Here is a 72,089-nt window from a genome sequence, read left to right on the forward strand (position 1 = left end):
TGAACATTGAAGAATAGCAAGAAGAATAACGGGCAAGTATATATACAGAATGAGTGAGACTTTCCTGATTTTGTAATCTGTAAAATAAGGATGAAAATTTACAAGAGAACCGCCCTCTAGTCGCTGAAGTGATTAGGGTTCCCTATATAGATTTCAATCGGTCTCTCTCGCTCGCTCTCTCTCTCTCTAGACATTAGACGCGGCAAACATATGCTGGACGTGAAGTTGTAAGGAAAAATAAAATTTAAAAATAAGTGATGGATCTTAGACTTCAAAACAAAATATCATCAGGGAACATGACACCTTACTAAATTTTTTTTGAAAGGTGAACTTGAGATAGGTTCAAATTCACATAATGAATTTAAGACCAATTTTTTAATGAAAAATCTCTCGACATCTCATTGCATTAGTATATGACTTCAACTTATCATTCAGAAGTTGAATACTTATCAAGGAAGGAATTTAGAGGGGAGGATGTTAGTCCTTGTGATCATTAGCTTCTGTCAGTTTAGTTGGTGGTTGAGATTTTTTTCTCAAGTGTTACGATCTTCAAACATTAACCCTTGCGACCATTAGCTTTAGTTGATGATCGGGAATTAAACGTATACATGGGTGAAGGAACCCACACTCCACGCACCTACATTCACATGGAACATCTACGGTGCACGGTAATGTACGATGTGCACCTGTAACATTTATCACTGAGAAGGGTAACATTTTACCAAATAGACGTAATGGTGCATACTATATACATTCTTAACCATTTAGAGCCATAACATTTACCATTTAGAGGCATAACATTTGCCCAACATAAGCGTAACATATATAGTTATACAGGATTTGAATTGTGTGGGCAGCGTGCCCTAAAAATGTAAGGCGAATCGAGGGAGCGTTAAGCAGGACGGCAAGCGCTCGTAAATACAGAGTCGGCACTCGGGTTTTGAAGGTCCGACATCCAAGGAACCGTATTTCGAAGCACCTGCCACGCTGTTTAATTTGAAAAAGTGGAAGCACAAGTCCGTCAAAACCATATCTGGGTTCAGGAGCCAAGTTACAAGAGGGGAAAGGTTTTATGGCATCCCTCTCGCCCAATTCGGAGATCGGTTTTTACTTAGGCATTTGTGAAAACATTTGCGATTCTGTTTGATTAATCAAATTCTTTTGCCATTTAGGGGCGGGGAACAGTTTAATGGGAATTAAAGTTGTAACATGTTTGTAGGATGTGATAGATAGCATGAATAAAAAAAGTAGTAAATAGGGTAAAGGCCAGGTTCTGTTTAACAAAGTAAACCCGACGCACCGTATTGAATTGACATGCACAAGAAAGAATCAACATGCACCGATCCAGTTCACGTGGATCACTGCATATGATTCACTCCTGCGCGGGCGAATCCCACACAAGCGCGCGTGAGTTTGCTTTGCTCATAGCCTCTGTTTTTATCCTCTTCTGTGCTCTTAAGGTTGAGGTTTTTGAGTGGTTGAATGATTGTGTGATGGAGGACAAAGAACAATCTATGTTCTTGAGATTAGGGTTTGTATGTATTTTGTAACCTTTGGAATTCTTGAACCCTTTGAAAACCTTGAACCCTTTGAAAGAGAAACAAAGGGGGATATATATAGGAGGAGATGGAGATGAATCTAGTTGGTGCAAGGAGAGGAGCTCAGCCAGTTCACGAGGCTGGCTGAGGTTACTTGATGGTTAAGCTTACCAACCAATAAAGGCGATGGGGACAGGCTCTATCCGGCACGCGCTGGAGTCAGTCTGGCGCGCGTGGGTGCGCCCTGGCGCGCGTGGGTCAACGGTCAAGCTTTGACCATTGACCACACGTGGCAGTTTGACCTGCGTGCGCAGGTCCTAAACCCGCGCACGCGAGTCGAACCAACAGACTTGTTGGTCAAAGGCCAAGCTTTAACTGTTGACCAACACCTGCCAATTTGACCTGCGCATGCCGGTTTTCAACCAATGCGTGCCAGTAAGGTTTTTGGCTTTTTGAAGTGGCTTAGGATTAGGTTAGGTTCAAGGGTTTTTCAAACACTCAAAGTTCAAGCACTTATCATTCCCAAGGTGTTCTTGATCCGTTTCATCATCAGGGAATCAAAAATCATAAGTAAACTAATCTGGAAGCCCAGATTGGGGTGTCTACAGTAGCCCCTCTTTGACGGCACTTGAAGCACCATCGACTTGGTATAAGTAACGTCAAAGAATTCTAGACACCCCTCAAGGTAATCCAGAGCAGAACATACTAGCAAAGTAGACAAGTAAACTTAAGGAACCTGATTGGTTGAATGGACGGGCGGTCCATTGCCAGGGATGGAAGTAGAAGTGGACGAGCGAATCGCCGCTTGTTGATCGAATTTGGACAGGACAAGCTGTCGTTGCAGATTTTGACGGGGTAGGCCGTCGTTGCTGGGGATCAATCTATCCTCGGCACAAAGCATTCCAACAAACATGGGTAGGTCGTGTCAGGCAGGTTGAATTCCATCTATTGGGAATCAGAGCCAATCTCCTTATCAAAGACCATCCGAGATAGAGCAATAAGATTGCTGGAAGATGCGCGTAAAGCTAGACTAAAGTAGAGGTAGTCGTTTGGGGCAGGCCGAGGCGGACTCTCTTGGGGAACAATTAGTTGAGGACGGGTGGACCATCGAACGATATTCTGATCGTTGTTGTTGCGAATTGAACAAGACTGGCTGTCGTTGATTTGGATGGGCGGATCATCAGTCTAAATGATTGAGCCGTTACAAATTAGACAGGACCAGCTGTCGTTGATTTGGAGACAGGAAGATCAGTGTGCAGAATGATCAAGCCATTGAGAAATTTGACAGGACCGGCTGTCATTGATTTGGATGGGCAGATCATCAGTCTAAATGATCAAGCCGTTGCGAATTGGACAGGACCGACTGTCATTGATTTGGATGGGAAGATCAGTGTGTAGAATGATCAAGCCATTGAAAAATTTGACAGGACCGGCTGTCGTTGATGTGGATGGGCCAATCATCAATCTAAATGATCGAGCCGTCGCGAATTGGACAGAACCGGCTGTCGTTGATTTGGATGGGAAGATCAGAGTGTAGAATGATTAAGTCATTGAGAAATTTGACAGGATCTGCTGTTGTTGATTTTATCGCATCATGCTATGAGAACAATGTCGCAAAAGATTTTTAATCGCATCCGTCCGCAAACAAATCATGGATTTAGGGAGATTTCCATTGCCTCTGTTGACCAACAATAACAAAACCGTAGGAGATTGCATCACATCCTTCGGGATACAAGTTGAGAGTTAGGGAGATTTCCATTGCCTCCACTAACCAATGATAACCAAAATCGCAGGAGATTGCATCGCATCCTTCGGCAAATCAAGACATGATGGCAACCATTCCGGCCACCTTCCTGTTTTCAACAGTTGATATACACAATATGCAAAGATGTATGCTATATGAATACACAAATTGAAAATGCAGACCCTAGCTAAGGGCGGCTCCTAGGAGGACAACGATACTTAAGAACTATCACTGAGTCCTAGTACTTTACTGCCTCTGCTTCTGAGATGTGCACCCAAACAAAGAGGCATTGAAAGGGCCGGCGTGCCCAATTGACATTTTGCAGTGGCATTGGGTCTGCATGTCCCTTTCTTTGAAGCTTGGGCAGACGAGCCTCATAGATGCTTTGCTTGGCCTTGGGGCGACGTGTGCTTGTTGTGCACAAGATTCCACTGCTTGCAAATTACAGATGCTAGGAGTAACAATATAAAAATTGCATTTTTATAGTTTATTGACTCTCTTTTGCAAGTGTTTAAGAGAATACAAAAACTAACCACTAATATCCAATTTGCATTGACAAATGACCTGAATCAACGCACAGACACACATATATGTACGGACTCGCCTAGCTCAAACGAAAAGGGAGAAAGAGCCCCAGGATACAACGTGGACCCCTATACACATGGAAAATAATGAAATTTTGGGCATTAACATGCCAAAACTCAAATATCCTCTTAGACAGGTGGAACTGACACTCTCGTAAGGCCAAATAGATGTACAATGACCTGTACGAACCAACAAGAACCGAGAAAAGCATCTCGATATGACAATGGACTGAAAAACCTTAGAAAAATGTCACAAAGACGGACATAAGACGCAGATAAAGACACATATAGACCCGGACTGAAACCGACACCCCCGTGCAGTCATATTAGGTTCATATGACCTGCATGGCATGACAAAACTTGGCAAAAGTCCCTTGAATGACATTCAAAAGCAATAGCTGATTGCTATTGATTGTTGCTCAAATTGAATACGTGTGCGCAGGGTTTGAGACTAACACACATCACTTTGAACAAATGCACGTGAATCTCAAACTAGTGCGCGTGGTTACAAATTCGCTGCAGGTGCTTACACCAAACTTCGCTGAACTTAGAATAAACTGTGAGCCATTAGGCCTCACCAGCATTTTGTTCTATTTTTTATGCTTATATCTTTTAAGGCTTTTGCTCAGCTTTGAAATTGAAATAGTAATTTGAAATAAAATTGAAAGATGAAAGGCTTTCCCCCTTCCTGCACCGATGAAGCTTGTCTTCTTCTTGACCACAGTGATGCACCAAAGCCTTGGATCAAATTGATAGGTTGTGACCGAGTCTCAAAGAGAAACTGCCTACGTATCCTATTTTTGGGAATTAGGTCAAAACGTAGTTCAGGCCAAGGTTCACTCGTGTGTTTTACCTCACCTTTTACGCTCTAACTTTTGCCTAGAACCGCCCATTCGAGTTTTCAGTCTAGCGAGCTTTTGAATATTGCCTATTTACTTTTGCCTAGACTGCCTTCATAGGTTCTCGGTCTAGCAGACTGCTCTAACTTTTGCTTGGAACTGCCCACCCTTGGGATTTTCAGCCCAACGAACTTCTCTTAGGGAAAAGGCTTTTGAATTGATCCATGCTGACCAAGGTATTGATTTTGTCGCTGTCGAGGTCGATAACCTTCGGCCGCAACCCCAGATAAAATGGCTTTGATAGCACAGGGTCCAGAGCGCTTCGGTTGACATGCCTCACTCTAGGCCACTTTCACACTTTCTAACTTGTGCTTGGCGGAACGCTGTTCTTGCAAACTTGAACATGGTATGTGGCATTGGGCCTTCTGAGCTTTGCTTTACAAGGTTTGGCACCCAGTAACAAAGGGACTCGATACTTTTTTATCTCATTATCAACACTAGGCATGTCTTTTGAGAGCCCATACCAAGATGTCGATGAACTCTTCGAGCATGTCTGCCCGGGCGCAAGCTTCTTTGGGGACAGTGTTAAACCAATTTGAATCATTCGGAAGTCTACCTCATCTTTCAAGTTTATTTGAAAATAATTATTTCAATTAATAAGCTGAGCATACCTTTCGTATGTCATTTCGGTGAGAGAACACATTTCCTTGGAGATGACCCCATCGAAATCTATCCCTTCGTCGACAGGGTCGACACAGTTTATTCAAAAGCCAGCGAAGTACTCAGAAGTAAGATAATGCATAATATAAAAGAACCCTCGGGGTTGCCAAGTAAAACAAAAGACTTGAATTGAAAATAGAAGCTACGACATGGAGGCCCAAGAGGCACAAACTCCGACTCAAAGCTAGACTTAGACGACTCAAAAGACTCTGTGTCAGACTCAGACTCAAAAGTGTCAATGCAAAATAGACGCGATTTGAAAATGCAATTTTTATAGTTACCTTTGGCTTCCTTGTAGAGAGGTGGAATCTAGAGGATGTCTGGCCCAAGTAAAAGCACTGCGGCTCCCTCAGCTTCTTCGACCAAACCTACTCGGTGCTCCCATGAACAATGGATCTCAGCCCATCAGTCCGCTCCTTTGTAAGCTCCTCATTATTGTCAATCCAGGTGTCGGCAGTGAAGACCTCAATTGCCCAACTTACAGCCATCATGTTAATCCCCAGTTCGAACGGGATGGATACGATTGGAGATATGGTTGATTTGAGTGGAGATAATAGATATCTGACCAACCAGAGGGTCAAAGTGGTGTTGAGGCAAGGAATTGGAAATGACGTAGGGCTTTTGTGGAACTTGAACCATGCCATTATCAATGAGATCTTGAATCTCATGTCGAAGACGATAACACGCGTTAGTGGGATGACCAGGCATTTGGTGTAAGACACAGAAGAGGTGAGGCTTGAAACTAGAAGCTAGGACTTTTGGCGGGGAGGCTGGGGTCAAAGGCTTGAGATGCCCGAATTTGATGAACTTTTCCATCACTGCAGACAGATGTGCCTCAAAGACAGAGAAACTCCGAGGTTGGGTTCGAGCCCAATAGCTTTGGGCGTTTTGAACCTGATTGACATCAGCAGCGCGATTGGAGTCGAAAGCCAAAGCATCGCTCCTGTATTGGAGTAGTTGCTATTACCAAACAGCGGGCTACTGTTTCCAGAATAAGCCCTCGGCTTAGCTTCTTGAGAAGTGGAAGAAGAAGATTCTTCTCTTGGCAGAACTCCACTTTGCAGGGCCTCTTCAATGGCCAAACCAGACTCGAAAAAAGTCTCAAAGTTGGCGGATGCTTGAACCAACACAAGGTACTTGGCGAAGTCAGGCTAAAATTGCGGGAGATGATGCGAAGTTGATGCGGAGTTGATCCCTTTTGCTCGGGCGCTCAGTCATTAATGCGACTTTGGCTCTCCACCTCTTAACAAAATCCGCAAAGGACTCCTTTGCTTCTATTTTGGTGGACTCCAACTCACGAGTAGTCATTTTAAGCTGCGAGTTGTAGCTATACTGCGAGACAAAGGCAACCCCTATGTCTTCCCAAGTTCTTCTTTTGGAGATGTCGAGCGACAGAAACCAATGGAAAGCAGGCCCGGAGAGAGTCTGTGGGAATAGCTGAGACATAGCCTCACTTTGCACACCCAGTAGTTTCATTGCAGCATGGTAGCCGAAGAGATGAGTCTTGGGATCACCGCTCCCGTCGAACTTAACCAAGTCAGGCATCTTGAATTTGTCGGAAAGCCTAGCATTGGGGTATAGGCAAAGACGATCCAGGTCAATTCCTCCTGCACCGATCTTATCAGATTTTGAAACAACTTCTTCCAGCTTAGCCATCTTAGCCATGAGTGCTGTCATGTCAGGGTTTCGAACAAGCCTCATAGCCACCGAATTGAGGTTTGGAGCAAGCACACAAGTCTCTCTAGAGATGGGCTGAATAATGAGATGGCTCGCATGATTTGGATTCTCGACAAAGACAAGGTCTGCATGAACATCCTCATCGTCCTCATCCTCGTCCTCCTCTTCTGGTGCTGGTGGAAGACAAGTATTAAAGAGGTCGTTCAATCGGGCAATATTGGCGTCTATCTAAGCAGCCCTCTGTTGCATGGTGGTGATGCTATTTTGGAGGTTCATGAACATAGTTTCCACAGTGAGTGGTCGTGGTTGGTCTGCCATGATAGGTTTTTCTGATGAGCCTGAAGAAGAAGTTGATAATGGGGAAGCCGGGGGCGTGACTTTTTGCAATATTCATGGCAAACCCGACTGTAGGGCGGCCAACAGTGAACCTTGAGAAGCCTCCGTTGCAACTAACTGGGAATCTAGCTTGCAAGTCTTTGAACCTGATTCTGAAGGCGCTCCTAAGTAGGTTGGGCTATTTTTTTCGGTACCCTCTTGTTCGGTGCAATGGTTCCAAATTAGACAGTAAAGTAATTGAAAGCTTAGTGATGTTTCTGCAGCAGCAGTTAATTGCAAAAAGAAATGCAATGCACACGTCATCGTCGTCGATGTCCTCCTAGACTCTACAACTACAGACGAGTCTGTCTCATGATGTTCGGACGCTACCAGAATCCTTGGATTTCTTTTTGAGGGTGTATCCTTGTTTGAATCGACTAACACTAAGAGATGTCAAAATAGTCTAAGTCTTTGATTATTCCGTTATCGAAAATTCAACTTTTGGAGTCGGAACAATTCGGTGTAGATGACATGATATTGGAACCGAGGCGGCATAGGCGACACAGCGCCATAGCCTAAACGGTGTATGTGTTGCGCACGATAACCAAGGTGGTATAAGCATCACGACATTCTCTCCGTTGTTCCTCATTTTTTGTTTGAAACCTCGATTGGGTATTTAGACAAGTACTTAGAAAAGTCTTGATTTCCCAAAGTCTTGTTGATCTAAAGACTTTAAAAATTGATAACGTGCACCATCGAGATGCATGACTCTTCATCGGGCCATGGCAGCATCCTAATAATCATAAGATAGACTCGAAAGAGAGACAACCTAGAAGCCGCCCTAAACATGCTCCTACGCAAAATGGTATGTATGTACATTGCATGCGATAGGAAAAGCAATAACACGTAGACATCATATGGGGGTTAGATGCAAGTAAATCTTACTCTATAGGTACCTGTCTTAGTTTGGAGTGTTCTAGTACTTTATATATGCAAAAGCCAATTTTGGTTTGTAACAGGTTCCTCGGACTAAAGCCAAGATATATCTCCCGCTGCCCGCGTAATCGCAGAACAACAGTCGAACAGTAGAATGACTTATCATCGTCGAAGGTTGCTGGGCATTCGGGGTCTCTGGGCTCCGGTAAACCGTACCGGCTTGCCAAAATACTCCAACGCAGCTATCCAACATCAATGCAAATGAAGATGCTAAAGAATTGATTAATGGAATAGAATCGCAAATTCGCAAAATGCCTTTTTAAATTTGACTCGCTTTATTAATCAATACTTAGAAGAAACTACACGAGAGAATAATCGGAAAAGCCCCAATCGGGATGGCCGGACACGAGGTCCTGTTAAATCACCAATCTTTTCTTTAGCAACGCGAAGCTCACTATTTTGACAGACTTTTGTGGGATTGTTCTCAAGCGTATAAAAAATCTAAGTATAGACCAATATTGATTCGATCCCCAGCAAAGTCGCCACTGTGGGCAGCGTGCCCTAAAAATGTAAGGCGGATCGAGGGAGCGCTAAGAGGGACGGCAAGCGCTCGTAAATACAGAGTCGCCACTCGGGTTTTAATCGTCCAACACCCAAGAAACTGTATTTCGAAGCACCTGCCGCGCTGTTTGATTTGAAAAAGTGGAAGCACCAGTCTGTCATAACCATTTCTGGGTTTGGGAGCAAGGTTTCGAGAGGGGAAAGATTTTTTTATGACACCCCTCTCGCCCAATTTCGAGACCAGTTTTTACTTAGGCATTTGTGAAAACATTTGCGATTCTGTTTGATTAATCAAATTCTTTAGCCATTTAGGGGTGGGGAACAATTTAATGGGGATTAAGGCTATAATATGTTTGCAGGATGTGATAGATAACATGGATACAAAAAGTAGTAAATAGGATAAAGGCCAGGTTCTGTTTAATAGAGCAAATCTGATGCACCGTATTGAATTGACATGCACAAGAAAGAATCAACATGCACTGATCCAGTTCACGTGGATCACTGCATATGATTCACTCCTGCGCGCACGAATCCCACACAAGCGCGCGTGAGTTTGCTTTGCTCACAGCCTCTGTTTTTACCCTCTTTTGGGCTCTAGAAATGATCAGTGTATACCCAGGACAAACCAAGCAGTTAATAGGTAGTTACTATACAGTTCTAAGCAGTTTAAAGGCTGAAAAAGCCTTACAAATTAACAAAATAGCCCATAAACAGTGTGGGGACAAAATAATGGCCTAAAGCCAAGTTACTCGTGCAAGGCCACTCATTAGTCAGAGGCAGATTGGCGCACGCGTATGGGGCTCTGGCGCTCGAGTGTTACGCCCTAGCGCGCAATGGTTGCGCCCTAGCGTGCGCTTGTATACACCATTTAACCAGTGTTTGGTTCACATATTTCTAGGTTCTGCGACAGGTCCAAAATGATCCTAGGGGTACTCCATAACAGCAGAAACACATATTGAACTACAACTAACATTTCTAACAAAGAAAAAAATAATAAACTGGTTGTTAGCATGCTTAACAGAGTGATCTATATACAAAATATAACATAAAACAGTAGGACACCAATCTCCACGTGGACCAGCGCGTGCTGCCACAGAGTGGCGCACGCGTATATGGGACCGTCGCGCGCTGGTTCTTACCATGACGGTTTTTGAAACTCTACCAGCTTTAGGACCAGGACTGGTATTGATTACCAGCCTTAGTCCTACCAGCCCCCCTCAGGGATCAGAACAGAAAAAAGTAGATATGTTATACCTAGATTGAGTTCGAAAGAGATTGAGCTTGAGGTTGAGGTTGTTTGAGTGGTTGAATGATTGTGTATTGGAGGAGGAAGAATAAGCTATGTTCTTGAGATTAGGGTTTGTATGTATTTTGTAACCTTTGAAATTCTTGAACCCTTTGAAAACCTTGAACCCTTTGAAAGAGAAACAAATGGGGATATATATTGGAGGAGATGGAGGTGAATCTGGTTGGTGCAAGGAGATGAGCTCAGCTAGTCCACGAGGCTGGCTGAGGTTACTTGGTGGTTAAGCTTATCAACCAATAAAGGTGATGGGGATAGGCTCGGTTCGGCGCGCATTGGAGTCAGTCTAGCGTGCGTGGGTGCGCCCTGGCGCATGTGGATCAACAGTCAAGCTTTGACCATTGACCACATGTGGAAGTTTAACCCGCGCGCGCAGGTCCTAAACCCACGTGCGCGAGTCAAACCAACACACGTGTTGGTCAAAAGCCAAGCTTTGACTGTTGACTAACACCCGTCAATTTGACCTGCGCACGCTGGTTTTCAACCAATGCGTGCCAGTAGGGTTTTTGGCTTTTTGAAATGGCTTAGGATTATGTTAGGTTCAAGAGTTTTTCAAACACTCAAAGCTCAAGCACTTATCATTCTCGAGGTGTTCTTGATCCGTTTCATCATCGGGGTATCAAAAACCGTAAGTAAACTAATCTGAAAGCCCAGATTGAGGTGTCTACATATTGGAGCTTTTCCCACAAATCATACGTGTGTAATGTAACTCTACTTATTGGTGCTTTTACAAACATGAGAACCAAAATGGATGGAACTGACAAAATTAAAACTCGAAGAACCAAAATGACACAAAACACACACTTTAGGTGCCTTCGGTATATTTTATCTTCAACGTATTCCGTAAAGGAAAATGCTAATCCAAACACAGTTGATACTTGATAGTGATTTAGATTCCAAAAGTGGATAAAAATATATACTGATATTAGTGGAAGTGAATCGATGGGTATAAATCTTTTTAAAATTTTCGACATTATCTGTCTCAAAACCAACACCTAATGAGCGATGGTTAGCATAACCATTTTGAATATCGTCATAGTTTCACAAGCCAAGAGCTTCCAAAACAAGAGGGAACCAAACATCCAGCCATGTATGTACAAAGCAACCAAAACAAAACTAACCCACAAAGAAAAAACACGAAATTACAAAAGATATTCATCCAGCGATACAAAGTCATTTGCAGTTCTTATAACTCGGACCCCGTAGACATCAAACGCCAGAAAGGTCATCTCCCTGCCTCACTCAAACCCATCACAGAAACGTAGTACTTCATTTCTATTTCTGAACATAATTACTGCTTCAGGTGACAAGCGTTTGAATCCTATCAACTTTTTCAAAATCCTCAATTCTTCAAAAACCTCGTTTGACTCCAACTTGATAAGCAGTCTCTCCAGAATAGGTGATTTGGCTAATATAAGTTTTATGAAATCCAACTCAGGCCTCGTGCCAGATACCCCGTGTATCTCAACTTCTCGAAGTTGATTTAATGAGATATCCGACCAGCCTTGCACTTCTAAAGGTTCTAGAACAGGATCAAGAGCTACAGTTTCACCTGGACATGCCTGAAAAGAAGAAAATGTAATATTTCAGCTTAACAATTCAGAATATACATCCCAAAAAGAACATGAGTTGTCATTACTTATCTTAAGTTGAATTTTTTCCAAGTTTGGGCAGCTTCTAATTAAGCATAGAACCATAGAGATCTCATCTACTTTCCCAAAACAAATAAGATACAACTTCAGAATTTTGAGATTGGTCAATGTATTCGGATGTCTATTTGGTGGTACACCACCTGCAGCCATGGCCTAGAGCAAAGGACAAAAACATTTAAACAAAATAAGTACATGGAGGAAACATGCTCCCTAAATGGCTAAATGAACAGAAAACAGAGTTTACTAAGGATAGGTTACCTTGAGATGATAGTAGTCCAGTTCCAGAAGCTCAAAGACAGGAAAAGTTCCAGTAAGCATGAGTGGCTTACATGGTACTCGTTTCTCTGATAGTACTAAGTTCCAGAAGGACGGTAACAAATGAATTGATAGTTTTGCAAGATGAGGAGTACTTTTGAAACAAACAGAACTGAAAAGGCCTACAAACTGGGCAAATCTCAGATTAAGAGCGACAATTTCCAGGTAACACAACCTAGTGGAGCTTTGAATCGTTAGCCGTTCCAGTAGCGGGCAAGCGGAAATCAAACTTGAAAGTGTGTCACCAGCAATGACAACTTTATCAAGCTTCAGGGAAAGGAACCTGCTAAATCCTTTAAACCCGGGTGGAGGTTGAAACACACAAGAAGTGAGATCCAAACATGTAATACCTCGACAAGAAAATAGTGATGACGGTAATTTATAAGGTCCAGCTTGGTAAAAGTGTAGGGTCAATTCTTGGATGCCATTTTTTGACACAAAATCTATCAACTGATCGATCAGTGAACAGCTTTCCAGCGCCTTTAAAGAGACTGTGAACTTGAGTATTGGTCCATGATGTTGTAGCAAAACTTGATAAATAGTCATCATAAGGTTGTTCCTTGTTGCCATCGTACATTCTTTGTAGAACATATCATCAAATACAAGTTGGAGAAGCGAAGTCCAGATATGCCTCCACTTCTTTGACAAAACACTTGTCCTCACTGCAGCATGTAACCTCAGACACGTTAAGATTTTTTCAAGTACATTGCACGGGAGATTACTGATCATGTCTGAAGTTGAGCCACTCATTGTCCTTTTGTTCTCAGTGAAGCTTGAGCGGTCTATTTTTGCCATGTTACTAATTATTCTTTACAACCAGAAAAAATAACCAAATTAGAAGTATTTGTTCCATCGCGTAGCACAAAATAAAAGTACAATAACGAACAGCTCATTATTGCATACACTCTTATACTGTAGCAATCTAATAACCCAAATTTACGAACAGCCCATGTATATAAGTGTGTATGCTAAATATAGTATTACATAACATAATTATGCTAAATATATAATTTTATATTAAATTTCTTTAGTTTTGAGTGGGAGCACATGCCCCCGCTTGAATCCATCCCTGGTAAGGGATACGTCACTTCTCCAAAAATTAGGACAGACACATCAAATGCACAGTCACGTTACTAGTTTCATAAACTAAACATCCGCAGAAATTTTGAATCAGGTTGGACTTTTCCAAGTTGCAGGGTAATCTCCTAATGTGATTTATTAGATCACGGCAAATGGAATTGATACAGAAACCAAATAATATATTTAGTGTTTGGAACTTGTGGAAAGTGAGGGAAGAAAGTACTAAAAAGAAAATGAGAGAAAAGAAAGGGGGAAATTTTACTATTCCTAGAACCCTATTGTCATTTTCTCCTCTCTTTACTCAAACCAAACAAGGGGAGGGAAAAAAAATTTAACCTTACCCTTCTTTTCCTTTCCCTATGTCCCAAACAAAGCTTTTCTCATTTCACAAGTGCCTTCACCTTTTCTCCCTCTTTAAATCACTTAGAAACCCTAACCTGAGACAAAGTTAGCCTGTAAGGATTGGCTATTTTTGACACGGAACACAAATATGACATGACACGACATGATAATACGAAAAGCTAAATAGGTTGGGTTAGGGTTGAAAGAATTCTGACATGAATACGCAGGGGCAAAAAGTGAAAATAAAAAAAAACGAGACATTTTTGTTGGACTATTGTAAAGGGTAAAAAAGCAAAAGGCCCCCTAAAATTCAATTTTTTTTTGAAGGGCTAAAGCAGTTACAACACAAGCTTTGGCTCAAGGCTGGCTATGCGAATACGAGATGACACGAGTACCCATATACAAATAAAGTTATATATACCTTTTAACAACAGAGGTGTCCGGAGCAGCTGAACGCAACTCGACTAATTCTGACGCCCAATCCCACAATCCATACAAGTGTTTCTGACCCGAATGACCGATTATGATTCTGAAGGTAACATATACTCAAACAAGAAGAGCAGCAAGAAGAATAACGGGCATTATATAAGCGCGCACAAACACATGCATGACGCACCTATTCAACAATCGAGAACTACGTACGACCAGTAATTGACAAATTCAGTAGGGAATTAAGCTTCTGCGCGCTTGAATCTGGAAAACAAATTAGGGATTTAATGGTTAATTACCTGGTTGTGGAAACTGTCCTGAAACCAAGGGATGAAATTGAAGACTCTTCAGTACAAGCCACGACTTGATGACTAAGAAACCTAAATGAATTAGGAATCATCGTGTGCATAACAAAGGAAGAAACTTACCCCTTGCGACCATGAGCTTTGATGATCGAGAACATAGGTGAAGGAACCAACACTCTACACAGTACCGAGAACAGTATCGAGAGAACATAGGTAGGTTTTCTAGCCGTTAGATTCAAAACATAAAATAAAATAAAAAATCACACAATCCAACGAATCCAACGCTCCGAAAACTCCTCATGTTTTTGGGACAGAGGAAATCAAACCCATTCAAACAGACACATGTTTTCGGGACAGAGGAAATATAACTCATTCAGACGACTCATCCGTGTAACTCTAGCTTTTTATTGGTGCTTTTACAAACGTGAGAACCTCATGTAATTCCAAGCAATTCAATGAGTGCAAAGGGAGCCTAAATTTAGAAAGTAGAAACTACTATTAGAGCTTGGCTTATTCACGAAGTCGCGCAATCACGTCTGTCCGTTTAGACAATCAATAGTTGGGATACGTTTTTCAATTTTGACCGATAAAAAATAAATTTTACCGGTCTAAATTAGTTTTTAAACCGGACAAAATCTTATTTATGGAAAACTCCGTAAAAAAGTTTTTCTCGAAACTGTATGAGTGTGTTGGAAAGTTACACTGGAGTAAAACTTTTAAAAATGGATGGAACTGACAATATTAAAACTCGAAGAACCAAAATGACACAAAACACACTTTAGGTACCTTCGGTAGTATTTTATGCAAAACAGATCGTGCAGATATAATTATATGGGAGCTTACTTCGGATTCTACACAAACAATTATGTAAAACTTTTTTCAAAGACTCCTGCCAAAATATCAACTCAATCTGATAAATATAGGTGCGCAATCCAATAATCTAACTTTTCATTATTCTGAAATCTGAATGAAATATTAGACGACTGGATCGAGCACGTATAAATATCGGATTAAACTACTTTTTTTGGAGACCCCGAAGAAATGTATTACGGCTCAGATCATTTGTATAGGATGCGTAATGTGTCCTACGCCGCAATCTGCGCACAAATCTGTGTGGGTAGCAGAACTGTAAATTAGTAAAAGTGATCTTAGTGAAAGTGAATCAAGCGTGTAATTTTTTTTAAAAATTTCGACATTATTTGTCTCACAAGCACAACCAACACCTAATCAGCGATGGTTGAATCTCAGTCATAGTTTCATTAGTCCCCTTGGAAAACAATGGAGACCGAATAGATAGGATGGTCTACACAACAGCCATAGTTTTAAAAGGTTCCGAGAGTTTCCAAAACAGGAGGAACCAAACATCCATACATTTACAAAGCAACCAAGACGAAACTAACCTACAAAGAAAAAACACGAAAACACAAAAGATCATCCAGCAATACAAGTCATTTGCAGTTGCTATAACTCGAACATTGTAGACATCAAACGCCAGAAAGGTCATCTCCCTGCCTCACTCAAACCCATCACCCAAACGTAGTACCTCATCTCTACAAGTCATTCGAACATTGTAGACATCAAACGCCAAAAAGGTCATCTCCCTGCCTCACTCAAACCCATCACCCAACCGTAGTACCTCATCTCTATTTCTGAACTTAATTACTGCTTCAGGCGACAAGCGTTTGAATCCTATCAACTCCTTCAAAATCCTCGATTCCTCATAAATGTCCTCTGACTCCAACTTGATAAGCAGTCTCTCCAGAATAGGTGATTTGGCTAATATAACTTTGATGAAATCCAATTCAGGCCTCGTGCCAGATACCCTGTGTATCTCAACTTCTCGAAGTTGATTTAGTGAGATATCTGACCAGTCTAAAGATTCTAGAACAGGATCAAGAACTACAGTTACACCCGGACATGCCTGGAAAGAAGAAAACATAAATTTTCAGCCTAACGATTCAGAATATAATCTCAAACATAGAGAAATAACATGAGCTGTCATTACTTATCTTAAGTTGAATTTTTTCCAAGTTTGGGGAGCTTCTAATTAAGCAAAGAACCATATAGATCTCATCTACTTTCTCAAGACAAATAAGATGCAATTTCAGAATTTTGAGATGAGTCAATGTATTTGGATGTCTATTTGGTACACCACCTGCAGTCATGGCCTAGAGCAAAGGACAAAAACAATTAAACAAAATAAGCATAATGAAGGCAACAAGCTCCCTATATGGCTAAATAAACGGACAAACAATGTTTAGTAAAGATAGGTTACCTTGAGATGATAGTAGTCCAATTCCAGAAGTTCAGTGACAGGAAAAGTACCAGTCAGCATGTTTGGCTTAGATGGTAATGGTACTCGTTTCTCTGATACTAAGTTCCAGGAGGATGATAGCAAATGAATTGATAGTTTTGCAAGATGAGGAGTACTTTTGAAACAAACAGAACTGAAAAGGTCTACAAACTGGGCGAATCTCAGATTAAGAGCGACAATTTCCAGGTAACCAAAACTAATGAAGCATTCAATCATTAGCCGTTCCAGTAGCGGGCAAGCAGAAATCAAACTTGAAAGTGTGTCAGCAGCAATGACAACTTTATCAAGCTTCAGGCAAAGGAGCCTGCTAAATCCTTTAAACCCAAGTGGAGGTTTAAAGACACAAGCAACGAGATCCAAACATGTAATACCTCGACAAGAAAATAGTGATGACGGCAATTTATAAAGTCCACCCTTGTGAAAGTGTAGGGTCAATTCTTGGATGCCATTTTTTGACACAAAATGTATCAATTGATCAATCTGTGGACAGCTTTCCAGCGCCGTTAAAGAGACTGTGAACTTGAGTATTGGTCCATGATGTTGTAGGAAAACTTGATAAATAGTCGTCAGAAGGTTGTTCCTTGTTGCCGTCGTACATTCTTGGTAGAACGTATCATCAAATACAAGTTGGGGAAGCGTGGTCCAGATATGCCTCCACTTCTTCGACAAAACACTTGTCCTCACCGCAGCATGTAACCTCAGACACATTAAGATTTTTTCAAGTACATTGCACGGGAGATTACTGATCATGTCTGAAGTTGAACCACTCATTGTCCTCTTGTTCTCAGCGAAGCTTGAGCGGTCTATTTTTGTCATGTTACTAACTATTCTTTACAATCAGAAAAAATAACCAAATCAGAAATCTTATAGCGTTTGTCTTTGTTCCATCACGTAGCACAAAATAAAAACACAGTAACGAACAACGCATTATTGGATTTACTCTTATACTGTAGCAATCTAATAACCCAAATTTGCAGAGAAAAAAGTAAATCAGAGAAAACATCTAGAAGAAAATTTCCCTGTAAATTATCTGCTGTTATACAAGTCTGCATTCCTTCTGCCTCCTGGATTCACCGGCAGGATTACTCATTCATGGACTCAGCAATTCTTTCTTTTGCTTTTTCTTATTTCTTGGTTCAAGCACAGAGCAATTCCCTTGTAACCTTACAGCTGTGTTTAGATCATAAACATATGGAGGGAATTCCCTAGGAAGACGGTAACGACAGGCAAATCAGAAGACTTGATCCCTCCTCAGAAGACTTAATTTGAATGGGCGTAGATCCAATATTGATTTCATGCTTAAATTTCAAAATATTTGTAACGAAAACTTCAAAATTCGTGTAATCATTGAAACTTGGAATTTAGATTTTAAGCTTCAGCCCCTCCTTCGTGTAAACCCTGCCTCAATCCCTGCCCCCGGTTATATACTCATAAAGTTCATATCTTTTAATAACTGAGGCGTCCGGACCAGTTTAGCGCAACTAGACTAATTTTGAGGACCAATCCCATAGTCCATACAAGTGTTTCTTATGATTTTGGAGGTAATACTCATAATTAAACAAGAAGAGCAGCAAGAAGAATAACCGGCATTATATATTACGCACAAACAAACAAATGCATGACGCATCTATTCAACAATCGAGAACTACGACCAGAAGAAATTGACAAATTAATAAGTAGGAAATTAGCTTCTGCGCGCTTGAATCTGGAAAACAAATTAAGAGATTAATGGTTAATTACCTGGTTGTGGAAACTGGCCTGAAATCAAAGGGATGAAAAATTGAAGAGTCTTCAGTACAAGGGAGAATTCCCTCTTTCCGCTAGGGTTCTATTTTTCAACATGACCATCAAAATACATCCAAACCCTAACATGCCCTTATAAGCTAAGCTTCAATAGGCGTAAACTAGACCTCAGCAGCACTCTAGGGGAGAAGTCTCCAGAGAGTTAGAGAGAGAGTGGGGGTGGGGGTGGGGGTGGCTTCTGATCTCTTCCAATCCTTCCTCCTCCTCTCTCAGTCGCCCACCACCCAGACTCTCTCCTCTCTTCTCCGCTTCTCTCCTGCTAGTCGAGTTTTTGGCCGAAATGGACATAATTTGTAATCAAATTGGAGAAATAGTCATCTTTTGAAACGTTTTGTAATAGGCCATCGCGCTTTTTCAAAACGCGTTATAGCGGTTAGGTGCCATGTGGCCACGGTTTGGTTGCCACGTAGAAATCACACCTTTTGCCATAATAGCGCCTTTTGAAAAGGAGCGCATTTTCAAAAGAAGCTATATTTCTAAACCCTAATCCTAATAGCGTCTTTTTCATATTTTAACCCTAATAGCTCCTTTTGAAAATGAGCTATAATTCTGACCCTAATCACCCTAATAGCTCCTTTTCAAAAGGAGCTATAATTCTGACCCTGTTAACACAATCTCGAAAATGGGTTATGTAACATCCCAATTTTTTTTACACAAAATGTGAGAATTTGTTATCACCAAAGATATTATTAAAAGATTGGAAACAAAGAGATATTAAAAATTCTCACGATTCGTGTTAAAAAAATTAGAATTACTATTAATTTGGAAAAAATTTGGATATAAAAGAGTGCACGAGTACATTGATTAATATAAAAGACTTGTTGAGTACAAACTTTTCATATAAAAACATCACATGACATGTAATTTGAATTTCATTTTCCGCATCTTCTCTTGTTGTGACCTTGTTGACCACACTTTGAGCACGTCTGTGGCGGTTGGTGCTCAATCAAATCATCCATTTCATTTCAGATTCGATTCACTTTCGGGCGGCCTCGGCCTCGGAGACATTCTTTGTCTGGAAGAATTCTTGGCCCATCGTATGGCGGCTAGTAGGCTTGGTCAGGCAGTGGCTTGAATGAGAGAGATCCATACATGGCAATTGTTGTGTCGACCGTCCAATATTTGCCAAAGTAATCAAGAGGGTCAATATGCATTTTGTTGCAAACCGCAATAACGTGCGAACAGGGTATTTTCCACAACTGAATCTTATTGCAAGTGCACGTCTTGTTCGTCAAGTCAACTGTGTGTTTGTTATTTCCTTTGTATGGGCTCGTTCAATTGATTGGTGTATGTACCTCAAACAAGCCCGCTGCCCGGTTGAACACAATGACATCGTGTCCCACTGCATTTTCCCTCCAATGATCGTACTTTTCCTTTGCATATAAGCTGAAATGATTCCCTTTGGCTTTTGTATCCATTGACTTCACCAGCTTATTGTCAAAGTACTCTACACACTTGTAGAAGGTAAACGTAACAGTTGCCATGATCGGAAGGTGTCTGACTTCTTTTTCGACCCCATTGAAGCTCTCAGAGCAATTGGTAGTTTCACTGCCGTACCGCCTACCTCCATCGTATGCAAACGTCCATTGTTTTTTGTTGAGTAGGTTAAGTTCTTGATAGATAAGTTCGTTAGCAAACCTTTTCAATTGGGTTAGTTTGGCCTTGAACTTTTTCTTTTGACATTCCATTGCGCAGACTTTGACTTCTTTTCCCATTAATTTCCCAAATCGACGATGATAGTTTGATCCCAAGTGACGGAGATAGTAACGATGGTAAGCATGTGGGGGCCTCCACTCATATGCTAAATCATCCTCCAGCCATGACATGAGGCCGGAGTGCTTGTCTGAAATGAGACACAAGTCTTGTTGTTTGGTTACGAAGTGTCTGATGCAAGTGAGGAACCATCCCCAATTGTCCCTATCCTCCTTTTCGACTACGGCAAATGCAATTGGCATTATTTGGTTCTTAGCGTCTTGAGTGACTGCAACAAGTAACGTCCCTTTGTACCTTCCCGTGAGGAAGGTTCCATCAACAGAAATTACTGGCCGAGAATGCTTGAACCCTTCGATTGCCGATGCGAATGCCCAGAATAGTCTGTCAAATGTGGCACATCCTGGTAACCCTGAATCCTTGTATAACAACAGTGTGCGCGTACCCGGATTGGCTCGTTCGAGGACGTGTAGGAATACTGGGAGTGTTGCATGAGATTGGTCCCAATCCCCGTGCAAACGCGATATAACCAACTGCTTAGCTGCCCACGTCTTTGAATATGATGACATGTATCCCTCTGTTAACTTTTTAATGAATAACTGCAGCGTTTTGATCTTCGTACTGAAATTTGACCCGATAATTTCGGTCATCTCATTTGCCATGTAACGAGCATCAAGCATTGTGTGATCTTGGGTGACATTCATAGCCAAGCATGAGTGGGGCCCTGTATATTTTGTGACTTTCCACATGTCTGAATTAGCCTTGATAGATGCTCGAAGTCGCCACCCACAGGACGTCTTGTTATTGCATTTGTAAGATAATAGATTGGGTGAAGATTTATCTGTTTTGACGACGTAATTCCTTGTCATGCAGAATTTTTTCATAGCATATTGCAACTCATCCTCTGAAGAGAATAACTGCGGGAAAATAACTTATCAAAATGAATGTGCATGACTTTTACAATTTGATTATGACTCAAATAGAACGAGTTGTGAAAAAATCACATGTCCCTCAAAAAATTCTGATATCCCGTCCCATCCCAGATGACTTCGGGTCGACATTGGTGGACTGGGGTCAATAATGTTTGACCATGTGTCTTGCGTGTACATGGGACATGGCGGCTTGTGTGCCGGAACTGTATTTCCTTGTCCATCAATGTAGTCATCCTCGAAGCCGTCGGCCTCCAAGGCCGCATCGACATCCTCCAACGAACTCTCTGATCCCTCGTCCGAACCCTCACGCTCTTCTTCTATGACATCGTCATGTAGTTGTGAAGCGCTTCCATGAAAAGTTGTATCGTGAAACGGAAATTCTGCAGAACTTTGGCCCTGTAATGATGTTGTGTCATAATTGTAACGATATTGAGAACATTGACCTGGAAAATCTCCTGCACAGTAGTTTAAACCATTAACACCCATTTCGTACAGTATATATAGTTGGGTATATTAATGAAAAAATTTAAACCTTACCAAATGTTGTTTCGTTATCATAATGTTGCGGTTGAGAACTTTCTCCGGGGAAATGTTCTTGTACATTACTGGGGTATGCTGGAACGTTCATAGATTCAATGAACAAAATGGGAATGTAACCGGGAATTTCGCCGTGAACATCAAATATTAAATCTACTCCGGTATTGTCAACGATATCTAGTGGAACGTGTTGATATGTGGGATTTGGAAATCTAATACTCGGAAAGCGATATGTTATTTTCATGAAAGTGTATGGCAATCCTGCAGCATTAGATATCATCTCTTGCAGCTCTGAAAGTGTTATACCGCGCTGCATTGATAAATGAAGGGCCGTACCGCCATTGTACCATGGACCGCCGTCTATATGTTGGACAATTTGTCCACCAACATATACTATTACAGGGATAGCCATACAGATAATCATTGTATGAGTTAATCAGGTGGTGATTGTTTATATGCACCACATAGCTCCTTTTGAAAAGGCGCTATTATAATAAAGCATTTTGAAAAGTCGCTATTGTAATAACGCCTTTTCAAAATGAGCTAAATTTGGTATAACGCCTTTACAAAAGAAGTTATATATATCCTACAAATCCCAACAACCAGGCACATGCTTCGCCCAAACCATTGCCTTGCAGACTCAAAAATAGTTTATACATAATATCTTGTATCATTTTTTAGTTGTCTCATATAATTTTTTGTGGGATTGTATTTTCTTTTGCTTTAAGTCAAAAGGGCCTTTTTTGTATCCCATCGATCATGCAACATTTGTAAAGCGAGATTTGAGATATGTCAACCTTTGCATTTTTGAAGCTTGCCAATTTCTTTTTGACTTGTTGTGAAGCGTTCATTATTTTTTTGTAAGATGTACAACATCATGAAATTTATTGACTAAATTAAAAAAAAAAATATTTAACCGCGCATTCTTAAAAGGCATTATACATGATATAACGCTTGTGATTGTATAACTCCTATTCAAAAGGAGCCATACTTTGTTATCTAGGCATGATTCCTAACATTCCAGGCATGATTCCTGTCATTCTAGTACGGCCAGGCCAAAAGCTTTTGCAGTTCACATAGATTTTATAACTCCTATTCAAAAGGCGTTATAGTAAAGTGAAATTTAAAAAGGGAGTATTGTGCATAACTCTGCAATTGTTAGAATATGACTACACATGTGAAATAAATGAAGCTACCATGTGATCTATTTCAGGAATAAGTACATAAAGATAGCAACAAAAGTTTACATGAAAATGCTAGTTTGATAGTATCTATTACTGTTTTACAAGTAACAGAATATCAACTTTACGGCTCTCCACATAGGTTGATCAAAAAATGTGTTATTTTGTGGTAACTTGATCGGAAATGCTCCCAATCAGAACCACTGTACGGCGCTGAAACTTTCTTGCTTCTTTCTGAAAAAAACTTAGTATTGTTTAGTGTCCAATACGTGGCGTGTCCCCAGCCGTGTCCCCCAAAAACAATAATAAATATTATTGGACACGCCATGTCGAGTGTCCATTACGTGTCCCCACCGTATCCGCATGTCCCCGTGTCCAATACGTGGACACGGCGCCTTTCGTTAGCTACTTATTAGGGTCGGCATGTCCCAAACCGTGTCCCCCATAAAACAATAATAAATATTATTGGACACGCCATGTCGAGTGTCCATTACGTGCCCCCACCATATCCGCATGTCCCCGTGTCCAATACGTGGACACGGCGCCTTTCGTCAGCTACTTATTAGGGTCGGCATGTCCCAAACCGTGTCCCCCATAAAATAATAATAAATATTATTGGACACGCCATGTCAAGTATCCATTACGTGTCCCCACCGTATCCGCATGTCCCCGTGTCCAATACGTGGACATGGCGCCCTTCATCAGCTATTTATTAGGGTCGGCGTGTCCCAAACCGTGTCCCCCATAAAACAATAATAAAAATTATTGGACACGGCACGTGGAGAGCAACAAATCACAACATAGAGTAACAAAAAAACTACATGTCCTTCCTACGCTTAGAATAATGCAACAGTTTGTGACTTCCTGTACCACACGCTGCAGGATGTGGTTGATGCTGACTCCTACGTGGCACAAACGGTGGGGTGCCATCTTGCTCCTCCTGAACTTCCTGCTCCACAACATGCGCCTGCGTCACAACCCCATCTCCCTCACCCTGCTTGCCCTGAACATCGAGCTTTACAGGCACCTCTGCATCCCCCTCCACCGTGGGGTGACCACCCGTACCCACTAAGTCATCTCCCAATTGAGGGTTGGGAGGTGCATCTGAACTGCCACCATCATTCCCATCCAATGTCTCCTTCCTCTTTAACACTGACCTGCCAAGAAAAGTTGTGTCCAGACCTCCTACGTTTTGCAAAGGGCAATCGAACCATTCTTGAGGGTCGAAAGACATATCAGTGTGAACCGGTAGCGGAGAAGTACTTTGAAACATAGGCGTGAATGGGTAGCTTGGCACACTCCCTATATGTGCCGTAAAGGAGGAAGACACAGAACCCCCATCTGCATCTTGCGGTGCAGAAGTAGTCCCGACGTCCACTGTATCCGGTATGGCATCATTGTGTATGAATGGGTCCACCGGCTTTTGCGCTACAGCATTATCCACCTCAATCGCAGGGTCCTGTAAGAGGTCAACCTTTTCTGCCACATTCACGCCTTCTGCTTGAGGCTGGTTAGGCTCAATTGGGGGCCTTTTACGCAACCACTTCTCCAAATACAACATCGCCCCAACTCCTTCCTCCCCAATAGACCGAAGCTCATCTAAGCCAATATCCTCCATTGTCTGCACTGTCATTAGCCTCTCAAACAATCTAATCTGCATATTTTACAACAACATCATACAAAACATAAGAACACAATTGAATTACGATAAATGACAACAAATCAATAGCCAACTATCATACCGCCTTGTCTGCTCCTCCACCTAGTCGACTAATATATTGTACCGTAATCCTCTCGTACCAAGTAACATGAGGATCATTGGCAGGATAGGCATACTCATGAGAGTCCGGCTCTCCAGTAGGTACAATATGTTCCAACCTATGATTCCACATCTCCAACTCAGCATGGTGGTCTTGCCGGTAATCCTTTTGCCCAGCCTTCCAGTCCTTTCCATGCGGTGGTTGCCTACAATTACAATGAGCAGGGATTGTTTGTCGACGCCCAAACTGTCGCATCACCCTATCTGTCATGTGCATTTGCACCATTGGAAAATTCAACAATGGGACCTTCGCCATCCAAATTGCCCTTCCAGCACGACAACTTGGAGGAAGGCTAGCAATTAACTCGTCACTGTACGGTCTCCAAATCACCTACACAATGAAATACAAACAGTATGACCAAATCAATATTATCATGCAAAGATTAGTTGATTTCGTATTCAAATAATAATTTTTATGAAATACATACCTCATCCGGCCTTTGCATGTCAAAATAATGTCTATAATATCCAACAACATGGGTTGACAAATCCAGTGAGTGAAAATGATCATCCCACCTAAACATAAGTATTACATATAAAAAATTAAAACATGCAATAGACTAATCTAAAATTGGTAAATACAAATTACAATGATGAAACCGTACCGTGCACCAAGAGGAGAACCTGGTGGACGCTGACGCGTACCCAAACGTCTAGGAGCAATAAAAGGAAACCGCTCCCAAGCCCATAGCTGTAGGAGAATGAATGCCCCACCCACGTTGTCCTTACCACTCTTACAACCGTGGCACAGATAGTGGTAAAGATTTGAGAGGCAAGCACTGCCCCAACCCCGCACAATCGTCAAGTCTTCAAGGAGGGTTAAGTAAGCTAGGTGGACTTGGGACCCTGAGTGGTCGGACATCAACACTCCACCTATCAACTGGAGAATATAACCCCGGGCCTGTTGCTGAACATTTTCCTCCGTATACCCTGCCACCAAATGCCCATTAAAATGTTCCCGTAACCAGCTCATCTTTACCTTACCACCTTTTCTATCTACTTTATTTACCGGCTCTATCCCTAACAACCGCTGACATAATGGACCCCAGTCTTCATTGGTTGTCCCGATTATAGGTTCACCATCAACAGGCAGCCCGAGCAAAACCTCCACGTCCTGCAAAGTTACAGACCACTCACCCGTGCGCAAGTGGAACGAGTGGGTCTCCGGCTGCCAACGCTCTAGTAAAGCTGTCATGAGGCCAAGGTCAAGAGAGATAAACGATATATCTATGACACCACCAAAACCAGCCTGCCTAATCAATTGTAAAACTGGTGGCGACGGGGGGTCCAACTTCTTCAGTCTAGCTTTAATTTGTCGTACTTTTAGAGGTTTCGAATCTACTGGAGGCTCTCCCTGAAAAAATATGTCAAGTTACTTTCACAATTTATAATCTGAATCATATAAAGAGTGTTGACAAATATTTAAAATTTGTACTTACATTATTTGCCCATATAGAATGGGAGCGATGACTTTGCTGATAAGTTAACAAACTCTCGTCAATGAGCCCCTCCTGAAGAACCATATTTTATCTTGGGTACCTAAAATAAATAGAGTTAAATTATCAACTCGACAATCTCAAAAGAGAGTAGGAACTTATCATCCAAAAGATTACAAATTTGTAAAAAATAAATAAAATATTACAAAATATATGGTTGCTGAAGGATTCAAACAAAAAAGTTGTAAATCATTTACTTACCAATAATAAAATGCCACATATGCATATAGTACAAATGATTGTGTTAATAGACTTCCCCCAAGACACTAATGGTCTAAAACTATTCGAACATGTGGGTTCCATACGCTGCATCTAGGACTTACACACATCGAGTGGCTACACATCTTTGTTGAAACACACATCATAAAACCATTTTCCGAAAACATAAGAGAGACAAGGTGCAAACTCAATGTAGCACATACATGTTGGCTCGTTATGGCACTATTGGAGCTCGATACGAAATTGGGGATAAAGACGCGAGATGATGTGTTGAAGATGGGGATTGGAAATTACAATGAGGAGTGTAGAAGTATTGTGACGAGATATGTGGGGGAGTGGGAGAAGGTTATGGCGAGAACTGGTCCGTGGATTGATTTTAAGAATGATTACAAGACGATGGACTTGAAATTTAGGGAGAGTGTTTGGTAGGTTTTCTCACATATGTTTGAAAAGGGCTATGAAGCACAGATACGGATACGAAGTATGGATACAACAATACGACAAAACCTAAACAAATTATTGTGATTGTTTGCAACTTATCAAGTGCCAGCAATTTTTCACATGTTCTCATACCAGCATGTGAAAGTCTATGTATAGGTTTTGGGGCTTCAAAACATAATTAACCCCTTCGTATGTTGTTCTAAGTTTTGGTATAACTGCATCCTAAATATTTTCTGTATCTTATGGTTTACAACTACAATAGAGGTCTATGCTATCGGTGTCTATTTCCCACCCCGCCGCCACCAACAATATTTTCTGTATCTTACGTGCTCAAAGATGCTCTAAAAACAACAAAACCCTCCTCCTTCTCGCCGATTTCAACCCCAGATTTATCATAGTTCTATTTCCGCCTTGTGTTGTTAAGAGTATATGCATCTTTTCTGTAGATAAGAAAGATAAATTCAAACCTTTTTTAGCTAACACTGTGTTCAGCAAATGGGGATAAGTTTTCTTTTTTCGTATATGGGGATAATATTTTCAGATAAATATGAGATTGCAATTTCTATGAATGTGAATTCTCAAGGGGGTTTTGACCTTAATTTTTTTTTTAACCTTAGTTTCTAGGCATTCGGAACTCAAGAAATTTTATATTGCATTCAAAACTATAGGAATTTTAGATTCAATACTCTTGATATATTTGATCATGTCTTTAAAAAGTGTGTTTCGAGCCATGATTTTTTTTCCTTAAATGCCAATATTCGAGCCAAAACCCTAGTATATATACACACATACATACATATATATAAAAATATATACATACACATATACATGAGACAAGGAAGATGGAGAGGAAGAGACTTACTGTGAGTGAAACGGAGGGTGGAGAGCAGGACGACGGAGAGGAGGAACGTGGCTGGAGGAGATCACGATCGACGTGTAGAGAGAAGGTCGAGCAAATAGGAGGAGAAGGAGGGTTCGATATAAGTTCAAATGTTGGAAAAAACCTGGATTTTAAACCTATAGCTCCTTTTGGGAAGGAGTTATAATCTGCCTATAACGCCTTTGCAAAAGGCGCGATGGCCTATATGCCTAAAACGCCTTCCTAAAAGGCGCTATAACAATCTGACTAGGACTCCTTCGCCACGTAGGAGTTGGCCTAACCGCTATAACGCGTTTTGAAAAGGCGCGATGGCCTATTTTTACAAAACGTTTCAAAAGATGGATATTTCTCCAATTTGATTATAAATTATGGCCATTTCGGCCAAAAACTCCCTACTAGTCCTACCTCATGGTTGCGAGAGGATTGAGACGTTCTCACGAGATCTCCCACTCTCCCCCAAGGCTTATTAACCTTTTTGGTCCCTAAAGTATTAATTTCATCTCATTTTCGTTCCCAATATAAACATTAGAGACATTTGGTCCCCAACGTTTCAATTTTGTACCAATCAAGTCCCCAAATCTAACGCCGTGAACCCATTTGTTAAAACAAGGGGCATTCTTGTCATTTCACCAACCCAAATTCAATCAAAGAAAAACAAAAAAGAAATAAAAGAAAAGAGAAAAAGCTTTGCACAGCCATGGCCGCTGCTGCCATGGTGTCCAGCTGCCCCCGCCATCCTCCTTCTCTCCTCTCTTCTTTCTTTCCTCCCTCGCCTACAACCATAGGAAAAGAGGATAGGGGGAATGATTTCAATTTCTTCAAAAAATCCACCATGGTTTATGAACTGTTTGGATTCATACTTTCAAAAAAAAAAACTTGTTTGGTCGTTTCCTGTTGCTATTCTTTTACAATCAAAATACAGATCTGAGCCTTTAGCTTTTCTGTTCCATCAATTTATCGTCACACTTCTTCGGAGCCCGTACCCTCCATGGGCGAAGCCTAGAATTGAGCCGCCGTAATCTTGACATCATCCTCTGTCGCGGCGCCGGCTTTCGTCGAAAAATCATCCAGAGTCATCTCCGGCAGCTCGCGACTCCTCCCTCCCGTAACGATCTCCTTCCAAACCTCCTCTACGGTCTTGTTCGAAACACTGCCGTTTTGGACGGCGGAGGAAGATTTGTATGGAAATACCATATGGGTGTCGTCTGTGTAGACTGTAGATGTTTCTGATGATGTCGTCCATGTTCATGGAACTGTAGACACCCCATTCTAGACTGTCCAGATAACGTTATTTTTCGATCTTTTATTTCCCCAATGATGATTAATGGTCGAGAACAATCTGAGGACGATGGTGTGTTTGAGCTTTGAGTGTCCCGAACCTCTTTCAAACCCCCTTCAAACCCTTCAAACCAGAGCCAAACAGCCCCAGCAAAACCCAAACTGGCTTACGCCAATACCCTGATGACGCACGCCAGTTAGCTGCCACGTCCCGGTCATCGACCGTTGACTCAGTTATCACTGGCGCACGCCAGTCAAGCCCAGTCAAATCAACTTTATTCAGCCACATGGACGAGACGTTTGTGCCACCCTGACGTCAGCTACAGTCTCCCTGATGATTATATCGCACAGGCCCATTCCCCTTCTCTCCTACACCCCCCATCAAGGCAAGTCCCATGCATTTAATGCATGGGAGGCTCCCACTCAAGGCCAAACAGCCCTTAGCCCCAACTGATCTCAGTCTTTCTTTAGTCCCCCTTTCCCCTATATATACACCCCTCTCTCACTCTTGTAAAGGGTTCAAAAAAAAAGGGCTACACTCAAGAAGCTCTCAAGCTCTCTCCCTCTCTTCTTCTTGCTCTCTTCTCACACTAGTTGAAAGAGTAAGTAAACACCTCTCTCACACACCATTACACAGCCATTCTTCCATCTCCCATCCATCAACACTCAAGTTCAAAGCTCAAATCCATCATCAAAACTCAATCCAAAGAGGTATACCACCTTTTTGCTTATGTTCTGTTCTGACCCCTAAGGGGGGCTAGCAGGGTCAAGGCTGGTAATCAATACCAGTCCTGGCCCTAAAGCTGGCCTAATTTCAAGGATCGTAAGGAGTGAACAATGGCGCACGCCAGTAATATCGAGCCGTACGCCAGTCCTGGCGGTATGCGCACTACTGGCGTGGGGATCATTGATCATCCATTTCTTGCTTATATTTTCTCTCATCACCTTGTAGCATGCTAATAACCAGTTTTACAGCTTTCTGTATCCTAAAACTGTTTAGCTATAGCATTCAATATTTGCTTTCATCTGCTTAAAAGGGCCATCTGGGATCCTTCTGGTCGTGTTTCAGAGCCCAAATGATGCAAAGCCAAGCATTGGATTAAGGACAGACTGGCGTACGATTTTCTATGACTGGCGTACGGCAGTGTTGCCCAGGATCCAGTGGCTGGTCCTTGCATCTTAGCTTTGTCTTGGCCTCATTTCTGTCCCTACACTGTTTTTGGGGCATTCTGTTGTCTTTCATGGCTTGAAGCCATCTCACCTGTCTGTAAATATATGTACTTTGCTCTATTAACTGCGTGGTTTGTCCTGGGTGTGCACTGGTCCCTTTCCAAAGCCCAGAGGATTGCAAACAAAGACTGAGAAACTAGATAAGTGGAGTACGCCAGTTGGGTTGTGGCGTGCGCAGGTCATATCAGCATGCACTGGTTCGGCCAGTGCATGCTGGTGCGAAGCCTGTTTGCGTCCCTTCAAGACAGCGTACTCCAACTTATTCGGGTTGCTCGGTGCTTGTTCTCAATCTATGTTTATCATTGCAAGCAAGTCATCCATAAGCATTTTATCACATAAACGCAACTTGTTACAGTTTTAATCCCCATTAACTGTTCCCCCTCCCTAGCTGGCTAAAAAAATGACTAAATGAGAGAAAAATGCAAAAGTTTTACAAGGAAATGCCCGAGTAGAGACCAATCTTCGGATTGGGCGAGAGGGGTGCCATAAAACCCTTCCCCTCTCGTAACATGGCTCCCGAACCTCAGATATCGAAGGTGACGACGGACCGGTCTACAAGCCTTTTTTAAAATCAAGCAAACGTGGCTAACGTTTTCGAGTTCGGTTCCTTGGGTGTTCTCACCGCTAAAACCCGAGTGGCGACTCTGAATCGAAGCATTTCGCCGCGCTTTCCGAAAAAGGGCCGCACCTGACTCTGTAAATTGAAAATTTCCGGGTCGCGTGCCCACAATGGCGACTCTGCTGGGGATATCATTGCGTTGGTTGGTATTTGGCGATTAATACATAAATTGAACAATTTTCAAAAGTCTGTCAAAACAGTACGCTTCGCGCTGCTGAAGAACAGAATGGTAACGTAATAGGATCTCAGCATCCGACCAATCCAAACTGGGGCTTTTACTATTGTTCACTTATGTAGTTTTCTCCAAGTATTGATCAATGAAAGTGAGCCAAACTTCAAAGGGCATTTTTCAAAAACGTTGTGTTTCTCTCTCATTCTATCATTCTTTGGCATTCTCCATTCGCATCGACGTTGGCAAGCCCCGTTGAGGTGTTTTGGGTAACCGGCACAGTTTACTGGAGCCCGGGGTCCTCGAACGCCCAACAACCTTGGACGATGATGAGTCGTAATACCATTCGACCATTGCTTTGCTACACGCGTTGCAGTGGGAGGTATACTGCGGCTCTAGTTAAAGGAACCCCCTTAAACCAAAACCGGCCTCTACACGCGTATAAAGCACTAGAACCTTTTAACCTAAGACAGGAGCCCACAGGGTAGGATTTCTTGTATCTAACCCCCATAAACTGTCTATGTGCTACTGCTTTCCCTATCGCATGCCTGTACATACATTCATACTGTTTTGCGTAGGAGCATGCTAGGGCGGCTTTTAGGGTGCCTCTTGTCGAGTTTGTCTTATGCCCGTTTGGCGTTGCCTTGGCCCGATGACGAGTCATGCATCTCGATGGTGCATGTTTTCAATTTTCAAAGTCCTTGGATCAACGAGACTTTGGGAAATCAAGACTTTCTAAGTCCTTGTCTAACGCTCGATCGAGGTTTCAGACAGAAAACTCCGAAGTTGAAACTTCGAGAAGGGAAAAGTCAAAGGCTTAGGCTGTTTTGGCATCTCTTAGTGACAGTCGATTCAATCAAGGATACACCCTCGAAAAGAATATCCGAGGATTCATGGCAACGTCCAAATGTCATAAGATAGACACTCTTTAGTCATAGAGTCTAGGAGGACACCGACGACGATGACATGCGCATTGCATTCCTTCAAAATTCTTTCAAAAGCTTGCTGCAGGAACACCACTGAGTTCTCATTTACTTTGCTGTCAAAGCTCTAGGCCGTTTCACCGAAAGAAAGACCCAAGCCTACTCGGGAGGGTCTGCCAGGGCCATTTCACTGTCACTTCCAAAGCCATATCACCCTCCTCAACCATTAATCCAAAATGGCAGCACAAACAGAGCTGGCTGAGCTAAAGAGGGTTGTTCAAGAAATGAACCAGAAAATGGACAAACAAATGGCTATGGTCCAGGGACTGGTTGACCTTTTTACCTCCGTCATTTCAAAGACAGATCTGGGGCTAGTCAAAGAACCTCTTCAGGCCCACCACACTCCTGAGATTGGAACCAAGCTGTGCTCGAAAGACGTGTTCAAAGACCTGGCTGAGTTTCATGAAGCCAGAACTCACCCGAAAGAAGATGCTGGATCCCTGTTCAAAGCCAACACTAAAAGGGAGGATATGCGCGACATAGAAATCAATCCCAAAGGCAAAAGTGTGCACCCTGTTGATGGTGCAATGTTGTGCAACTACAAAGCAAGCAAAGGCTCCACCTTGAACCCCCAATCCAATCGCCGGAACCCACCAAGGACCTTCTCCCGCTTCTCCACACCTTTGTCCTCGGTTTATGAGAAGCTCCTCGAAGCTGGCTTCCTCAAGCCACTCCTTCCAACTCCTTCGCCTCGAACATTCCCGGCATCCTACAACCCAAACGCCTATTGTGCTTTCCATCAAATGCCCGGCCATCTCACCGATGCCTGCTTCCGCCTTCGACATGAAATTCAAAATCTCATTGACAATGGCACCATTCAAGCTCCACTCCCATCAAAGCCTAGCGTCATATCCAACTTCATGCTCCAACACGGTTCCAACCCATGTGTTAACCAGATATCCATCAACTCTACTCAAATCAACTCAAGCTCCACTCAAATCAAACCTAGCTCCACCATATTAAACCCAACCCTTTTCATTAGCCCAGAAAATCAAACCAAGCCAATTTTGTCTCTCCCATCCGAACCCGAGGTTAACCTGATGGCCATAGGTGCAGTCGAGGTCCTTACCGCCGATACCTGGGTTGACAATGATGAGCAGTCTACAAAGGAGGAACTCAAGAGGAAGCTTAATCAATCAAAGGAGAAAACGGACTGGCTCGGATCCTTCAATCATGAGAATTTAGGGCTGTTGTTCAAGGAGTTCTCTCAAGTGGGTTTGGATGAAGAAGCTGAAGAAGCCGAAGTGTTGTTGCTTAAGCCTGTTGTCCTCTAGCTCCCACCTCTCTGCGAGGAAGTCAAGGGTAACTATAAAAGTTGCATTTTCAAATCGCGTCTCTTTTGCATTGACACTTTCGAGTCTGAGTCTGACGCAGTGTCTGTCAAGTCGTCTAAGTCTAGCTCTGAGTCGGAGCTCGTGCCTCTTGGCCCTCCATGTCGTAGCTTCTATTCTCAATTTGAGTCTTTTTGCTGTACTTGGCAACCCCGAGGGTTCTTATGATATGCATTATCCTGCTTTTAAGTACTTTGCTGGCTTTTGAATAAACCGTGTCGACCCCGATGACGAAGGGATAGATTTCGATGGGATCATCCCCAAGGAAATGTGTTCCCTTGCCGAAAGGGAAGACGAAAGGCATGCTCAGCCTCTAAAAAAAAGAAGTAATTTCAAATAAACTTGAAAGATGGGGCAGACCCTCGGATGGTTCAAATTGGTTCAGCGCTGTCCCCATAAGAGTATTGCGCCCGTTTAGACTTGTTCAAAGAATTCAACAATATCTTGGCATGGTCTCACAAAGAAACGCTTGGCGTTGATCATGGGATAAAGAAGTATCAAATCCCCTACCGCCGGATGCCAAGCCAGAAAGCAAAAGCTCAGAAGACTCCAGGCCTTGTACCATGTTCGAAATAGTAACAGCAGTGTTCCATCAAGCGCACATTACAAGGGTGCAAAAGTGGCCTGGAGCGGGCATTTCCAATTGTAGCAGTCAGGACCCTTTCACTGTCAAAGTCATTTCATCTGGGGCTGCAATCAAAGATCATCGACCTCGACGGCAACAAATTCAACACCTTGGTCAACCCAGATCAACTCAAGCGTTATTATCCCTGAGAGATGCTCGTTGGATCGAAAACCACAAGGGTGGGCGATTCCAAGCAAAAGTTAGAGCAGCCTGCTAGACCAAAAACCTATGGAGGCGGTCTAGGCAAAAATGAATTGGCAAAAAGTAAAAAGCTCGCTAGACCGAAGACCTGAAAAGGTGGTACTAGGCAAAAGTTAGAGCATAAAAGGAGAGGTAAAACACACGAGTGAACCTTTGCCTGAACTACGTTTTGACCTGATTCCCAAAATGGAATACGTAGGCAGTCTCTCTTCGAGACTCGGCCATACTTTATCAATTGGATCCGAGGTTGACGTTTTGGTGCACATCAAGGGTCATGAAAGGTCGAGAACAAGACAAGCCGAAGTGCTGACTGATAGGCTGAAGTCCATTGATTCATTGGAGAATCAGAAGGGGGAAATCATTCATCTTTCAAGTTTAATGCAAACTGCTGTTTCAATTTTAAAGCTGAGCAAAAGCCTTAAAATATTTTGAAGCATCAAAAACAGAACGAAATGCTTATGAGGCCTAACGGCTCACGGTTTATTCTAAGTTCAGCAACGTCTATTTTAAGCGGCTGTAGTAGCTTTGCAATCTCGCGCGTTAGTTTGAGGCTCACACGCACTTGTACAAAAGTGATGCGCGTTGATCTCAAGCCTGCGCTCGCTTCTTCAATTCCTGCATCAGACAGCAGTAGGCAGCCATCACGCCTAACAGAGATTTTTGGACCCTCGGGGGCACATTTCAAATTCAAAGCACCTCAAATCTCGTTCAAGGGGCTTTTACCAAGTCTTGTCATGTTGTGCAAGTCATATGGTCCTAATGTGGTTGCACAGGGGTGTCGGTTTCAGTCCGGGCCTATATGAGTCATCATTTGCGTCTTTTGTCCATCTTTGCGACACTTTTTGCTTCGTTCGCTCCGATGATAATAATAATGCGGAATAATACCCCAAGCGTAGGGCTTAACACGTCGGTTGAAGCATAATAAACCGGAAATCCGGGATCGTACCCAAGGGAAATATTATATGGCTTGGTCGGATTTGTAGATGCAAGTAAGGGCTTTCGGCCTTTAGACGGCCAACTTTGTTTTACTTTGAAAGGTGGAAATAAAAGGGCTAAATTAAAGCGAATTAACTAGGGAAAAGATAGGCTAGGTCTAGGAATTATTAACACCCAAGACTCGAGCTAAACTACACTCTTCACCCAATTACACAATTTAAGATACTTGATTAAAGTTCTCAAGTCGGAAAATCGAATGATTTGAGAACCAAGCTAGCTCTAGAATTCATTTGACAAATACCTCGTGCGAAAGAGCTCTAAGCATCTTATGTGGTGGGTAGTCGACGCTCCCACCTACACAAGATCAAAGAGGTTAACACCTCGGTGATTTATCAAACAAACCCGAACCCCACATCAATTTTCAAATCAAAGTTTGAAGCTTTATTGGGTGTAAAATGCAATTTTCGCCCGGGCCATGAGATGCTAATCATCCCATGACCTAACCCTTGAAACTACTCACCCATATCTAGAGAGATAGGAGCAAGCAAAAATCTAGCTACCATAATGAAATAACAAGACTTGAATTAAACTAGAGACTAAGATAGATCGGGAGAAAATAAACAACTTTAATTAAGGCAACAATAACAAAAATTAACAACTAAGGGCAGAAAATTAAAATATAAGTGCTGAAAAAATGAAGAACAGCAAGAACAATTCAAAATGCAAATTGAATCTAATTCTAGATCTAAAATTAGGTAAGCAAATCTAAGTCTACTTGTTTGTACAAAATAATGACAAAGGCTTTTATACTCCGAAGGTCCGCGCCTGGAATATTCCCAAGATGCTCAGAAAATCCGCTCTTAAGCCCCTCGGCATCGATGGCAACGGCCTTAGAATGCTCTACTATGGGGTTCGGCATCGATGGAAGATGATTTGTCCCATCGCTGCCGAAGTGGTTAAGGGGTATTTGCCACTAAGGGGCTCGGCATCGATGGGATGTAAAAGTTTACATCGCTGCCGAGGCCAATAGTGGGTCATTGCCTTGGCCGCCTTCCTCTTGCTCGGGCAATGATGGGTTCTGCTCGGGCAACTCTGCCTCTGCCTTGGCCATCGGGTTTCTGCTCGGGCAAATGAGTTCCTGCCTTGGCAACTTCAACTTCTGCTCTGGCCATCGGGCTTCTGCTCGGGCAAATCTGCTTCGGCTCGGGCGATGACAGGTTCCGCCTTGGCAAGTCAACTTCTGCTCGGGCAAAACCTTGTCTAGTGCAACGAAAGCTCCCTTTTTGGCGATTTACCTACAAAATAGGACTAGACACTATACGAGCAAACAACGTTAATAATAACTAATAAGTAACTAAATTTAACTAAAACTAAATACTAGCGCACCCTGCATTACATTCTCGGGTGCTTATCACGCCCCCCAACTTAAGGTTTGCTAGTCCCTAGCGAACGAAATGCAGAAAATTAAAACATAAGCACTATGCAATCCTTCCGAGTTCACAACTTAGAACATGCTCAATTCTGTAACCTAGCAAGAGTTCAACAATCCGGCTTTTTATTTCATTTCTACAACTCACATTTTCAGCATGCAATTAAACAGGCTAAGTATCAAGCAAGTCCAAGAGCAAGTCAAAATGGTCTGTGTCCTCGAACAATGGGAGGATACGGGACACAGAACATGCGAATTCAGACTAAACCATATCCACCGAATCAGTGCTCAACAACAGGCATTAGCGAACAAGAATTACTATGCCTCAAACAACTAAAGCACTTTTATTCAACAGAATTGAAAACTAGCAGATGATATTTGGATAACGAAAGGAAAGCATGCCATTAACTAGTTATGCAACTATCAGACAGTCAATCAAAATGGAATTCAAGCGCACAAAAGATCAACTAAGGACTTTTTAAGCTTGTAATGACCTTGGTTACAAAGAACAGGTTAGCAAAAATGGGCGACGGTCTATTACTAGCTTGGTTAACTACCCGAGTGACCGCCGCCAACATATGAAATGAACCAAGTCAAGGCCGAACCGGCCAAACCAACTACTAACTAATAATGTGCAAAGTTATACTACGAAATGAAAATGAAACAAAACAAAACAAAAGGATAGGATAGTTGGCATGTCAACCAACCAAGACCCCGACCAAGTAAGGGGAATTTCTAAAGCCACCGACTCTCTATCAAATCATCACCATGACACCACCTCATCCTCCTGTTAGCAAGTCATCTACTCAGTCAGCCAACTCCTCACTCTCATATCCTGCAAAGTCATCACTCATTTCCCCCTCATCAACTGGCTCGGGGACATACTTCACCCCATGCTGCTGCTCTAAAATCGAAGTCTGCCAGGCTATCTCTCTCCTTTGTGCTTCCTGTTCCCTCATCATCTTTCTCCTTTCAGCCTTCTCCTTTCTTTGAGAGTTGATAATTGAAACCCCTTGACAAAATAGCTTCTTGAGCCAAGACCCTTGTTTTTGAACGGAAATCTTGAAATTGATGGTGAAAAGCTTGAGTGTTCTTGAGGGAGATGGAGGAGTTGGGGGTTTACTGTGGAAATATGGGGGATTTGGTGGTGGATTGGAAGTTAGGTCTAGGGTTTAAGTGGTTTAATGGAGGGAAGAAAGGGGAAAATCGGGTTCAGAAGATGGATTTGGGTTTTAGTTTGAAACGTGCACTGGTCTGGCACTGATCTGTCGCCTTAACCCACTCGGCAGCGATGTTAACCCTTTTGTTCCATCGATGCCGAACATGATAGTAGCCTTATGAGATAGCTGCTTCGGCAGCGATGCAAAGTTTCCTTGTCCATCGATGTCGAGATGCTTAATGGCCTGGTGAGATGAGCTGCTCGGCAGCGATGTAAGCTCTTGTAATCCATCGATGCCGAAGCCACTAATCCAAGCAAATTTTTGTTTAGCTTCACTTCGATCCTCAGAACTTCCAACAATTCAGTTAGCATCCCCCAAAACACCTTTTAAGCAATGAGCACTCAACCAAATAACCCTCCAAACAACCGGTCTCCTAGGCTAAGCAAAGAATGGGAGAATAACCGGATGCAAAATAGGACAAGGTGACTCATATGTGGTATAATCATGCAAAGAATGCCTTGTATCCTTTCCTAAGTGCGCTTTGGATTCCAAAATGATTGAAAATCGACATTTGAACACAATTAGGCATGGACATGCGATTATTCACCTAACTACAAGCATGTTTATTGGAAGATGGGGATATGGGCCAAAACTTGCTCAAAAACTTAACTCAAAACTTAAACCATTCAATTTTCAACTAAGCATGCAAATTGAGAAACGCAAAATTCTTAGGATTGCTACGAATTCTTGCTAACCAACAACGATTGAGCATGCAACAAGTCTTGAACAAAACTAAAAACTCTGACAAAAGGAAGAATTTGCAAGTAAAAACCTTTTATTTATTTTTAAAATTTTCAATTTTCTATTGTTTTTTTGAATTTTTCAAATTTTCAAATGTTTTTGAATTTTCAAAATTTTTGCAAAAATTAAACAAAAATCAACCAAATAGCACATAAGCTAACCCCTCCCCCCAACTTAAAGCGATGCTATGCCCTCATAGCATTAAGAACAAGAGTGAAGAAAGGAAGAGTGCGCGAATGTACCGTCCAAGGGAAATGTCAACCCCTAAATACCTCGACCAAGTAGGAGGATTTTATGCCAATGTTTTGCTCCAGCCAGATTAGATGCTTCCAGGGTTCACTCCTTCGGTTCTACCAACTCGGAACCATAGCTAGTCACACAGGGCCATATCCAAAGCTTTATCGGACTAACAACCGTGGCTCGTAGCCACACCCATGCTTAGGGCTCCTGAACGCCTCACTCACTCCGGCTTTAGGCCCAAACTACCAAGGCTGGTGTGGTAGCAAATAAACCCTGCAGAAGACTTAATAGGACGGCTTTCCACAAAACAAATGACATTAGAACCACCGGCCCGTGTTATCCGGCTTCAAACCAAACCAAAATTAAAAGACAGAACATAAAGAAATTGCAAAGAACAAATTAGACATGCAAAACAAAATGAAATGCGATGCACCACCCGATCATCACGCGATCACACGAGTCATACTTTTCTTCCCATTCCCTACCGGTGGGGTAAGAAATGGGTGGCTATACTAGACCGTTGAACATGTGTTATGCTAGCGCCCGTAATAAAATCTATCGCTTGACCTCGCCAAACAATGAAGTCCAGCGTCCCCTAAGATCAAAACCAAGCAAGATGCAATACAACCTAGCGTGCACTCTAGGCAATATCAAACCTCACTCACAGACCTAAGTTGCCTCCGATTAGGGGCAATCGCGGAGAGCATGGATCATTAACGATAAACTATTACCAAGAAGAACTAATAAAAGCCCTTTTTTCACTAACACATTGGTGAAATCTTTTGCATGTGAGGTATCTCCAAGATTTTATTAGATGCAAACACAGAACAAAAACAAACAAAACATAACAAACAAAGCATGCATACTAAACTAAAATAGAAAGAAAGCAAGAAAGAAAGAAAGAAAGAAATATGCACAGTATATACAAATTTAATATCAGAACTCGGAGCGTCAAAGTCACAGCTAGACTCCGCCAAACAATGAAGTCCAGCGTCCCCTAAGATCATAACCAGGCAAGCAAACAAGATAGAGCCAAGTGCGCAAGCACGGGAGTATCACGGCCAAACCTAAGGATCTATACCGCCCCCGGTGGGGCTAATCTGGGAAACGTGAGTGGTTTACTGTGAATTACTCCTATCAGAAAAGCTAATTAAAGCCCTATGTCACTGATATTAAATGATTTGCCCTTCGAACCGGAGCTGGGCACACGATCCTTCTTTTAGTAGCGGCGTGCGAAGCTACATATACCCAAGTCAATGGAGGGTACCCCCTACCCGGGGGCCGGGTCCGACAAACAGTTAAGTTCAGCGGTTACGCTTTCGCTCCCCGTGCAATTTTTAAGAAACAAACTAATCAACCGTGTAAACTGGATCGATTAACTCCTCATCCGGCTCGCCAAACTCTAAAGTACCAAGAAACAGTTTAAGCTTTTGGCCATTAACTTTGAAAGATTTACCATTTAACGGATTCATAACATCAACAGCACCATGAGGATAAACATGCTCAATAACATAAGGGCCCGCCCAACGAGAACGTAATTTACCGGGAAACAAATGAAGCTTAGAGTTGTATAGGAGTACCCTTTGTCCAACCTCAAACTTTTTCCGGTGAATTCGCTTGTCGTGGAAATCCTTGACTTTGGCTTTGTAAATGGCGGTGTTGTCATAAGCATCTCTCCGAATTTCTTCAAGCTCATTGAGTTGGAGCTTTCTGTGCGCTCCGGCGGCTGGTAGATGATAATTAAGTGTCTTGATTGCCCAATATGCTTTGTGCTCGAGCTCTACCGGAAGATGGCATGCTTTTCCAAAAACCAAACGATACGGCGAAGCCCCCAAAACAGTCTTGTATGCTGTGCGATAAGCCCAAAGTGCATCGGTCAAACGAAGACTCCAATCTTTCCGGTTCGGATTCACCGTCTTCTCCAAAATGTGTTTGATTTCCCTATTTGCCAACTCAGCTTGTCCATTCGTCTGAGGATGATAAGCAGTGGAGACCTTGTGATTGATTCCATACTTCTTCATTAATGCCCCAAAAGCACGATTGCAAAAGTGAGTTCCTTGATCGCTTATGATTGCTCTTGGCATCCCAAAACGTGAAAGAATGTTGTCCTTGAGGAACTCCACCACTACCTTGGCATCATTGGTCCGCGTTGCGATGGCTTCTACCCATTTTGAAACATAATCAACTGCTAATAAGATGTACAAATTGCCAAAAGAAACGGGGAAAGGTCCCATGAAGTCTATGCCCCAGCAGTCAAAGATCTCAACCACCATAATGTTGGTCAATGGCATTTCGTCCCTCCGAGACACACTCCCAAGCTTTTGACAACGTTCACAAGCTACACAAAAGTGATGAGCATCCCTATGCAAGGTTGGCCAATAAAATCCACATTGCAGCACTTTAGCAGAAGTCTTCTTAGAAGAGAAATGGCCCCCACAAGCTTCTGAATGACAAAACTCAAGAATTCTTCGCTGATCTGAATCTGGGACACAACGGCGCACTATTTGATCTTGGCAATACTTGAAAAGATAAGGGTCATCATAAGAGAACATTCGTACTTCATGAAGGAACCGACGACGTTCTTGAGGAGACCAATGTGGCGGTAAGAGTCCCGTAGCCAAATAATTCACTATATCCGCAAACCATGGGGCACTCGAAACAGCAAACAATTGTTCATCCGGAAACGTGTCCACAATAGGTAAGCTTGGAGTAGGGTCCTCGAACTGTAACCTTGATAAATGATCGGCTACCACATTCTCGACACCCTTTTTGTCCTTGATAGTTAAATTGAACTCTTGGAGAAGCAGGATCCATCGTATCAAACGAGCTTTGGCATCTTGCTTGGTAAGTAGGTACTTGAGAGCTGAGTGGTCCGTATACACAACAATAGGGGTGCCCCCAATAAGATAAGACCGGAATTTATCAAGAGCAAACACTACCGCAAGTAACTCTTTCTCCGTGGTAGTGTAATTCACTTGAGCATCATTCAAGGTCTTGCTTGCATAATGGATAACATACGGATGCTTGTCCTTCCTTTGCCCCAAAACAGCGCCTACAGCATAGTCACTTGCATCACACATAAGCTCAAACGGGAGGCTCCAATCCGGTGGTTGCACAATAGGCGGGGTGGTAAGACTAGCCTTCAACTTAACAAAAGCTTGCTCACACGCGGCGGTCCATTCAAACGGAACGTCTTTGACAAGAAGGTGGCACAGGGGTCGAGAGATAGCACTAAAGTCTTTGATGAATCGACGATAGAATCCGGCATGCCCGAGAAATGAACGGATATCCTTCACGCATTTTGGAGTCGGGAGATTGGAAATAAGATTGATCTTAGCCTTATCCACCGCGATACCATCCGACGATATAATATGCCCCAAGACAATCCCTTGAGTGACCATGAAGTGACACTTTTCCCAATTCAGAACCAAATTCTTCTCTTCACATCTTGTTAGAACTTTCTCTAAATTAGCCAAGCATGAATCAAATGAATCGCCAAAAACAGAGAAATCATCCATAAAAACCTCTACTATCTTCTCAACCATATCACTAAAAATCCCCATCATGCATCGTGAAAAAGTCCCCGGAGCATTGCACAAACCAAAAGGCATACGACGATAAGCGAACGTTCCAAAGGGGCAAGTGAAAGTTGTTTTCTCTTGATCCTCTAAAGCAACTTCAATTTGATTGTAACCGGAATAACCATCTAAGAAACAATAGAATGCATGGCCGGCTATCCTCTCCAAGATCTGATCAATGAATGGTAAGGGAAAGTGATCCTTTCTGGTACTTGCGTTGAGCTTACGATAATCAATACAAACTCTCCATCCAGTCTGAACACGAGTAGGTACGAGCTCATTCTCCTCATTTCGCACAACTGTAACTCCGGATTTCTTTGGTACAACTTGAATTGGGCTCACCCATTTACTATCGGCGATAGGATAAATGATTCCAACATCCAAGAGCTTTAAAACTTCAGCACGAACTACATCCTTCATAATAGGGTTCAAACGACGTTGAGGTTGACGAGACGGCTTGACATTATCCTCCAAAGCAATATGATGCGAGCAAAGAGTAGCATCAATCCCTTTGATATCAGCAATTGTCCATCCTATAGCCTTCATGTGCCGCCTTAGAGAATTGATCAATTTCACCTCTTGGAGATTCCCAAGAGAGGAGGAAATAACCACAGGGTAAGTCTCGTTGTCTCCAAGAAAAACGTACTTCAAAGTATCAGGAAGGGGCTTCAACTCCAATTTTGGTGGCTCAACACTAGATGGGAGAACCTTCTTCTCAATTGGTGGAAGCTCCTCAAACACTTCAAACTTTGGAGTCCAAGAATTTATAGCGCAAGCTGCATCTTCCTTACCAAGCAATGAACTCAAATAACTCACTTCAGAAGACTCAAGAAATTCATCCTTTTCAATCGTAAGAGTAACTTCCAAGGGATCACTGAAAAGCAATTCATCCACGTGTTCTTCTACAAGAGTATCGATAAGGCTCACTTCATTCACGTACTCGTCATCTCCCATTTGGCTACCCACATTAAAAACATTGACCTCCATCTTCATGTTACCGAAGGTCATATTGAGGAGTCCATTTCGACAATTAATAACTGCATCTGCCGTGGCTAAGAAGGGTCTTCCAAGAATCACCGGAGTAGAAGCAGCAGAAGAGTCGATCGGATTGGTATCGAGAATCACAAAATCCACCGGATAAACAAATTGGCCAACTTGCACTAGAACATCCTCTACTACTCCCCTCGGTGTACGAACGCTTCGATCGGCCAATTGGAGAGTGACTCGAGTAGGCTTCATCTCCCCCAACCCAAGTTCTTGATAAACAGAAAACGGAAGCAGGTTGACACTTGCACCAAGATCAAGTAAAGCTTGTTCGATACGCTTCTCTCCAATGGTTACAGCGATAGTAGGGCTCCCCGGATCCTTGTACTTCGGCGCGATATTCGTTTGAATGATAGAACTCACTTGCTCAGTAAGGAATATCTTCTTTTGAACATTAAGCTTGCGCTTCCGAGTACACAAATCTTTAAGAAACTTGGCATATGACGGAATCTGCTTAATTGCATCCATAAGAGGAATGTTAATCTTCACTTGATTGAACAACTCATGCAACTCCTCATTCAAATTTGGTTTCGCCAAAGCCCTCAAACGACTAGGAAACGGTGCCGGTGTTGAAATAACTCGAGGGTCCGGTACACTTTGTTCCTTCGCTTTGCCTTTATCCTTTCCTTCTTCTTCAACAAGAGTCTCCTTACTTGCTTCCTTGGGAGATTCCCCAATGATTGGAATTGAACGTTCGATAGGAGGAGGCAAGGAAGACGGTTCCGGAGGCATCACCACTTGGTTATCAACTATCTTCCCACTCCGAAGAGAAATAATAGCCTTTGCTTGCTCGGGGAAAGTCACCGAAGAGCTAGCAAAGTGAAGACCTTGAGAAGTAGGATTGGAATTCGGTTGCGGATTAGGTTGAGGTTGAGTAGGAAACTTCCCTTTCTCCTGTTGTAACAAACCCACCGTAGTTGTCAACTTGCCCAACTGGTTTCTGATGTCATTCATCATTTGAGTTTGTTGCTCATTGATAGCTGTTTGGCCTTGCAAGAGAGCACTAAATTGATCTTCCCAAGAACGCTTTGGTGGTTGTTGGTGGAACTGAGCAGGTTGTTGTTGAAATTGGTTCGCATGTGGGAACGGAGTAGAAGGAGCAAAACCAGGTGGACCTTGAGCTTGAGGGAAACGGAAAGCATTCTGAGGTTGCTTCCAAGGCAATTGAGGAGCGGGCGGTGGAGCTTGAGAAGAACCCCCCTCATTAGATTGATTCCAACGGAAAGCTGGATGTTGCCTTGTCCCCGGATTATAAGATTGAGAATAAGGGTCAAAGCGTTGGACAGCTTGTACTTCTTCTGGAGCAATTCCATTAATTACATTTTTCAAAGCAGGAATATTGGGGCACGCTTCTGTAGAATGGCCCACAATCTCACAAATAACACACACGTCTTCCACTTGGCGCACTGCTTTCACTTCTTGAGATTGAGCACTCTTTAATTCCAACTTGTCAAGTTTCCGAGCAATCTCCTCCAAACGAGTTTCAAAAGCTGTATGCTCTGCAATAGAGAACTTCCCTGAACCTGTAGGACCTTGATTGAACATTGCTCTATCTCCCGGATCTGCAAACTGCCAAGACTGAGTCTTCTCAGCTAGTGACTCATAGTAATCCCATGCATCCTCCGGTGTCTTCCCCATAAAATCACCGCCACCCATAGTATCCAGAAGCTGTTTACTCTCTTGAGAACACCCGGTGTAGAAATAGTTAACTCTGAGATACAACGGAAGGTTGTGATGAGGAACCGACATAAGCAAATCTTTGTAGCGCTCCCAATACTTGTGGTAAGTCTCTCCATCCCTTTGCTTGAAACATTGAATCTGATCGATAAGTAACTTTGTCCTGCTTGCTGGAAAGAACTTGGTAGTGAAAGCATCCTGAACTTCTCCCCAGTTACGCAAAGATTGTGCCTTCAAAGAATTAAACCATTGTTTCGCCTTGTCTTTGAGAGTGAATGGAAACAACTTCAAACGAGCTTGGTCAAGTTGCCCCGGAACTGTAACAAAAGAGTGCAGAATATTCTCGAACTCCCGGATATGCAAATACGGATCCTCCAATTCTCTCCCCCGAAACTCTGGAATAATACGAAGATACTCAGCCTTGAATTCAAATGTATTCCCAGCGGTCGGAATCGGAATAACGATAGGAGATACTTGAGGAGCCCGTTCTGGATTCAGATAATCACGCAAAGTACGAACTGGAACTTCTTCGGCCATTGGGCCTTTGCAATTGCGATTTAATTTGTGAGGCGGAGAGTGGGCAGGATACGCCCTGGCAATGCTACGGATTTTTGGCGGAGACGAAGAACGATGAAGCCGATTTGAAATTGGGCTCCGGTAAACACGCATACACAAGCAAATATACTAACTAACTAACAACATAGGGGCCATCCCGCCACCTCAACTCAACAAACAGAATATGCGAGGGGTTATGCCACCACCTCGGCTAAGCAATGCAATCAAATTAAAGCTAACTAACTAGATTAATTACGCTAAACTAACTAAGAAACAAATTCAATATTTAGCCTGGCTTCGTTACACCTCAAGTTTAGATGAACTAGGTTAGAGGTATCCACCAAACTAAATACGAACTACTAACACATAAACTACTAAACTACTACTACTAAACGAAAGCGGGATACTTACAGTGGTTTGTCGAACCTCCAAGAAAGCCATAATAAGAGATCCCCGGCAACGGCGCCAAAAATGCTTCGTTCGCTCCGATGATAATAATAATGCGGAATAATACCCCAAGCGTAGGGCTTAACACGTCGGTTGAAGCATAATAAACCGGAAATCCGGGATCGTACCCAAGGGAAATATTATATGGCTTGGTCGGATTTGTAGATGCAAGTAAGGGCTTTCGGCCTTTAGACGGCCAACTTTGTTTTACTTTGAAAGGTGGAAATAAAAGGGCTAAATTAAAGCGAATTAACTAGGGAAAAGATAGGCTAGGTCTAGGAATTATTAACACCCAAGACTCGAGCTAAACTACACTCTTCACCCAATTACACAATTTAAGATACTTGATTAAAGTTCTCAAGTCGGAAAATCGAATGATTTGAGAACCAAGCTAGCTCTAGAATTCATTTGACAAATACCTCGTGCGAAAGAGCTCTAAGCATCTTATGTGGTGGGTAGTCGACGCTCCCACCTACACAAGATCAAAGAGGTTAACACCTCGGTGATTTATCAAACAAACCCGAACCCCACATCAATTTTCAAATCAAAGTTTGAAGCTTTATTGGGTGTAAAATGCAATTTTCGCCCGGGCCATGAGATGCTAATCATCCCATGACCTAACCCTTGAAACTACTCACCCATATCTAGAGAGATAGGAGCAAGCAAAAATCTAGCTACCATAATGAAATAACAAGACTTGAATTAAACTAGAGACTAAGATAGATCGGGAGAAAATAAACAACTTTAATTAAGGCAACAATAACAAAAATTAACAACTAAGGGCAGAAAATTAAAATATAAGTGCTGGAAAAATGAAGAACAGCAAGAACAATTCAAAATGCAAATTGAATCTAATTCTAGATCTAAAATTAGGTAAGCAAATCTAAGTCTACTTGTTTGTACAAAATAATGACAAAGGCTTTTATACTCCGAAGGTCCGCGCCTGGAATATTCCCAAGATGCTCAGAAAATCCGCTCTTAAGCCCCTCGGCATCGATGGCAACGGCCTTAGAATGCTCTACTATGGGGTTCGGCATCGATGGAAGATGATTTGTCCCATCGCTGCCGAAGTGGTTAAGGGGTATTTGCCACTAAGGGGCTCGGCATCGATGGGATGTAAAAGTTTACATCGCTGCCGAGGCCAATAGTGGGTCATTGCCTTGGCCGCCTTCCTCTTGCTCGGGCAATGATGGGTTCTGCTCGGGCAACTCTGCCTCTGCCTTGGCCATCGGGTTTCTGCTCGGGCAAATGAGTTCCTGCCTTGGCAACTTCAACTTCTGCTCTGGCCATCGGGCTTCTGCTCGGGCAAATCTGCTTCGGCTCGGGCGATGACAGGTTCCGCCTTGGCAAGTCAACTTCTGCTCGGGCAAAACCTTGTCTAGTGCAACGAAAGCTCCCTTTTTGGCGATTTACCTACAAAATAGGACTAGACACTATACGAGCAAACAACGTTAATAATAACTAATAAGTAACTAAATTTAACTAAAACTAAATACTAGCGCACCCTGCATTACATTCTCGGGTGCTTATCACGCCCCCCAACTTAAGGTTTGCTAGTCCCTAGCGAACGAAATGCAGAAAATTAAAACATAAGCACTATGCAATCCTTCCGAGTTCACAACTTAGAACATGCTCAATTCTGTAACCTAGCAAGAGTTCAACAATCCGGCTTTTTATTTCATTTCTACAACTCACATTTTCAGCATGCAATTAAACAGGCTAAGTATCAAGCAAGTCCAAGAGCAAGTCAAAATGGTCTGTGTCCTCGAACAATGGGAGGATACGGGACACAGAACATGCGAATTCAGACTAAACCATATCCACCGAATCAGTGCTCAACAACAGGCATTAGCGAACAAGAATTACTATGCCTCAAACAACTAAAGCACTTTTATTCAACAGAATTGAAAACTAGCAGATGATATTTGGATAACGAAAGGAAAGCATGCCATTAACTAGTTATGCAACTATCAGACAGTCAATCAAAATGGAATTCAAGCGCACAAAAGATCAACTAAGGACTTTTTAAGCTTGTAATGACCTTGGTTACAAAGAACAGGTTAGCAAAAATGGGCGACGGTCTATTACTAGCTTGGTTAACTACCCGAGTGACCGCCGCCAACATATGAAATGAACCAAGTCAAGGCCGAACCGGCCAAACCAACTACTAACTAATAATGTGCAAAGTTATACTACGAAATGAAAATGAAACAAAACAAAACAAAAGGATAGGATAGTTGGCATGTCAACCAACCAAGACCCCGACCAAGTAAGGGGAATTTCTAAAGCCACCGACTCTCTATCAAATCATCACCATGACACCACCTCATCCTCCTGTTAGCAAGTCATCTACTCAGTCAGCCAACTCCTCACTCTCATATCCTGCAAAGTCATCACTCATTTCCCCCTCATCAACTGGCTCGGGGACATACTTCACCCCATGCTGCTGCTCTAAAATCGAAGTCTGCCAGGCTATCTCTCTCCTTTGTGCTTCCTGTTCCCTCATCATCTTTCTCCTTTCAGCCTTCTCCTTTCTTTGAGAGTTGATAATTGAAACCCCTTGACAAAATAGCTTCTTGAGCCAAGACCCTTGTTTTTGAACGGAAATCTTGAAATTGATGGTGAAAAGCTTGAGTGTTCTTGAGGGAGATGGAGGAGTTGGGGGTTTACTGTGGAAATATGGGGGATTTGGTGGTGGATTGGAAGTTAGGTCTAGGGTTTAAGTGGTTTAATGGAGGGAAGAAAGGGGAAAATCGGGTTCAGAAGATGGATTTGGGTTTTAGTTTGAAACGTGCACTGGTCTGGCACTGATCTGTCGCCTTAACCCACTCGGCAGCGATGTTAACCCTTTTGTTCCATCGATGCCGAACATGATAGTAGCCTTATGAGATAGCTGCTTCGGCAGCGATGCAAAGTTTCCTTGTCCATCGATGTCGAGATGCTTAATGGCCTGGTGAGATGAGCTGCTCGGCAGCGATGTAAGCTCTTGTAATCCATCGATGCCGAAGCCACTAATCCAAGCAAATTTTTGTTTAGCTTCACTTCGATCCTCAGAACTTCCAACAATTCAGTTAGCATCCCCCAAAACACCTTTTAAGCAATGAGCACTCAACCAAATAACCCTCCAAACAACCGGTCTCCTAGGCTAAGCAAAGAATGGGAGAATAACCGGATGCAAAATAGGACAAGGTGACTCATATGTGGTATAATCATGCAAAGAATGCCTTGTATCCTTTCCTAAGTGCGCTTTGGATTCCAAAATGATTGAAAATCGACATTTGAACACAATTAGGCATGGACATGCGATTATTCACCTAACTACAAGCATGTTTATTGGAAGATGGGGATATGGGCCAAAACTTGCTCAAAAACTTAACTCAAAACTTAAACCATTCAATTTTCAACTAAGCATGCAAATTGAGAAACGCAAAATTCTTAGGATTGCTACGAATTCTTGCTAACCAACAACGATTGAGCATGCAACAAGTCTTGAACAAAACTAAAAACTCTGACAAAAGGAAGAATTTGCAAGTAAAAACCTTTTATTTATTTTTAAAATTTTCAATTTTCTATTGTTTTTTTGAATTTTTCAAATTTTCAAATGTTTTTGAATTTTCAAAATTTTTGCAAAAATTAAACAAAAATCAACCAAATAGCACATAAGCTAACCCCTCCCCCCAACTTAAAGCGATGCTATGCCCTCATAGCATTAAGAACAAGAGTGAAGAAAGGAAGAGTGCGCGAATGTACCGTCCAAGGGAAATGTCAACCCCTAAATACCTCGACCAAGTAGGAGGATTTTATGCCAATGTTTTGCTCCAGCCAGATTAGATGCTTCCAGGGTTCACTCCTTCGGTTCTACCAACTCGGAACCATAGCTAGTCACACAGGGCCATATCCAAAGCTTTATCGGACTAACAACCGTGGCTCGTAGCCACACCCATGCTTAGGGCTCCTGAACGCCTCACTCACTCCGGCTTTAGGCCCAAACTACCAAGGCTGGTGTGGTAGCAAATAAACCCTGCAGAAGACTTAATAGGACGGCTTTCCACAAAACAAATGACATTAGAACCACCGGCCCGTGTTATCCGGCTTCAAACCAAACCAAAATTAAAAGACAGAACATAAAGAAATTGCAAAGAACAAATTAGACATGCAAAACAAAATGAAATGCGATGCACCACCCGATCATCACGCGATCACACGAGTCATACTTTTCTTCCCATTCCCTACCGGTGGGGTAAGAAATGGGTGGCTATACTAGACCGTTGAACATGTGTTATGCTAGCGCCCGTAATAAAATCTATCGCTTGACCTCGCCAAACAATGAAGTCCAGCGTCCCCTAAGATCAAAACCAAGCAAGATGCAATACAACCTAGCGTGCACTCTAGGCAATATCAAACCTCACTCACAGACCTAAGTTGCCTCCGATTAGGGGCAATCGCGGAGAGCATGGATCATTAACGATAAACTATTACCAAGAAGAACTAATAAAAGCCCTTTTTTCACTAACACATTGGTGAAATCTTTTGCATGTGAGGTATCTCCAAGATTTTATTAGATGCAAACACAGAACAAAAACAAACAAAACATAACAAACAAAGCATGCATACTAAACTAAAATAGAAAGAAAGCAAGAAAGAAAGAAAGAAAGAAATATGCACAGTATATACAAATTTAATATCAGAACTCGGAGCGTCAAAGTCACAGCTAGACTCCGCCAAACAATGAAGTCCAGCGTCCCCTAAGATCATAACCAGGCAAGCAAACAAGATAGAGCCAAGTGCGCAAGCACGGGAGTATCACGGCCAAACCTAAGGATCTATACCGCCCCCGGTGGGGCTAATCTGGGAAACGTGAGTGGTTTACTGTGAATTACTCCTATCAGAAAAGCTAATTAAAGCCCTATGTCACTGATATTAAATGATTTGCCCTTCGAACCGGAGCTGGGCACACGATCCTTCTTTTAGTAGCGGCGTGCGAAGCTACATATACCCAAGTCAATGGAGGGTACCCCCTACCCGGGGGCCGGGTCCGACAAACAGTTAAGTTCAGCGGTTACGCTTTCGCTCCCCGTGCAATTTTTAAGAAACAAACTAATCAACCGTGTAAACTGGATCGATTAACTCCTCATCCGGCTCGCCAAACTCTAAAGTACCAAGAAACAGTTTAAGCTTTTGGCCATTAACTTTGAAAGATTTACCATTTAACGGATTCATAACATCAACAGCACCATGAGGATAAACATGCTCAATAACATAAGGGCCCGCCCAACGAGAACGTAATTTACCGGGAAACAAATGAAGCTTAGAGTTGTATAGGAGTACCCTTTGTCCAACCTCAAACTTTTTCCGGTGAATTCGCTTGTCGTGGAAATCCTTGACTTTGGCTTTGTAAATGGCGGTGTTGTCATAAGCATCTCTCCGAATTTCTTCAAGCTCATTGAGTTGGAGCTTTCTGTGCGCTCCGGCGGCTGGTAGATGATAATTAAGTGTCTTGATTGCCCAATATGCTTTGTGCTCGAGCTCTACCGGAAGATGGCATGCTTTTCCAAAAACCAAACGATACGGCGAAGCCCCCAAAACAGTCTTGTATGCTGTGCGATAAGCCCAAAGTGCATCGGTCAAACGAAGACTCCAATCTTTCCGGTTCGGATTCACCGTCTTCTCCAAAATGTGTTTGATTTCCCTATTTGCCAACTCAGCTTGTCCATTCGTCTGAGGATGATAAGCAGTGGAGACCTTGTGATTGATTCCATACTTCTTCATTAATGCCCCAAAAGCACGATTGCAAAAGTGAGTTCCTTGATCGCTTATGATTGCTCTTGGCATCCCAAAACGTGAAAGAATGTTGTCCTTGAGGAACTCCACCACTACCTTGGCATCATTGGTCCGCGTTGCGATGGCTTCTACCCATTTTGAAACATAATCAACTGCTAATAAGATGTACAAATTGCCAAAAGAAACGGGGAAAGGTCCCATGAAGTCTATGCCCCAGCAGTCAAAGATCTCAACCACCATAATGTTGGTCAATGGCATTTCGTCCCTCCGAGACACACTCCCAAGCTTTTGACAACGTTCACAAGCTACACAAAAGTGATGAGCATCCCTATGCAAGGTTGGCCAATAAAATCCACATTGCAGCACTTTAGCAGAAGTCTTCTTAGAAGAGAAATGGCCCCCACAAGCTTCTGAATGACAAAACTCAAGAATTCTTCGCTGATCTGAATCTGGGACACAACGGCGCACTATTTGATCTTGGCAATACTTGAAAAGATAAGGGTCATCATAAGAGAACATTCGTACTTCATGAAGGAACCGACGACGTTCTTGAGGAGACCAATGTGGCGGTAAGAGTCCCGTAGCCAAATAATTCACTATATCCGCAAACCATGGGGCACTCGAAACAGCAAACAATTGTTCATCCGGAAACGTGTCCACAATAGGTAAGCTTGGAGTAGGGTCCTCGAACTGTAACCTTGATAAATGATCGGCTACCACATTCTCGACACCCTTTTTGTCCTTGATAGTTAAATTGAACTCTTGGAGAAGCAGGATCCATCGTATCAAACGAGCTTTGGCATCTTGCTTGGTAAGTAGGTACTTGAGAGCTGAGTGGTCCGTATACACAACAATAGGGGTGCCCCCAATAAGATAAGACCGGAATTTATCAAGAGCAAACACTACCGCAAGTAACTCTTTCTCCGTGGTAGTGTAATTCACTTGAGCATCATTCAAGGTCTTGCTTGCATAATGGATAACATACGGATGCTTGTCCTTCCTTTGCCCCAAAACAGCGCCTACAGCATAGTCACTTGCATCACACATAAGCTCAAACGGGAGGCTCCAATCCGGTGGTTGCACAATAGGCGGGGTGGTAAGACTAGCCTTCAACTTAACAAAAGCTTGCTCACACGCGGCGGTCCATTCAAACGGAACGTCTTTGACAAGAAGGTGGCACAGGGGTCGAGAGATAGCACTAAAGTCTTTGATGAATCGACGATAGAATCCGGCATGCCCGAGAAATGAACGGATATCCTTCACGCATTTTGGAGTCGGGAGATTGGAAATAAGATTGATCTTAGCCTTATCCACCGCGATACCATCCGACGATATAATATGCCCCAAGACAATCCCTTGAGTGACCATGAAGTGACACTTTTCCCAATTCAGAACCAAATTCTTCTCTTCACATCTTGTTAGAACTTTCTCTAAATTAGCCAAGCATGAATCAAATGAATCGCCAAAAACAGAGAAATCATCCATAAAAACCTCTACTATCTTCTCAACCATATCACTAAAAATCCCCATCATGCATCGTGAAAAAGTCCCCGGAGCATTGCACAAACCAAAAGGCATACGACGATAAGCGAACGTTCCAAAGGGGCAAGTGAAAGTTGTTTTCTCTTGATCCTCTAAAGCAACTTCAATTTGATTGTAACCGGAATAACCATCTAAGAAACAATAGAATGCATGGCCGGCTATCCTCTCCAAGATCTGATCAATGAATGGTAAGGGAAAGTGATCCTTTCTGGTACTTGCGTTGAGCTTACGATAATCAATACAAACTCTCCATCCAGTCTGAACACGAGTAGGTACGAGCTCATTCTCCTCATTTCGCACAACTGTAACTCCGGATTTCTTTGGTACAACTTGAATTGGGCTCACCCATTTACTATCGGCGATAGGATAAATGATTCCAACATCCAAGAGCTTTAAAACTTCAGCACGAACTACATCCTTCATAATAGGGTTCAAACGACGTTGAGGTTGACGAGACGGCTTGACATTATCCTCCAAAGCAATATGATGCGAGCAAAGAGTAGCATCAATCCCTTTGATATCAGCAATTGTCCATCCTATAGCCTTCATGTGCCGCCTTAGAGAATTGATCAATTTCACCTCTTGGAGATTCCCAAGAGAGGAGGAAATAACCACAGGGTAAGTCTCGTTGTCTCCAAGAAAAACGTACTTCAAAGTATCAGGAAGGGGCTTCAACTCCAATTTTGGTGGCTCAACACTAGATGGGAGAACCTTCTTCTCAATTGGTGGAAGCTCCTCAAACACTTCAAACTTTGGAGTCCAAGAATTTATAGCGCAAGCTGCATCTTCCTTACCAAGCAATGAACTCAAATAACTCACTTCAGAAGACTCAAGAAATTCATCCTTTTCAATCGTAAGAGTAACTTCCAAGGGATCACTGAAAAGCAATTCATCCACGTGTTCTTCTACAAGAGTATCGATAAGGCTCACTTCATTCACGTACTCGTCATCTCCCATTTGGCTACCCACATTAAAAACATTGACCTCCATCTTCATGTTACCGAAGGTCATATTGAGGAGTCCATTTCGACAATTAATAACTGCATCTGCCGTGGCTAAGAAGGGTCTTCCAAGAATCACCGGAGTAGAAGCAGCAGAAGAGTCGATCGGATTGGTATCGAGAATCACAAAATCCACCGGATAAACAAATTGGCCAACTTGCACTAGAACATCCTCTACTACTCCCCTCGGTGTACGAACGCTTCGATCGGCCAATTGGAGAGTGACTCGAGTAGGCTTCATCTCCCCCAACCCAAGTTCTTGATAAACAGAAAACGGAAGCAGGTTGACACTTGCACCAAGATCAAGTAAAGCTTGTTCGATACGCTTCTCTCCAATGGTTACAGCGATAGTAGGGCTCCCCGGATCCTTGTACTTCGGCGCGATATTCGTTTGAATGATAGAACTCACTTGCTCAGTAAGGAATATCTTCTTTTGAACATTAAGCTTGCGCTTCCGAGTACACAAATCTTTAAGAAACTTGGCATATGACGGAATCTGCTTAATTGCATCCATAAGAGGAATGTTAATCTTCACTTGATTGAACAACTCATGCAACTCCTCATTCAAATTTGGTTTCGCCAAAGCCCTCAAACGACTAGGAAACGGTGCCGGTGTTGAAATAACTCGAGGGTCCGGTACACTTTGTTCCTTCGCTTTGCCTTTATCCTTTCCTTCTTCTTCAACAAGAGTCTCCTTACTTGCTTCCTTGGGAGATTCCCCAATGATTGGAATTGAACGTTCGATAGGAGGAGGCAAGGAAGACGGTTCCGGAGGCATCACCACTTGGTTATCAACTATCTTCCCACTCCGAAGAGAAATAATAGCCTTTGCTTGCTCGGGGAAAGTCACCGAAGAGCTAGCAAAGTGAAGACCTTGAGAAGTAGGATTGGAATTCGGTTGCGGATTAGGTTGAGGTTGAGTAGGAAACTTCCCTTTCTCCTGTTGTAACAAACCCACCGTAGTTGTCAACTTGCCCAACTGGTTTCTGATGTCATTCATCATTTGAGTTTGTTGCTCATTGATAGCTGTTTGGCCTTGCAAGAGAGCACTAAATTGATCTTCCCAAGAACGCTTTGGTGGTTGTTGGTGGAACTGAGCAGGTTGTTGTTGAAATTGGTTCGCATGTGGGAACGGAGTAGAAGGAGCAAAACCAGGTGGACCTTGAGCTTGAGGGAAACGGAAAGCATTCTGAGGTTGCTTCCAAGGCAATTGAGGAGCGGGCGGTGGAGCTTGAGAAGAACCCCCCTCATTAGATTGATTCCAACGGAAAGCTGGATGTTGCCTTGTCCCCGGATTATAAGATTGAGAATAAGGGTCAAAGCGTTGGACAGCTTGTACTTCTTCTGGAGCAATTCCATTAATTACATTTTTCAAAGCAGGAATATTGGGGCACGCTTCTGTAGAATGGCCCACAATCTCACAAATAACACACACGTCTTCCACTTGGCGCACTGCTTTCACTTCTTGAGATTGAGCACTCTTTAATTCCAACTTGTCAAGTTTCCGAGCAATCTCCTCCAAACGAGTTTCAAAAGCTGTATGCTCTGCAATAGAGAACTTCCCTGAACCTGTAGGACCTTGATTGAACATTGCTCTATCTCCCGGATCTGCAAACTGCCAAGACTGAGTCTTCTCAGCTAGTGACTCATAGTAATCCCATGCATCCTCCGGTGTCTTCCCCATAAAATCACCGCCACCCATAGTATCCAGAAGCTGTTTACTCTCTTGAGAACACCCGGTGTAGAAATAGTTAACTCTGAGATACAACGGAAGGTTGTGATGAGGAACCGACATAAGCAAATCTTTGTAGCGCTCCCAATACTTGTGGTAAGTCTCTCCATCCCTTTGCTTGAAACATTGAATCTGATCGATAAGTAACTTTGTCCTGCTTGCTGGAAAGAACTTGGTAGTGAAAGCATCCTGAACTTCTCCCCAGTTACGCAAAGATTGTGCCTTCAAAGAATTAAACCATTGTTTCGCCTTGTCTTTGAGAGTGAATGGAAACAACTTCAAACGAGCTTGGTCAAGTTGCCCCGGAACTGTAACAAAAGAGTGCAGAATATTCTCGAACTCCCGGATATGCAAATACGGATCCTCCAATTCTCTCCCCCGAAACTCTGGAATAATACGAAGATACTCAGCCTTGAATTCAAATGTATTCCCAGCGGTCGGAATCGGAATAACGATAGGAGATACTTGAGGAGCCCGTTCTGGATTCAGATAATCACGCAAAGTACGAACTGGAACTTCTTCGGCCATTGGGCCTTTGCAATTGCGATTTAATTTGTGAGGCGGAGAGTGGGCAGGATACGCCCTGGCAATGCTACGGATTTTTGGCGGAGACGAAGAACGATGAAGCCGATTTGAAATTGGGCTCCGGTAAACACGCATACACAAGCAAATATACTAACTAACTAACAACATAGGGGCCATCCCGCCACCTCAACTCAACAAACAGAATATGCGAGGGGTTATGCCACCACCTCGGCTAAGCAATGCAATCAAATTAAAGCTAACTAACTAGATTAATTACGCTAAACTAACTAAGAAACAAATTCAATATTTAGCCTGGCTTCGTTACACCTCAAGTTTAGATGAACTAGGTTAGAGGTATCCACCAAACTAAATACGAACTACTAACACATAAACTACTAAACTACTACTACTAAACGAAAGCGGGATACTTACAGTGGTTTGTCGAACCTCCAAGAAAGCCATAATAAGAGATCCCCGGCAACGGCGCCAAAAATGCTTCGTTCGCTCCGATGATAATAATAATGCGGAATAATACCCCAAGCGTAGGGCTTAACACGTCGGTTGAAGCATAATAAACCGGAAATCCGGGATCGTACCCAAGGGAAATATTATATGGCTTGGTCGGATTTGTAGATGCAAGTAAGGGCTTTCGGCCTTTAGACGGCCAACTTTGTTTTACTTTGAAAGGTGGAAATAAAAGGGCTAAATTAAAGCGAATTAACTAGGGAAAAGATAGGCTAGGTCTAGGAATTATTAACACCCAAGACTCGAGCTAAACTACACTCTTCACCCAATTACACAATTTAAGATACTTGATTAAAGTTCTCAAGTCGGAAAATCGAATGATTTGAGAACCAAGCTAGCTCTAGAATTCATTTGACAAATACCTCGTGCGAAAGAGCTCTAAGCATCTTATGTGGTGGGTAGTCGACGCTCCCACCTACACAAGATCAAAGAGGTTAACACCTCGGTGATTTATCAAACAAACCCGAACCCCACATCAATTTTCAAATCAAAGTTTGAAGCTTTATTGGGTGTAAAATGCAATTTTCGCCCGGGCCATGAGATGCTAATCATCCCATGACCTAACCCTTGAAACTACTCACCCATATCTAGAGAGATAGGAGCAAGCAAAAATCTAGCTACCATAATGAAATAACAAGACTTGAATTAAACTAGAGACTAAGATAGATCGGGAGAAAATAAACAACTTTAATTAAGGCAACAATAACAAAAATTAACAACTAAGGGCAGAAAATTAAAATATAAGTGCTGGAAAAATGAAGAACAGCAAGAACAATTCAAAATGCAAATTGAATCTAATTCTAGATCTAAAATTAGGTAAGCAAATCTAAGTCTACTTGTTTGTACAAAATAATGACAAAGGCTTTTATACTCCGAAGGTCCGCGCCTGGAATATTCCCAAGATGCTCAGAAAATCCGCTCTTAAGCCCCTCGGCATCGATGGCAACGGCCTTAGAATGCTCTACTATGGGGTTCGGCATCGATGGAAGATGATTTGTCCCATCGCTGCCGAAGTGGTTAAGGGGTATTTGCCACTAAGGGGCTCGGCATCGATGGGATGTAAAAGTTTACATCGCTGCCGAGGCCAATAGTGGGTCATTGCCTTGGCCGCCTTCCTCTTGCTCGGGCAATGATGGGTTCTGCTCGGGCAACTCTGCCTCTGCCTTGGCCATCGGGTTTCTGCTCGGGCAAATGAGTTCCTGCCTTGGCAACTTCAACTTCTGCTCTGGCCATCGGGCTTCTGCTCGGGCAAATCTGCTTCGGCTCGGGCGATGACAGGTTCCGCCTTGGCAAGTCAACTTCTGCTCGGGCAAAACCTTGTCTAGTGCAACGAAAGCTCCCTTTTTGGCGATTTACCTACAAAATAGGACTAGACACTATACGAGCAAACAACGTTAATAATAACTAATAAGTAACTAAATTTAACTAAAACTAAATACTAGCGCACCCTGCATTACATTCTCGGGTGCTTATCACTTTTCAAGTTTTTCAATCCATTGTCATGTCGGGATGCTTTTCCTAATTTTACCGATTTGTACAGGTCAATGTACATTTATTGGACCTTATGCAAGTGTCAGTTTCACATGTCTAAGGGATACTGTGAATTTTGGCACATTAATGCCTAAAATTTCATTGATTTCCATATGTCTAGGAGTCCGTGATATATCCGGGGCTCTTCTTCCTTTCTCATTTGAGCTAGGCGAGTCTGTACATATATGTGTCTGTTTGTCAATTCAGTTCACTTGTCAATGCAAATTCGATATTAGCGGTTGGTTTCTGCATTCTTTTAGACAGTCTCAAGAGAGAGTCAAATAAACTAAACAATGCAATTTACATTGCTACCCTACCATCTGTGGTCCACAAGCAGTGGAATCTTGTGAGCAGCGAAGGCATGTCGGCTCAGGGCCAAGCAAAGCTTATCCATGGGGCTCATCCGCCCAAGCATCAAAGGAAAAGGGCACGTCATCCCAATGCCACTCCTAAATGTCAACTGGGGCAGGCCAGCCGGCTCAATGTCTATCTATCTGGGAGTGCATCTAAGAAGCCAAGGACAGTAAAGTAAAAAGGCTCAATGGTAGTCCTCAGTGGTAGAGCTCGGCCTCATTCTCGTCGTCGTCACTCTTGATCTCCTTGAAGTATTTGGGGCTCCTATCCCATCTGCCTCTTCTGAGGAGGTTTTCGGTGATGGACTCTTTCTCTCTCACTCTCTCTTAATCTCTCAGACTACTCTCTCTGAACCTTTAAAAACTCTTTGGCGCGAGCCACCCTTTCTAGGGGCCTTTCTTCCAACTGCACACCTCCAGCTGCTGGTTATCTATTGCTCTCGTATCTCTGAGATGTGGCTAAGGTGACAGTACCACTTTGTGTAACTCTTGTTTATATGGCCATTCTAGGCCATCATCCTCTAGAAGCCGCCATAGTCTGCCCTTGCATTTTCAATTTATGCATTCAATTCCATACATATCATTGTATACTGTATATCAACTGTTGAAAACAGGAAAAGCCAATCAAGTGCCAAAACATGCTTATCCAGTATCGAAAATGACAAGTAGTTTGGATTTTGAGGGTCATACCTGGGATCTAGTCACTACTGGAACTGGAGCCGGAGCCGCTGATCTGGGAAAGTGCAATTGTAAAGGGGGGTGCCACATGTTCTCCCTATCCATTTTCCCATGGCAAATGTCAAGCACACAGCCTCACTGTCCCACTCCACTAGCACCTGGAGCACACTTTGGCAATCCGAATACAATTCAAAGTAACAGTGGCTTGTGCTACCCGTTTCAATCAATCAACCACGATAAGCCATGTCGTCTTTCAATCAATCAACGACGGTCTACCCGTCCTTCAAATCAATTCAATCAACGACGATCAGCCATGTCGTCCATTTCAATCCATCAACGACGGTCTACCCGTCCTTCAAATCAATTCAATCAAGGACGATCAGCCATGTCGTCCCCTTCAAATCAATTCAATCAACGACGATCAGCCATGTCGTCCTTTCAATCAATCAACGACGGTCTACCCGTCCTTCAAATCAATCAAATCAACGATGATCAGCCATGTCGTCCTTCAAATCAAATCAAATCAACGACGATCAGCCATGTCGTCCTTCAAATCAAATCAACGACGGCCAGCCATGTCGTCCTTCAAATCAATTCAATCAACGACGATCAGCCATGTCGTCCTTTCAATCAATCAACGACGGTCTACCCGTCCTTCAAATCAATTCAATCAACGACGATCAGCCATGTCGTCCGTTTCAATCCATCAACGACGGTCTACCCGTCCTTCAAATCAATTCAATCAACGACGATCAGCCATGTCGTCCTTTCAATCAATCAACGACGGTCTACCCGTCCTTCAAATCAATTTAATCAACGACGATCAACCATGTCGTCCTTTCAATCAATCAATGACGGTCTACCCGTCTTTCAAATCAATCAAATCAACGACGATCAGCCATGTCGTCCTTCAAATCAAATCAAATCAACGACGATCAGCCATGTCGTCCTTCAAATCAAATCAACGACGGCCAGCCATGTTGTCCTTCAAATCAATTCAATCAACGACGATCAGCCATGTCGTCCTTCTCAATCCTTCAACGATGGTTCAACGAGTCGTCTTCAGTGATGACCCACCGTCTCAAATCAACGATGGTTCAACGAGTCGTCCTTCAGTGATGACCCACCGTCTCAAGGCAACAATGGTCTGTCCACCGGTCCAGTCCAATCCACAAACGGCACGTTCATCCTAGAGAATGATCCTCCGGTTCTGTCCAAGTCAACGACAATCAGAACATTCTTCCGGCTCAAATCAATCAATGGTGATCCGAATATTGTCCCACGGTCTATCCGTCTGCAACTAATTTTTCCCCACGAGAGTCCGCCTCGACCTACCCCGAACGAATACCTCTACTTCAGTCTAGCTTCAAACACATCTTCCAGCAGCCTTATTGCTCTGTCTCAGATGGTCTTTGATAAGGAAATTGGCTCTGATTCCCAACAGATGGAATTTAACCTACCTGACACGACCTACCCGTGTTTGTTGGAAATTATGTGTGCCAAGGATAGCTTGATCCCCTCAACGACGGTTCGCCCGTCCACTTTCAAATCAAACGAGCGACGGTTTGCCCGTCCAACTTCAAATCAACGACGGTTCGCCCGTCCAATTTCAACTCAACGACGGTTCGCCCGTCCACTTTCAAATCAAACGAGTGACGGTTTGCCCGTCCAACTTCAAATCAACGACGGTTTGACCGTCCAACTTCAAACCAACAACGGTTCGCCCATCCGATTTCAAATCAACGACGGTTCGCCCGTCCAATTTCAAATCAACGACGGTTCCCTCGTCCATTTTCAAAATCAACGACGGTTTGCCCGTCCCTTATCAAATCAACGACGGTTTGCCCGTCCAATTTCAACTCAACGACGGTTCGCCCGTCCAATTTCAACTCAACGACGGTTCGCCCGTCCAATTTCAAATCAACAACGGTTTGCCCGTCCAACTTCAAATCAATGACGGTTCGCCCGTCCAATTTCAAATCAACGATGGTTCGCCCGTCCACTTTCAAATCAATGACGGTTCGTCCGTCCAATTTCCAGGCAACGACGGTTCGCCCGTCCAATTTCCAAGCAACAACGGTTCGCCCGCCCAATTTCTAAGCAACGACGGTTTGCCCGTCCAAGTTCCAATTCAGTGACAGCCAGTCTTATCCAAAGTAAACGACTGCCTGTCTTGTCCAATCCATTTGCAACGTCACTCTGTCCTGGTCTACAGTGATCCAACCATTAACACATCTCTCAACAGTCTTATTGCTCTGTCTCGAATGGTCCTTGATAAGGAGATTGGCTCTGATTCCCAACAGAGGGAATTTAACCTCCCTGTTGTGACCTACCCGTGAATGTTGGAGTTCTCTGTGTGCCGAAAATGGTTTGGTCCCCAAGCAGTGATGATTCGTCTGCAGCTAATTATTCCCCAAATGGCGGCCTGTCCCGTCCATTCAATCAACAACGCGACGGCTTGTCCCATCCACCATTTCAAATCAACGACGATCTATCCGTCCAATTTCAAATCAATTATGATCTATCCGTCCAATTTCAAATCAACGACGATCTATCCGTCCAATTTCAAGTCAACAACGATCTACTCGTCCAAAATCAAATCAACGACGGTCCACCCGTCCAAGTTCAAAACAACGACGGTCCACCCGTCCGACAGACTTTCTTTCCCCAACAGAGTCGATGCTTTTGCAAGGTGGGTCATTCCCCAGGAGAATCCACATTGCATGATCTGCCCGCCAAAGACAACAAAGTGGCAGTCTATCTGTCCCAGCTTCAAATCAAACAGGTTCTCTAAACACTTCATTCATCCTGGATAGTCTCGAAGAGGGTGTCTAGAAAACCTTTGACGTTACTTGTCTCCAGTCAATGGTTCTTCAAGTGCCGTCAAAGGGGGGCTTCTGTAGACACCCCAATTTGGACTGTCCAGATAACGTTATTTTTCGATCTTTTATTTCCCCAATGATGATTAATGGTCGAGAACAGTCTGAGGACGATGGTGTGTTTGAGCTTTGAGCGTCCCGAACCTCTTTCAAACCCCCTTCAAACCCTTCAAACCAGAGCCAAACAGCCCCAGCAAAACCCAAACTGGCTTACGCCAGTACCCTGATGACGCACGCCAGTTAGCTGCCACGTGCCGGTCATCGACCGTTGACTCAGTTATCACTGGCGCATGCCAGTCAATACATGGCGCACGCCAGTCAAGCCCAGTCAAATCAACTTTATTCAGCCATATGGACGAGACGTTTGTGCCACCCTGACGTCGGCTACAGTCTCCCTGATGATTATATCGTCCAGGCTCGTTCCCCTTCTCTCCTACACCCCCCATCAAGGCAAGTCCCATGCATTTAATGCATGGGAGGCTCCCACTCAAGGCCAAACAGCCCTTAGCCCCAACTGATCTTAGTCTCTTTTCAGTCCCCTTCTCCTCTATATATATACCCCTCTTTCACTCTTGCAAAGGGTTCAAAAAAAAAGGGCTACACTCAAGAAGCTCTCAAGCTCTCTCCCTCTCTTCTTCTTGCTCTTTTCTCACACTAGTTGAAAGAGCAAGCAAACACCTCTCTCACACACCATTACACAGCCATTCTTCCATCTCCCATCCATCAACACTCAAGTTCAAAGCTCAAATCCATCATCAAAACTCAATCCAAAGAGGTATACCACCTTTTTGCTTATGTTCTGTTCTGACCCCTGAGGGGGGCTAGCAGGGTCAATGCTGGTAATCAATACCAGTCCTGGCCCTAAAGCTGGCCTAATTTCAAGGATCGTAAGGAGTGAACAATGGCGCACGCCAGTAATATCGAGCCGTACGCCAGTCCTGGCGGTATGCGCACTACTGGCGTAGGGATCATTGATCATCCATTTCTTGCTTATACTTTCTCTCATCACCTTATAGCATGCTAATAACCAGTTTTACAGCTTTCTGTATCCTAAAACTGTTTAGCTATAGCATTCAATATTTGCTTTCATCTGCTTAAAAGGGCCATCTGGGATCCTTCTGGTCGTGTTTCAGAGCCCAGATGATGCAAAGCCAAGCACTGGATTAAGGACAGATTGGCGTATGATTTTCTATGACTGGCGTACGACAGTGTTGCCCAGGATCCAGTGGCTGGTCCTTGCATCTTAGCTTTGTCTTGGCCTCATTTCTGTCCCCACACTGTTTTTGGGGCATTCTGTTGTCTTTCATGGCTTGAAGCCATCTCACCTGTCTGTAAATATATGTACTCTGCTCTATTAACTGCGTGGTTTGTCCTGGGTGTGCGCTGGTCCCTTTCCAGAGCCTAGAGGATTGCAAACAAAGACTGAGAAACTAGTTAAGTGGAGTACGCCAGTTGGGTTGTGGCGTGCGCAGGTCATATAGCATGCACTGGTTCGGCCAGTGCATGCTGATGTGAAGCCTGTTCGCGTCCCTTCAAGACAGCGTACTCCAACTTATTCGAGTTGCTCGGTGCTTGTTCTCAATCTATGTTTATCATTGCAAGCAAGTCATCCATAAGCATTTTATCACATAAACGCAATTTGTTACAGTTTTAATCCCCATTAACTGTTCTCCCTCCCTAGCTAGCTAAAAAAATGACTAAATGAGAAAAATGCAAAAGTTTTACAAGGAAATGCCCGAGTAGAGACCAATCTTCGGATTGGGCGAGAGGGGTGCCATAAAACCCTTCCCCTCTCGTAACATGGCTCCCGAACCTCAGATATCGAAGGTGACGACGGACCGGTCTACAAGCCTTTTTTAAAATCAAGCAAACGTGGCTAACGTTTTCGAGTTCGGTTCCTTGGGTGTTCTCACCGCTAAAACCCGAGTGGCGACTCTGAATCGAAGTGTTTCGCCGCGCTTTCCGAAAAAGGGCCGCACCCGACTCTGTAAATTGAAAATTTTCGGGTCGCGTGCCCACAGGAACCTTCGGCGACAGAGTGAGAATGTATAGAGGACAGCTGCTGCTGCTGGCGTGGCAGATCAGAATTGGAAGGTGACGTAGAAGAGGCCATCATTACAAATTGCAAGAACAAGATACTTCAACCACAAGTTCAGAACTTATTATTCTATCTTTTGATTTGATTTTGGGGAAAAAAAAAATCAGAATTTTTAGAAGCTCCCAAACAGCTTTGGAAAACTGAAAACTTATGGCTGCCGGCTAAGGAGAAAAGAAAGAAGAGAGGATAGGGGGAAAAGGAGAGGAGGAGGATGGTGGGGTAGCCGGCGGCCATGGCTGCGCAAAGCTTTTCCTCTTTTTTTAAATTTTCTCTGATTGAAATTTGGGTTGGGCAAAATGGCAATAATGCCCTTCATTTTAATCGATGGGGCTCATGGTGTTAGACGTAGGGACTTGATTGGTACAAAATTAAAACGTTGGGGACCAAATGTCTCCAATGCTTATATTGGGGACGAAAATGAGACAAAATCAATACTTTGGAGACCAAAAATGTTAATAAGCCCTCCCCCAATAATGGAATGGGAGCCACAGCCCCTCCGTTGTTTCAGTTTTTTTTCGAAATTTCAATATTAATATTAGTTTTTTTTATGACAACTGATTTTGTCATTTTCTTACTACCTCGTTCCAAAATATTTATTCGGTCCACAAAATGAGAACGTAAAAATAATTCAATTTTTGCAAAAACAATTAAAAAAAATTTCAACAATTTACTAGATCTCGACGAGTACTTTTAATTTATAAAAAAAATTAAATTATTTCTTAAAATAAAATATATTATTTTGTTAGTTCTCGTTTTATGGACCGGACAATCATTTTGGGACGGAGGGAGTATTTTTTAATGTCACTATTCTTTTGTTTTTATTAGGATGAACTTACTAAAACACTCTTACATTTGGAAAGTGAGAAAAAGCTAGCATCATAAAATGCAAAATTGTTTTAATAAATTCATCCTAATAAAAAAAATGGAGTGGCATTAACAAATAGAGAGTGGCAAAATCATTAGCCTTTTTTATTTGTTAAAAACACCTAGATATTGTATTTTGTATTGACTGTTATTTAGGTATTTAAATGCTTTAAGAATGTATTTGTTTTGAGTACCAAAATTCAATTTCTTGCTCTGCACATGATCTGCCATAAGTTTTCTTTTACTCCCTTTGTCCCTTATTTTGTGTCCAGTATTCCATTTTGGGCTGTCCCTTAATAAGTGTCCATTTTGTAAAGTTAATGGGTAAAAGTTGGTGTATTGTCTATTTTGTCCCTAAAAGTAAATTCCATTTTGAAAAGTAAGTGAGTAAAAGTGTAATGATGATGGGTAAATAGGGAAAGTAGAGGAAAAAATTGATGTGAAAGGTATAATGATGATACCTTTTTAATAAGTTAGAGTTACGAAGCATGACACTTAAAAAGGGACGGAGGGAGTAATTATTAATCTCTCTCTTTGTATCTCTTTCCACTTATTATCCAAAAAGCCTCCCTCAAAATCTAAACCAAACAAACTACTCCCTCCGTTTCATAATGTTTGTCCGGTTCACAAAAAATGACGTAAAATAATACTATTTTTGCAAGAAAAACTCTAATTTTTTTAAACAATTCACTCGGCATCGATGTGTTCTTTAGATCATAAATGTACGGAGGGAATTCCTCCGGAAAACAGTAACGACTGTCCTTTTGACAACGGATGAGTTCTCAAAGATTCTTTTGCTTTGAAAGCTTGTATCTCTTAGGCATGCTTGATGTATTTACCTTTTGTATCTTTGTTGGACTTTGGGATGTAATAACTCTTTATTTATCTATGAAGTTTTCTTTGTCTGTTCGCCCCTTTCCCAGTCCGATCGGCTGGAATCTTTCGTTTTTTGGTTGATTCTGACTTCCCTTGTTCCCGTCACCGTTGGAATCAATCGGAAATTTTCCATGCATGGCTTCTTCCTTGAGTTGGGGTTTGAAGGCTTTTTGTCGGAATATGGAGAGCATGCGGTGCATACTTTTCCTCTCTGCTTTTGGTGTTACAGTTCGACGCCAAGAGGTTGTTTGGCTGAGCTAGGTTCTGGCTCATTGACTAACTGATCTGCGTCGGCTGCCGTTAAAAATGGGCGCGATCCGGCCAGCAGTTTGGTCCTCTGTTCTGGGTTTGCTCAATGCATCACCTACCAGGAAGGAGATCGGCTGTTGGGACTTGGGGCTGCACGACATGTGCTTGTGGTAAAGTCTTTTTTGCAGGATTGCTTGGAGGCAGATTGTGGCGGAGATTTCAATGTGTTTCCGAGTTTCGATGGTGGCGGCCTCCTTAGTGATGTGTTTCTAACTAGATGCATTAGCTTAAATTGTTGCTTTTTAGTTTTATCTGCTTATGTTATGTTCTGGAGTTGTTGTTCACTCAATTTCCACACTTCCCATGCTATGCTCTGTTCTTTAGGCCTTTTATTGGCCTGCTCTTGTTGTTGGCGTCTCTAGGCTCTTTGTTAGCCTTTATCTTTTGAAGATAGCATAGTTTTAAGTGTTTTTTGTGTTGTATTTTGTTTGATTAAACCCTTGTATTCTTTCATTCATATATATATATAGAGTTAGGTTCCGGTGAGGGATCCCTCATTTTATTAAAATGCGGGACTCCCCTTCCCGATTGAATTTCGATGATCCGAGCCGCTCAAAGTGATCAAAACGTAATTTTAAGGGTCCTCGTGAGAAATCAGCAAAAAAAATGACTGGGAAGGGCTTCATCCGAGCAGTTTTCATTGAACGGTTCAAAAAAAACTGCTCGGATGACGACCTTCCCGGTCATTTTTTTTGCTGATTTCTCGCGGGGACCCTTAAAACTACGTTCTGCACACATTGAACGGTTCGGATTTTCAAAATTTGATCGGGAAATGAAAGTCCCTCATTTTAACAAAATGAGGATCCCTCACTTGAAAATTCCTATATATATATATATATATATATATATATATCTATATGATGTTCTTTTTTTATGTCAAAAAATCCCTCAACTCCAATACCTAAACAAAGCCTAATGCAGCAGCTACCAACTACTAATTTAGGCTGTATTTGGGTCATCAATTTCTGGAGGATTTATGATTTATCAACGCCTGAGAAGCACAGATACACTGGACAAGCAACAGATACATCATTTCTCAAAAAATTAGGACACGGACACATCAGGAACACTTCGAATACGTCATATGTATATATTTTAAATGTATCTTCTGAAGTCATATCAAAGTCAAAAACATTGTCTTTACTCTCTAAAAATTAAAAGAACAAAAAACACAATTGTATTGACATTATGAGAATACAAACGCACAGTCACGTTACTAGTTTCACAAACTAAGCATCCACAGAAATTTTAAATAAGGTTGTACTTTTCCAAGGTGCATGGTAATCTCCTAATGTGTCCTCAAAGTATACCCAACGTGTCATAGACTCATACAATATCCAAATACACAAATATACCCAAAAAGGACACATATTTAGGCATGTTCGACAAGTGTTAAAGCTGGTAGATGTGTCTGTACAAATTATTAGATCACTGCAAAAGGAATTGATACGGAAACCAAATAATAAATTTAGCCTTTTCATTTCACATGTGCCTTTAAACCCGATTTGACTCCAATTATAATTATTATTTTTATTGATGTAAATATCTATATAGATTTAATTGTTTTGATATAACAAGAGCAAAATACCCAATAATAAATCACTAGTTTTTGTCTTTGTTTTCTTTGTTTCTATTATTTTAACTCTCATCACTCATCAATATTTTGTTTTCTTGTCAACACACTCTAAAAGGAACAAAACAAGTGAAAATTACTATGGTGATTGGGGACCCGATTATTCTTTGACCCCGGCACCTCCCCAATTCCCCCCGCTCCGACTCCGATCTGAAAGAAATAGGGCGGGGATGGGGGACGGCAAATCCAACTCCGACCAGCCCCATTGCCATCCCTGCTTGAGAAATCCTTCATCCAAACACAACCCATCTTCAAACTATGGATCAGAAAATTATGCTCCACAAACTACACACGCACTAGACTAAAAAGAAAAGAATCATCAATTTAGCAGCAATAAGCCCCACTACTTGACCATGTGAGGTCCATCAAAAAATCCCAATCCCGAAAACTTGATCCGGAACGTTCACTTGAAAGATCTCATCGTGTACTATGGCCTTGCAAAAAAAAAATCAAGTTGATTGAACATCAATAATCTAGTGAACAAATCACTCTTTTTTACTTAACTTTTGGCTTAATATTTTGGACATTGATAACAGTACTGTAGACAGATGATTCGTTCACTAGGTTATCGGTGTTCGATCGACTTGATTTTTTGCAAGGTCATAGCACGCGATGAGATCTTTCGAGTGAACGTTTCGGAACAAATTTTCAGGTTCGGGATGATATTGTTTTACCCCGAGACAGCACCCCCTCTGTTAAGGAAATGGAGTCTTGGAAGTGAAATGAGTGATCACTCAATAACATTTGAGACCTCTACACTTATTGCCAATTGGTTTTGAGTTAGATATAAAGTTTCCACATGGTATCCGAGCGGGGCACATTCCACCCCACATTTCAAAAAGTTTACAATCCACCCACGATGACAAACAAGTAAAAAGGCTGCATGATGATAGAACCTAAAAAGTAACCACACGTAATAGACCTCAAATGCAATTGCACGTGAGGGGAATGTTAAGGAAATAAAGTCACACATTACTTGAGAGTGGAATGAGTGATCACTCAATAATATTTGGGATATCTCCACTCATTATCAATTGATTTTGAGTTAGATATAAAGTTTACACCCTCAATTCCCATGTAAGGTAGTCACTCCGTCCCATTTTATTGTCCATTTTTTGATTTTGCAATGTTCCAAATTATTTATCCATTTTAAAGAGTTCAAGAACATTGTCTTATAAAAATACCATATTAGCCTTCTCTTCTTTCTTTTTCTTTTTTTTTTTTTTCTGGTACTTCGGAATATATTTTAGCCTTCTCTTTTGATTTCATGTGACAAGTGCATGATTTGAATTGGAGGGGACTTTTGGAAAGTTTAGGTTTAATCATTATGTCCCCTTAATAATTTTAGTTCTCTAAATTGGACAAACAATACGGACAGAGGAAGTTGAACTTTATTTTCACACTCTCATTTTTCAAAAATACTCATTTTTTGTCATTTTGTAATTTGCATTGACAATATTTTCCTTCCAAGTTTAATAAACTATATTCAAGAAAGCCTGATGATGTAAGTTTACATATAATAAGGCAAAAGTGAGCTTGCTTATCAAAAAGGGCGGGAGAAATCACTCTCTATTTTTTTGTTCGAACAGACGTTAAATGGTAGGGCTAATCCTAACTGCTTACTGAACGAAAATGGACCTTTGAATACTGGATAAGAGCCGAACGCATATGGAGGAGGGAAAATAATGGAGAAGAAAAAAAAACCTTGATTTTTTATTCAGGTGACACTTTACCCCTTTAATTATGAAATTGATTCAATCCCCCCAAATTAACTACCTGTCTGCATTTGTAGGTGTTCGGAAGTTGTGGAAGACAAGGCAAAGGAAGAATCAAACCATGTCCCAATCACTTGGAGTTGGGGTCGGCTACATGAATCTTTTTCCTCCATTGAGTTAAGGCAAAGGAAGAATGGAGTAAGAAAAATGTGAAGAAAGTGTGGAGAACATTTCCTGTTTTCAATACTTGGTTATTTTCAGTTCCATTTTCTCTTATACCAAACAAGAGAAAGAGAAAATTATTTTAACTCTCTTTTTTCCTTTCTTCATTTTCCTCTTGTTCACGGGCCGAGGCAATCGGTGGGGGAGTGGCATAGGCCACCCAAGGTCCTCTTTCATATGATGGTATTTTTACCCTACTGAGGGTTTAGGGTTTGGGGAATTTTTACAGGCAGCACAAGCATTATATATATAGATGATGATCTCATCTTTTCTAAGTCAATTGATGAAAACCGGAAACATTTGCACTCATTACTAGATATAATTAAGCATAATGGCTTAGTCATTTCTGCTCCCAAAATGAAGTTATTTCAAATCAAAGTCAGTTTTTTAGGTTATCATATTTACCAAGCAGTAATAGTACCAATCAGTCGAGCTATTTAATTTGCTGATAAATTCCATAATGAGATTACGGATAAAAACCAGTTACAGCGATTTCTAGGATCCCTAAATTATAAAGCTGATTTCTATAAAGACCTTAGATCATCCAGCAGTACTAGTCATTTGCAGTTGCTATAACTCGGACCCTGTAGACATCAAACACCAGAAAGATCACCCCCCCTGCCTCACTCAAACCCATCACCCAAATGTAGTCCATCATCTCTATTTCTGAACATAATTTCTGCTTCAGGTGACAAGCGTTTGAATCCTATCAACTCCTTCAAAATCCTCGATTCCTCATAAATGTCCTCTGACTCCAACTTGATAAGCAGTCTCTCCAGAATTTTGGCTAATAGAACTTTGATGAAATCCAATTCAGGCCTCATACCAGATACACTGTGTATCTCAACTTCTCGAAGTTGATTTCATGAGATATCCGACCAGCCTTGCACGTCTAAAGGTTCTGGAACAGGATCAAGAGCTAAAGTTTCACCTGGACACGCCTGGAAAGAAGAAAACGAAAAATTTCAGCTCAATGATTCAGAATATACATTCCAAACATAGAGAAAATAGCATGAGCTGCCATTACTCATCTTAAGTTGAATTTTTTCCAAGTTTGGGGAGCTCCTAATTAAGCAAAGAACCATAGAGATCTCATCTACTTTCTCAAAACAAATAAGACAGCTTCAGAATTTTGAGGTGAGTCAATGTAGTTGGAAATATATTTGGTATACCACCTGCAGCCATGGCCTACAACACAGGACAAAAAACAATGAAACTAAATTAGCACAATGAAGGTAAAATGATCCCTAAATAAACAGAGAAACACCATGTACTATGGATATGGTACCTTGAGATGATAGTAGTCCAATACTAGAAGCTCAACGACAGGAAAAGTACCAGTAAGCATGACCAAACTAGATGTTTCTCGTTCCTCAGATACTGAGTTCCACAAGGACGATAACAAATGCATTGAAACTTTTGCAAGTTGAGGAGTATTTTTGAAACAAACAGAACTAAAAAAGCCCACTAACCTTAGGCATCTAAGATTACGAGCAACAATTTCAAGCAAATCGAAACCAGTAGAGCTTTGAATTGTTAGCTGTTCCAGTAGCGGGCAAGTGGAGATTAAACTTGAAATTGTGACACCAGCAATGACAACTCGAAAAAGCTTCGGCGAAAGGAGCCTGCTAAATCCTTTAAACCCGGGTGGAGGTTTAAACACACAAGACAAAAGATTCAAATGTGTGATAACTTGCCATGAAAATAGTGATGACGGCAATTTATAAGGTCCACCCTTGTAAACGTAGAGGGTTAATTCTTGGATGCCATTGTTTGACACAAAACGTATCAACTGGTCGATCCCTGGACAGCTTTCCAGAGCCGTTAAGAGAGAGTGTAAACTTGAGTAGT

General features: G+C 42.4%; 3 protein-coding genes and 2 long non-coding RNA genes across 6 annotated transcripts; 1 reads left to right on the forward strand and 4 right to left on the reverse strand.

Moving 5' to 3' along the window:
- Positions 1–11,195: 11,195 nt before the first annotated feature.
- On the reverse strand, positions 11,196–13,037 carry LOC131310485 (F-box/FBD/LRR-repeat protein At1g13570-like). 2 transcript variants are annotated; one of them, XM_058337529.1, is made up of 3 exons: positions 12,128–13,037; positions 11,857–12,022; positions 11,196–11,779 (listed from the first exon to the last, which is right to left on the reverse strand). In XM_058337529.1, the coding sequence occupies exons 1-3, from the start codon at positions 12,977–12,979 to the stop codon at positions 11,766–11,768; spliced, it is 1,032 nt and encodes a 343-aa protein (XP_058193512.1). In that variant the 5' UTR covers positions 12,980–13,037; the 3' UTR covers positions 11,196–11,765. The 2 variants fall into 2 exon arrangements, with proteins under 2 accessions (XP_058193512.1, XP_058193511.1); XM_058337528.1 differs by having other exon boundaries at positions 11,196–11,769; positions 12,128–13,008.
- A 2,540-nt stretch (positions 13,038–15,577) lies between these two features.
- LOC131310488 (uncharacterized) lies at positions 15,578–16,077 on the reverse strand. Its single transcript, XR_009195221.1, has 2 exons — positions 15,977–16,077; positions 15,578–15,883 (listed from the first exon to the last, which is right to left on the reverse strand). It is a non-coding gene; the product is annotated as an uncharacterized LOC131310488 (long non-coding RNA).
- On the forward strand, positions 15,748–16,074 carry LOC131310489 (uncharacterized). The gene is made up of 2 exons (XR_009195222.1): positions 15,748–15,839; positions 15,933–16,074. It is a non-coding gene; the product is annotated as an uncharacterized LOC131310489 (long non-coding RNA).
- Positions 16,078–16,142: 65 nt separating the features above from the next.
- Positions 16,143–18,388, reverse strand: LOC131309388 (F-box/FBD/LRR-repeat protein At1g13570-like). The gene is made up of 4 exons (XM_058336036.1): positions 16,616–18,388; positions 16,350–16,508; positions 16,229–16,261; positions 16,143–16,163 (listed from the first exon to the last, which is right to left on the reverse strand). The coding sequence occupies exons 1-4, from the start codon at positions 17,468–17,470 to the stop codon at positions 16,143–16,145; spliced, it is 1,068 nt and encodes a 355-aa protein (XP_058192019.1). The 5' UTR covers positions 17,471–18,388.
- Positions 18,389–23,634: 5,246 nt separating this feature from the next.
- On the reverse strand, positions 23,635–26,159 carry LOC131309389 (serine/threonine-protein phosphatase 7 long form homolog). Its single transcript, XM_058336037.1, has 5 exons — positions 26,076–26,159; positions 25,242–25,990; positions 25,065–25,152; positions 24,560–24,967; positions 23,635–24,471 (listed from the first exon to the last, which is right to left on the reverse strand). Exons 1-5 carry the CDS (start codon positions 26,157–26,159, stop codon positions 23,635–23,637), a joined length of 2,166 nt encoding a protein of 721 aa, XP_058192020.1.
- Between the last annotated feature and the right edge of the window lie 45,930 nt (positions 26,160–72,089).

This window comes from Rhododendron vialii, chromosome 12a (genome assembly GCF_030253575.1).
Source record: "Rhododendron vialii isolate Sample 1 chromosome 12a, ASM3025357v1".
Taxonomy (NCBI): domain Eukaryota; kingdom Viridiplantae; phylum Streptophyta; class Magnoliopsida; order Ericales; family Ericaceae; genus Rhododendron; species Rhododendron vialii.

Bases quoted from the DNA above. Each gene is read 5' to 3' on its own strand.
- LOC131310485 (XM_058337528.1), bottom strand. From the start codon at position 12,979: ATGGCAAAAATAGACCGCTCAAGCTTCACTGAGAACAAAAGGACAATG. The intron at 12,023-12,127 runs GTAACCTATCCT...CCTTTGCTCTAG, and splicing joins TGGACTACTATCATCTCAAG to GCCATGGCTGCAGGTGGTGT. The intron at 11,770-11,856 runs GTAATGACAACT...AGGCATGTCCAG, and splicing joins AAAAATTCAACTTAAGATAA to GTGAAACTGTAGCTCTTGAT.
- LOC131309388 (XM_058336036.1), bottom strand. From the start codon at position 17,470: ATGACAAAAATAGACCGCTCAAGCTTCGCTGAGAACAAGAGGACAATG. The intron at 16,509-16,615 runs GTAACCTATCTT...CCTTTGCTCTAG, and splicing joins TGGACTACTATCATCTCAAG to GCCATGACTGCAGGTGGTGT. The intron at 16,262-16,349 runs ATAAGTAATGAC...TCTTCTTTCCAG, and splicing joins TGGAAAAAATTCAACTTAAG to GCATGTCCGGGTGTAACTGT.
- LOC131309389 (XM_058336037.1), bottom strand. From the start codon at position 26,159: ATGGTTCTTCAGGAGGGGCTCATTGACGAGAGTTTGTTAACTTATCAG. The intron at 25,991-26,075 runs GTAAGTACAAAT...ATATTTTTTCAG, and splicing joins ATTCTATATGGGCAAATAAT to GGAGAGCCTCCAGTAGATTC. The intron at 24,472-24,559 runs GTATGATAGTTG...TAAAATATGCAG, and splicing joins GTGGAGGAGCAGACAAGGCG to ATTAGATTGTTTGAGAGGCT.